Source organism: Triticum urartu, chromosome 5A (assembly GCF_056163025.1).
Source record: "Triticum urartu cultivar PI428250 chromosome 5A, HENAU_Tu73, whole genome shotgun sequence".
In the NCBI taxonomy this organism is placed as follows: Eukaryota; Viridiplantae; Streptophyta; class Magnoliopsida; order Poales; family Poaceae; genus Triticum; species Triticum urartu.
Genome location: NC_141877.1, coordinates 586196191 through 586267768, shown reverse-complemented (window position 1 = coordinate 586267768; position 71578 = coordinate 586196191). Strand labels below are relative to the sequence as shown.

General features: G+C 43.7%; 4 protein-coding genes and 1 pseudogene across 10 annotated transcripts; 3 read left to right on the top strand and 2 right to left on the bottom strand.

The window, feature by feature from the left end:
* Positions 1–30957: 30957 nt before the first annotated feature.
* Positions 30958–33241, bottom strand: LOC125530009 (MEIOTIC F-BOX protein MOF). The gene is made up of 3 exons (XM_048694422.2): positions 31955–33241; positions 31693–31854; positions 30958–31613 (listed from the first exon to the last, which is right to left on the bottom strand). The coding sequence occupies exons 1-3, from the start codon at positions 32792–32794 to the stop codon at positions 31407–31409; spliced, it is 1209 nt and encodes a 402-aa protein (XP_048550379.1). The 5' UTR covers positions 32795–33241; the 3' UTR covers positions 30958–31406.
* Positions 33242–35550: 2309 nt separating this feature from the next.
* LOC125530008 (GDSL esterase/lipase At5g03610-like) lies at positions 35551–37517 on the top strand (annotated as a pseudogene). The gene is made up of 4 exons (XR_015603540.1): positions 35551–36309; positions 36422–36702; positions 36793–37068; positions 37195–37517. The product of XR_015603540.1 is annotated as a GDSL esterase/lipase At5g03610-like (transcript).
* A 5300-nt stretch (positions 37518–42817) lies between these two features.
* On the bottom strand, positions 42818–53344 carry LOC147973089 (Tetratricopeptide repeat (TPR)-like superfamily protein). 5 transcript variants are annotated; one of them, XM_087521874.1, is made up of 7 exons: positions 50795–53344; positions 50016–50219; positions 49723–49862; positions 49110–49264; positions 48955–49011; positions 48365–48575; positions 42818–43137 (listed from the first exon to the last, which is right to left on the bottom strand). In XM_087521874.1, the coding sequence occupies exons 1-2, from the start codon at positions 53333–53335 to the stop codon at positions 50205–50207; spliced, it is 2556 nt and encodes an 851-aa protein (XP_087378000.1). In that variant the 5' UTR covers positions 53336–53344; the 3' UTR covers positions 42818–43137; positions 48365–48575; positions 48955–49011; positions 49110–49264; positions 49723–49862; positions 50016–50204. The 5 variants fall into 5 exon arrangements, with proteins under 5 accessions (XP_087378000.1, XP_087378001.1, XP_087377998.1 ...); XM_087521875.1 differs by lacking the exon at positions 42818–43137 and adding an exon at positions 44673–45963 and having other exon boundaries at positions 49110–49297; XM_087521872.1 differs by lacking the exon at positions 42818–43137 and adding an exon at positions 44673–45963.
* LOC125530005 (NagB/RpiA/CoA transferase-like superfamily protein) lies at positions 44935–48772 on the top strand. 2 transcript variants are annotated; one of them, XM_087521878.1, is made up of 9 exons: positions 44935–45209; positions 45304–45431; positions 45581–45650; positions 45738–45845; positions 46065–46238; positions 46526–46643; positions 46757–46823; positions 47857–48055; positions 48432–48772. In XM_087521878.1, the coding sequence occupies exons 1-9, from the start codon at positions 45036–45038 to the stop codon at positions 48600–48602; spliced, it is 1209 nt and encodes a 402-aa protein (XP_087378004.1). In that variant the 5' UTR covers positions 44935–45035; the 3' UTR covers positions 48603–48772. The 2 variants fall into 2 exon arrangements, with proteins under 2 accessions (XP_087378004.1, XP_048550376.2); XM_048694419.2 differs by lacking the exons at positions 47857–48055; positions 48432–48772 and adding exons at positions 46320–46376; positions 46983–47348 and having other exon boundaries at positions 46143–46238.
* A 78-nt stretch (positions 53345–53422) lies between the features above and the next one.
* Positions 53423–56733, top strand: LOC147973088 (GTP-binding protein-like protein). Its single transcript, XM_087521877.1, has 11 exons — positions 53423–53794; positions 54238–54426; positions 54530–54583; positions 54962–55072; positions 55159–55221; positions 55294–55548; positions 55646–55792; positions 55874–55901; positions 56025–56095; positions 56213–56272; positions 56371–56733. Exons 1-11 carry the CDS (start codon positions 53522–53524, stop codon positions 56437–56439), a joined length of 1320 nt encoding a protein of 439 aa, XP_087378003.1. The 5' UTR covers positions 53423–53521; the 3' UTR covers positions 56440–56733.
* The last annotated feature ends 14845 nt before the right edge of the window (positions 56734–71578 follow it).

The following is a 71578-nucleotide window of genomic DNA, read 5'->3' as shown; positions in this document are numbered from 1 at the left end:
CTATATATGATGATCGTCATTGATATCACCTTGTACTGCTTGAGGATGCATGTTCACTATATATGAAATTGTTATCTAGTACTCCTTCCGTTTCAAATTACTCGTCATGGTTTTAGTTCAAATTTGAACTAAAACCATGACGAGTAATTTGGAATGGAGGTAGTACTACCTAGTACCTATAATGTTTTATGAAATTGATATCTAGTAGTACCTAGTATCTGGAAGTTGCAGTTTATTGAAACTGAAACTGGGTAGGAAGTGGGGAAAAATGATGAAACACATAGCAGTAGCGCGGGGCTAGGAAAGCGCTACAACTAACTAATAGTAGCATGTTATAAAAAAGCGCTGCTAATATAGTCAATAGTAGCAGCACAGGTGCAAACCGCGCTACTACTAACAGTTAGCTGTAGCGCCTTATTGGTAGCGCGGCTGCCCGCGCTGCTGATAGCCTCAAAACCCACGCTACTACTAGGGTTTTCCCTAGTAGTGTCTACAGGTGTCTCAGATGGTAATTGTTGAGTTGGCATAGATCATGATTAGGATTTGTCACTCCGATTGTCGGAGAGGCATCTCTGTGCCCTCTCAGTAATGCACATCACTATAAGCCTTGCAAGCAATACAACTAATGAGTTAGTTGCGGGATGATGCATTACGAAATGAGTAAAGAGACTTGCCAGTAACGAGATTGAGCTAGGTATTGAGATACCGACAATCGAATCTCGGGCAAGTAACATACCGATGACAAAGGGAACAACCTATGTTGTTATGTGGTTTGACCGATAAAGATCTTCATAGCATATGTAGGAGCCAATATGGGCATCCAGGTTCCGCTATTGGTTATTGACCGAAGATGTGTCTCGGTCATGTCTACATTGTTCTTGAACCCGTAGGGTCCGCACGCTTAATGTTTGGTGACGATCGGTATTATTAGTTTATGTGATTTGATGTACCGAAGGTAGTTCAGAGTCCTGGATGTGATTGCGGACATGACGAGGAGTCTCGAAATGGTCGAGATATAAAGATTGATATATTGGACGACTATATTCGGATACCGGAAGTGTTCCGGGTGATTTCGGAGAAAACCGGAGTGCCAGAGGGTTACCGGAACCCCCCCCCCCCCCCGGAGAATTAATGGGACACATGGGCCTTAGTGGAGAGAGAGGGGGCCGGCGAGGGCAGGCCACGCGCCCCTCCCCCTGGTCCGAATTGGACTAGGGAAGGGGGGCGGCGCCCCCCTTTCCTTCTGCCTCTCCTCCTTCCTTCCCCCCCCCCCTAGTAGGAGTAGGAAAGGGGAGTCCTGATACGTCTCCAACGTATCTATAATTTTTGATTGCTCCATGCTATATTATCTACTGTTTTGGACTATATTGGGCTTTATTTTCCACTTTTATATTATTTTTGGGACTAACCTATTAACCGGAGGCCCAGCCCAGAATTGTTGTTTTTTGCCTATTTCAGTGTTTCGGATAAACAAAATATCAAACGGACTCCAAACGGAATAAAATCTTCAGGAACGTGATTTTCTCACCGAATGTGATCCAGGAGACTTGGACCCTGCTCCAAGGAACAAAAGAGGCGGTCACGAGGGTGGGGGCGCCCCCCCAGGGCGCACCCCCTGTCTCGCGGGCCCCTCGTTGCTCCTCCGGCGTACTTCTTCCTCCTATATATACACACGTAGCCCCAAACGATCAGAACAGGAGCCAAAAACCTAATTCCACCGCCGCAACTTTCTGTATCCACGAGATCCCATCTTGGGGCCTGTTCCGGAGCTACGCCGGAAGAGGGCCCTCATCACGGAGGGCTTCTACATCATCATAGCCTCTCCGATGAAGTGTGAGTAGTTTACCTCAGACCTTTGGGTCCATAGTTAGTAGCTAGATGGCTTCTTCTCTCTCTTTGAATCTCAATACAAAGTTCTCCCCCTCTCTTGTGGAGATCTATTCGATGTAATCTTCTTTTTGCGGTGTGTTTGTTGAGACCGATGAATTGTGGGTTTATGATCAAGTCTATCTATCAATAATATTTGAATCTTCTCTGAATTCTTTTATGTATAATTGGTTATCTTTGCAAGTCTCTTCGAATTATCCGTTTGGTTTGGCCAACTAGATTGGTAGTTCCTGCCATGGGAGAAGTGCTTAGCTTTGGATTCGATCTTGCGGTGTCCTTACCTAGTGACAGAAGGGGTAGCAAGGCACGTATTGTATCATTGCCATCGAGGATAACAAGATGGGGTTTATTTCATATTGCATGAATTTATCTCTCTACATCATGTCATCTTGCTTAAGGCGTTACTCTGTTTTTAACTTAATACTCTAGATGCATGCTCGATAGCGGTCGATGAGTGGAGTAATAGTAGTAGATGCAGAATTGTTTCGATCTACTTGTCATGGACGTGATGCCTATATACATGATCATGCCTAGATATTCTCATAACTATGCTCAATTCTATCAATTGCTCAACAGTAATTTGTTCACCCACCGTAGAATACTTATGCTCTTGAGAGAAGCCACTAGTGAAACCTATGGCCCCCGGGTCTATTCTCATCATATCAATCTCCATTACTTTAATCTTGCTTTGCTTTTTATTTTGCCTTTACTTTTTAATTTGCATCTTTATACCAAAAATACCAAAAATATTATATCTATCAGATCTCACTCTCGTAAGTGACCGTGAAGGGCTTGACAACCCCTAATCGCGTTGGTTGCGAGTAGCTATCGCTTTGTGCAGGTACGAGGGACTTGAGCGTGGGCTCCTACTGGATTGATACCTTGGTTCTCAAAAACTAAGGGAAATACTTACGCTACTCTGCTGCATCATCCCTTCCTCTTCGGGGAAAACCAACGCAAGCTCAAGACGTAGCAAGAAGGATTTCTGGCGCCGTTGCCGGGGAGTCTACGCAAAAAGTCAACATACCAAGTACCCATCACAATCCCTATCTCACGCATTACATTATTTGCCATTTTCCTCTCGTTTTCCTCTCCCCCCACTTCACCCTTGCCGTTTTATTCGCCCTCTCTCTCTCTCCATCCTCCCTCTCTATTTGCCTCTTTTTGCCCGTTTCTTGTTTGCTCGTATGGTTGGAATAGTTGTTTATTTATTACTAAACAGAGAACCTAAGATCTATGGATCCTCATCCACTTGCTAATCTTTTTAAGAGATCCAATTATGATGAACCAATTGCTAGTGAGTTTTGTGCACTAGATTATCTTTATGAAGTTTTGCTTGAAATTCGTGAATCTGCAAAGTGTGATGAATTACTTATGAAGCGATTCACGATAGATCTTTGAATAAAAAGCATGATTGCAATGATTTTACTATAAATTCTCTTGATGTCAATTGTGCTAATAATATGCAAAACCCTAAGCTTGGGGATGCTAGTTTTGCTATGTCTACTACTTGTTGTAATGATCATGATTGGGGTGATTCTTCTTATGATATTGAAAATTTATTTAAGCCCCATGATGAATATGAGATTGATAATAGTGTTTGAAATACTATTGAAAATGGGTTTGGAAGAGTGTCAACTTTAGATCCCACATATTTGGAGAATGTTCAATCTTATGAAATTTTTGATAAAAGTGGGTTTGGAAAGGTCATGACTTTAGTTAATGTTAATCCCACTATTTTGGAAGAGTGTAAACTTTGCATGCATATGGATCGTGTTGAATATTTTGTGTGATAGCTATTTTGTTGAATTTTCTTATGATCCCTCATGCAATTATTATGAGAGAGGAAAATATGGTGGTAGAAATTTTCATGTTACTAAATTACCTCTCGTTATGTTGAGATTGCTATTGTTTCTTTCTGCTTCCTTGCATATGCTAGTTTTTGCTTGCCTTGACAATTTTTTTGCCTATAAAATGCCTATGCATAGGAAGTATGTTAGACTTAGATGTGTTTGTCACCTGTTTTATGATGCTCTCTTTGTGCTTCAATTCTTGTCTTTCATGTGAGCATCATTAAAATTATCAATGCCTAGCTTTAAGGATTTAAAGAAAAGCGCTTGTTGAGAGACAACCCAATATTTATCCTTCCTGTTATTCAATAAATAAATTATTTAGCCTCTGTTTTGGTTGTGTTTTTTTGTGTTTAATTAGTGTTTGTGCCAAGTAGAACCATTGGGAAGACTTGGGGAAAGTCTTGTTGAACTTGCTGTAAAAAACAGAAACTTTAGCGCTCACAAGAACTGCTGTCATTTTTATTTGAAGAGTGTTATTTAGTTAATTCTTTTTGCAGATGATTAATAGATAAATTACTCACGTCCAGAAATTTATTTTAGAATTTTTGGGGTTCCAGATCTTGCGCTAGCTACAGATTACTACAGACTGTTCTGTTTTTTGTGTGTTGTTTGCTTATTTTGATGAATCTATGGCTAGTAAAATAGTTTATAATCCATAGAGAAGTTGGAATAAAGTAGTTTTAACACCAATATAAATAAAGAATGAGTTCATTACAGTACCTTGAAGTGGTCTTTTTTTTCTTTCGCTAACGGAGCTCACGAGTTTTCTATTTTGAGTTTTGTGTTGTGAAGTTTTCAAGTTTTGGGTGAATTCTTTTGATGGATCATGGAACAAGGAGTGGCGAGAGCCTAAGATTGGGGATGACCATGGAACCCCCAAGATAATCCAAGGACACCAAGAAGTCAAAGCTTGGGGATGCCCCGGAAGGCATCCCCTCTTTCGTCCACTTCCATCGGTAATTTACTTGGAACTATATTTTTATTCACCAACATGATATGTGTTTTGCTTGGAGCGTCTTGTATTATTTGTGTCTTTGTGTCTTAGTATGACACAATCATCCTTGCTGTACACACCTTTTGAGAGAGCCATACATTAATTAAAATTTGATAGAATACTCTATGTGCTTCACTTATATCTTTTGAGCATTATAATTTTGCTCTATGTGCTTCACTTAGATCTTTTAGAGCACGGTGATGGATTCGTTTTAAAGAAACTATTGATCTCTCATGCTTCACTTAAATTATTTTGAGAGTCTCTTAATAGCATGGTAATTTTCTTAATAATAATATGCTTGGTATTCAAGATTTGTGAAACTTTCTTTTGAGTGTGTTGAATACTAAGAAAAGATTGAAACATGATAATTGTTTTGAGATATGGAGGTGATAATATTAAAGTCATGCTAGTTGAGTAGTTGTGAATTTAAAGAATACTTGTGTTAAGGTTTGTGATTCCCGTAGCATGCACGTATGGTGAACCGTTATGTGATGAAGTCGGAGCATGATTTATTTATTGATTGTCTTCCTTATGAGTGGCGGTCGGGGACGAGCAATGGTCTTTTCCTACCAATCTATCCCCCTAGGAGCATGCGCGTAATACTTTGCTTTGATAACTTCTAGATTTTTGCAATAAGTATATGAGTTCTTTATGACTAATGTTGAGTCCATGGATTATACGCACTCTCACCCTTCCACCTTTGCTAGCCTCTCTAATACCGCGCACCTTTCGCCGGAATCATACACCTACCATATACCTTCCTCAAAACAGCCACCATACCTACCTATTATGGCATTTCCATAGCCATTCCGAGATATATTGCCATGCAACTTTCCACCATTCCGTTCATTACACACTCCATCATTGTCATATTGCATATCCCGGTATACCGCTGGATGCATTCACATAGAGTCATATTTTGTTCTAAGTATCGAGTTGTAATTGTTGAGTTATAAGAAAAATAAAAGTGTGATGATCATCATTATTAGAGCATTGTCCCAGTGAGGAAAGAATGATGGAGACTATGATTCCCCCATAAGTCGGGATGAGACTCCGGACGAAAAATAAAAAAGAGAGGCCAAAGAAGCCCAAAAAAAGAGGCCATAAAAAAAGAGAAAAGGCCCAAACAAAAAAATGAGAGAAAAAGAGAGAAGGGACAATGTTACTATCCTTTTACCACACTTGTGCTTCAAAGTAGCACCATGATCTTCATAGTAGAGAGTCTCTCATGTTATCACTTTCATATACTAGTGGGAATTTTTCATTATAGAACTTGGCTTGTATATTCCAATGATGGGCTTCCTACAAAATTTCCCTAGGTCTTCATGAGAAAGCAAGTTGGATGCACACCCACTTAGTTTCTTTTTGAGCTTTCATATACTTATAGCTCTAGTGCATCCGTTGCATGGCAATCCCTACTCACTCACATTGATATCTATTGATGGGCATCTCCATAGCCCCTTGATACACCTAGTTGATGTGAGACCATCCTCTTCTTTTTGTCTTCTCCACAACCATCATTCTATTCCACCTATAGTGCTATATCCATGGCTCACGCTCATGTATTGCGTGAAGATTGAAAAAGTTTTGAAAAAGTTAGAGTATGAAACAATTGCTTGGCTTGTCATCGGGGTTGTGCATCATTTAAATACTTTGTGTGGTGAAGATGGAGCATAGCCAGACTATATGATTTTGTAGGGATAACTTTCTTTGGCCATGTTATTTTGAGAAGACATAATTGCTTTATTAGTATGCTTGAAGTAATATTATTTTTTATGTAAATATAAACTTTTGTCTTGAATCTTTCTAATCTGAATATTCATACCACAATTAAGAAGATTTACATTGAAATTATGCCAAGTAGCACTCCGCATCAAAAATTCTCTTTTTATCATTTACCTACTCGAGGACTAGCAGGAATTAAGCTTGGGGATGCCTGATACGTCTCCAACGTATCTATAATTTTTGATTGCTCCATGCTATATTATCTACTGTTTTGGACTATATTGGGCTTTATTTTCCACTTTTATATTATTTTTGGGACTAACCTATTAACCGGAGGCCCAGCCCAGAATTGCTGTTTTTGCCTATTTCAGTGTTTCGGATAAACGGAATATCAAACGGAGTCCAAACGGAATAGAATCTTTGGGAACGTGATTTTCTCACCGAACGTGATCTAGGAGACTTGGACCCTGCTCCAAGGAACAAAAGGGGCGGTCACGAGGGTGGGGGGCGCCCCCCCTGCCTCGTGGGCCCCTCGTTGCTCCTCCAGCGTACTTCTTCCTCCTATATATACACACGTACCCCCAAACGATCAGAACAGGAGCCAAAAACCTAATTCCACTGCCGCAACTTTCTGTATCCATGAGATCCCATCTTGGGGCCTGTTCCGAAACTCCGCCGGAAGAGGGCCGTCATCGCGGAGGGCTTCTACATCATCATAGCCTCTCCGATGAAGTGTGAGTAGTTTACCTCAGACCTTTGGATCCATAGTTAGTAGCTAGATGGCTTCTTCTCTCTCTTTGAATCTCAATACAAAGTTCTCCCCCTCTCTTGTGGAGATCTATTCGATGTAATCTTCTTTTTGCGGTGTGTTTGTTGAGACCGATGAATTGTGGGTTTATGATCAAGTCTATCTATCAATAATATTTGAATCTTCTCTGAATTCTTTTATGTATGATTGGTTATCTTTGTAAGTCTCTTTGAATTATCCGTTTGGTTTGGCCAACTAGATTGGTAGTTCTTGCCATGGGAGAAGTGTTTAGCTTTGGGTTCGATCATGCGGTGTCCTTACCCAGTGACAGAAGGGGCAGCAAGGCACGTATTGTATCGTTGCCATCAAGGATAACAAGATGGGGTTTATTTCATATTGCATGAATTTATCTCTCTACATCATGTCATCTTGCTTAAGGCATTACTCTGTTTTTAACTTAATACTCTAGATGCATGCTGGATAGCGGTCGATGAGTGGATTAATAGTAGTAGATGCAGAATCGTTTCGATCTACTTGTCACGGGCGTGATGCCTATATACATGATCATGCCTAGATATTCTCATAACTATGCTCAATTCTATCAATTGCTCAACAGTAAGTTGTTCACCCACCGTAGAATACTTATGCTCTTGAGAGAAGCCACTAGTGAAACCTATGGCCCCCGGGTCTATTCTCATCATATCAATCTCCATTACTTTAATCTTGCTTTGCTTTTTTACTTTGCCTTTACTTTTTACTTTGCATCTTTATACCAAAAATATTATATCTATCAGATCTCACTCTCGTAAATGACTGTGAAGGGCTTGACAACCCCTAATCGCGTTGGTTGCGAGTAGTTATCGCTTTGTGCAGGTACAAGGGACTTGAGCGTGGGCTCCTACTGGATTGATACCTTGGTTCTCAAAAACTGAGGGAAATACTTATGCTACTCTGCTGCATCATCCCTTCCTCTTCGGGGAAAACCAACGCAAGCTCAAGACGTAGCAAGTCCTACTCCTACTAGGAGGAGGACTCCTACTAGGAGGAGGACTCCTCCTCCTGGCGCGTCCTGCAAGGGCCGGCCAGCCTCCCCCCTTGCTCCTTTATATACGGGGGCAGGGGCACCCTAGGACACACAAGTTGATTGTTCCAAGCCGTGCGCGGTGCCCCCCTCCACCATAATCCACCTCAATCATATATCGTAGTGGTGCTTAGGCAAAGCCCTGTGTCGGTAACAACGTCATCACGCCGTCGTGCTGACGGAACTCTCCCATGAGGCTCTGCTGGATCGGAGTTCGTGGGACGTCATCGAGCTGGACGTGTGCTGAACTCGGAGGTGCCGTACGTTCGGTACTTGGATCGGTCGGATCGTGAAGACGTACGACTACTTCAACCGCGTTCTCATAACGCTTCCGCTTACGTTCTACGAGGGTACATGGACGATACTCTCCTCTCTCGTTGCTATGCATCACCATGATCTTGCGTGCGCGTAGAATTTTTTTGAAATTATTACGTTCCCCAACAGTGGCATCCGAGCCAGGTTTATGCGTAGATGTTATATGCACGTGTAGAACACAAGTGAGTTGTGGGTGATACAAGTCATACTGCTTACCAGTATGTCATACTTTAGTTCGGCGGTATTGTTGGATGAAGCGGTCCGGACCGACATTACGTGTACACTTACACGAGACTGGTTCTACCGACGTGCTTTGCACACAGGTGGCTGGCTGGTGTCAGTTTCTCCAACTTTAGTTTAATCGAGTGTGACTATGCCCGGTCCTTGTTGAAGGTTAAAACAACACCAACTTGGCGAAATATCATTGTGGTTTTGATGCGTAGGTAAAAACGGTTCTTGCTCAGCCCGTAGCAGCCACGTAAAACTTGCAACAACAAAGTAGAGGACGTCTAACTTGTTTTTGCAGGGCATGTTGTGATGTGATATGGTCAAGGCATGATGCTATATTTTATTGTATGAGATAATCATGTTTTTTAACAGAGTTATCGGCAACTGGCAGGAGCCATATGGTTGTCAATTTATTGTACGCAATGCAATCGCCATGTAATTGCTTTACTTTATCACTAAACGGTAGCGATAGTCATAGAAGCAATATTTGGCAAGACGACAATGATGCTACGATGGAGATCAAGGTGTCGCGCCGGTGACGATGGTGATCATGACGGTGCTTTGGAGATGGAGATCAAAGGCACAAGATGATGATGGCCATATCATATCACTTATATTGATTGCATGTGATGTTTATCCTTTATGCATCTTATTCTGCTTGATTGACGGTAGCATTATAAGTGTTGGGGAACGTAGCAGAAATTCAAAATTTTCCTACGTGTCACCAAGATCTATCTATGGAGAAACTAGCAACGAGGGGAAGGAGAGTGCATCTACATACCCTTGTAGATCGCTAAGCGGAAGCGTTCAAGTGAACGGGGTTGATGGAGTCGTACTCGTCGTGATTCAAATCACCGATGACCAAGTGCCGAACGCACGGCACCTCCGCGTTCAACACACGTACAGCCCAGTGATGTCTCCCACGCCTTGATCCAGCAAGGAGAGAGGGAGAGGTTGAGGAAGACTCCATCCAGCAGCAGCACAACGGCGTGGTGGTGATGGAGGAGCGTGGCAATCCTGCAGGGCTTCGCCAAGCACCACAGAAGAGGAGGGAGAGAGATATGCAGGGCTACACCAACAAGGGATCAAATCACGTGTCTTTTGGGGCAGCCCTAGGCCTCTATTTATATGGGGAAGGGGAGGGGCTGCGCCCCCTCTAGGGTTCCCACCCCTAAGGGGGGCGGCAGCCCTAGATGGGGACAAGGGTGGAGGCCAAGAGGGGAGAGGGGAGGGAGGCGCCACTAGATGGGCCCTAAGGCCCATCCCCTTTAGGGTTTGCCCCCTTCCCACCTCTTAGGCGCCATGGGCCCTTGTGGGAGGCGCACCAGCCCACTAAGGGGCTGGTCCCTCACCACTCTTAGCCCACGCAAGCCTCCGGGGTTGGTGGCCCCACTTGGTGGACCCCTGGGACCCTCCCGGTGGTCCCGGTACGTTACCGATAAACCCCGAAACTCTTCCGGTGACCAAAACAGGACTTCCCATATATAAATCTTTACCTCCGGACCATTCCGGAACTCGTCGTGACGTCCGGGATCTCATCCGGGACTCCGAACAACATTCGGTTACCACATACAAATTTCCTTTATAACCCTAGCGTCATCGAACCTTAAGTGTGTAGACCCTACGGGTTTGGGAGACATGCAGACATGACCGAGACGTTCTCCGGTCAATAACCAACAGCGGGATCTGGATACCCATGTTGGCTCCCACATGTTCCACGATGATCTCATCGGATGAACCACGATGTCAAGGACTTAATCAATCCCGTATACAATTCCCTTTGTCTAGCGGTATTGTACTTGCCCGAGATTCGATCGTCGGTATCCCGATACCTTGTTCAATCTCGTTACCGGCAAGTCTCTTTACTCGTTCCGCAACACATCATCCCGTGATCAACTCCTTGATCATATTGTGCACATTATGATGATGTCCTACCGAGTGGGCCCAGAGATACCTCTCCGTTTACACGGAGTGACAAATCCCAGTCTCGATTCGTGCCAACCCAACAGACACTTTCGGAGATACCCGTAGTGTACCTTTATAGCCACCCAGTTACGTTGTGACGTTTGGCACACCCAAAGCACTCCTACGGTATCCGGGAGTTGCACAATCTCATGGTCTAAGGAAATGATACTTGACATTAGAAAAGCTTTAGCATACGAACTACATGATCTTGTGCTAGGCTTAGGATTGGGTCTTGTCCATCACATCATTCTCCTAATGATGTGATCCCGTTATCAACGACATCCAATGTCCATGGTCAGGAAACCGTAACCATCTATTGATCAACGAGCTAGTCAACTAGAGGCTTACTAGGGACATGGTGTTGTCTATGTATCCACACATGTATCTGAGTTTCCTATCAATACAATTCTAGCATGGATAATAAACGATTATCATGAACAAGGAAATATAATAATAATCAATTTATTATTGCCTCTAGGGCATATTTCCAACAGTCTCCCACTTGCACTAGAGTCAATAATCTAGTTCACATCGCCATGTGATTAACACTCACAGGTCACATCGCCATGTGACTAACACCCAAAGAGTTCTGGGTTTGATCATGTTGCTTGTGAGAGAGGTTTTAGTCAACGGGTCTGAACCTTTCAGATCCGTGTGTGCTTCACAAATCTCTATGTCATCTCCTAGATGCAGCAACCACGTTCTATTTGGAGCTATTCCAAATAACTGTTCTACTATACGAATCCAGTTTACTACTCAGAATAATCTGGATTAGTGTCAAAGTTTGCATCGGCGTAACCCTTTACGACGAACTCTTTTACCACCTCCATAATCGAGAAAATTCTTTAGTCCACTAGTTACTAAGGATAACTTTGACCGCTGTCCTGTGATCCATTCTTGGATCACTCTTGTACCCCTTGACTGACTCATGGCAAGGCACACTTCAGGTGCGGTACACAGCATAGCATACTGTAGAGCCTACGTCTTAAGCATAGGGGACGACCTTCGTCCTTTCTCTCTATTCTGCCGTGGTCGAGCTTTAAGTCTTAACTTCATACCTTACAACTCAGGCAAGAACTCCTTCTTTGACTGGTCCATCTTGAACACCTTCAAGATTATGTCAAGGTATGTGCTCATTTGAAAGTACTATTAAGCGTTTTGATCTATCCATATAGATCTTGATGCTCAATGCTCAAGTAGCTAAATCCAGGTTTTCCATTGAAAAACACTTTCCAAATAACCCTACATGCTTTCTAGAAATTCTACATCATTTCTGATCAACAATATGTCAACATATACTTATCAGAAATTCTATAGTGCTCCCACTCACTTCTTTGGAAATACAAGTTTCTCATAAACTTTGTATAAACCCAAAATCTTTGATCATCATCAAAGCATACATTCCAACTCCGAGATGCTTACTCCAGTCCCTAGAAGGATTGCTGGAGCTTTGCATCCTTATTAGCATCTTTTCAGGATTAACAAAACCTTCCGGTTGTATCACATACAACCTTTCCTCAAAAATCGTCGAGGAAACAATGTTTTGACATCCTATCTGCAAGATTTCATAAATAATGCAGTGACTGCTAATATAATTCCAACAAACTCTTAGCATCGCTACGAGTGAGAAAATCTCACCGCAGTCAACTCCTTGAACTTGTCAGAAAACATCTTAATGACAAGTCGAGCTTTCTTAATGGTGACATTTACCATCATTGTCCGTCTTCCTTTTAAAATCCATCTATACTCAACAGCCTCACGACCATCGAGCTGTTCTGTCAAAGTCTACACTTTGTTTCCATACATGGATCCTTTCTCGGATTTTATGGCTTCGAGCCATTTATCGGAATCTAGGCCCACCATCGCTCTCCATAGCTCGTAGGTTCATTGTTGTCTAGCAACATGACTTCCAAGACAGGGTTACGTACCACTCTGAAGTAGTACGCATCCTTGTCATCCTACGATGTTTGGTAGTGACTTGATCTGAAGTCTCATGATCAATATCATAAGCTTCCACTTCAATTGGTGTAGGTGCCACAGGAACAACTCTTTGTGCCCTGCTATACACTAGTTGAAGTAACGGTTCAATAACCTCATCAAGTCTCCACCATCCTCCCACTCAATTCTTTCGAGAGAAACTTTTCCTCGAGAAAGGACCCGATTCAAGAAACAATCCTTTATTGCTTTCGGATCTGAGACAGGAGGTATACCCAACTGTTTTGGGTGTCCTATGAAGATGCATTTATCCGCTTTGGGTTCGAGCTTATCAGCCTGAAACTTTTTCACATAAGCGTCACAGCCCCAAACTTTTAAGAAATGACAGCTTAGGTTTCTCTAAACCATAGTTCATACGGTGTCGTCTCAACGGAATTACGTGGTGCCCTAATTAAAGTGAATGTGGTTGTCTCTAATGCCTAACCCATAAACTATTGTGGTAATTTGATAAGAGACATCATGGTATGCATCATATCCAATAGGGTGCTGTTATGATGTTCGGACACACCATCACACTATGGTGTTCCAGGCTGTATCAGTTGTGAAACAATTTCCACAATGTCTTAATTCTGTGCCAAACTCGTAATTCAGATATTCATCTCTATGATCATATCATAGATATTTTATCCTCTTGTCACGACGATCTTTCAACTTCACCCTGAAATTACTTGAACCTATCAATAATTCAGACTCGTGATTTATCAAGTAAATGTACTCAACATCTACTCAAATCATCTGTGAAGAAAGAACATAACGATATCCACTACATGCCTCAGCACTCATTGGACTGCACACATCAAAATGTATTACTTCCAATAATTTGCTTTCTAGTTCCATTTTACTGAAACCGAGGCTTTCAGTCATCTTGCCCATGTGGTATGATTTGCATGTCTCAAGTGATTCAAAATCAAGTGAGTCCAAATGGTCCATTTGCATGGAGTTTCTTCATGCATATACACCAATAGACATGGTTCGCATGTCTCAAACTTTTCAAAACGAGTGAGCCCAAAGATCCATCAACATGGAGCTTCTTCATGCATTTTATACCGATATGACTTACGTGGTAGTGCCACAAGTAGGTGGTACTATCATTACTATCTTTTGGCATGAACATGTGTATCACTACGATCGAGATTCAATAAACCATTCATTTTAGGTGTAAGACCATTGAAGGTATTATTCAAATAAACAGAGTAACCATTATTCTCCTTAAATGAATAACCGTATTGCGATAGACATAATCCAATCATGTCTATGCTCAACGCAAACACCAATCTTGATGGTAGAGGGAGCGTGCGATGCTTGATCATATCAACATTGAGAACACTTCCAACACATATCGTCAGCTCACCTTTAGCTAGTCTCCGTTTATTCCGTAGCTTTTATTTCGCGTTACTAACACTTAGCAACCGAACCGGTATCTAATACCCTGGTGCTACTAGGAGTACTAGTAAAGTACACATTAACATAATGTATATCCAATATACTTCTATCGACCTTGCCAGCCTTCTAATCTACCAAGTATCTAGGGTAATTCTGCTCCAGTGGCTGTTCCCTTTATTACAAAAGCACTTAGTCTCGGGTTTGGGTTCAACCTTGGGTTTCTTCACTAGAGCAGCAGCTGAATTGCCGTTTTATGAAGTATCCCTTCATGCCCTTGCCCTTCTTGAAACTAGTGGTTTCACCAACCATCAACAATTGATGCTCCTTCTTGATTTCTACTTTTGTGGTGTCAAACATCACGAACATCTCAAGGATCATCATACATGTCCCCGATATATTATAGTTCATCACGAAGCTCTAGCAGCTTGGTGGTAATGACTTCGGAGAAACATCACTATCTTATCTGGAAGATTAACTCCCACTCGATTCAAATGATTGTTGTACTCAGACAATCTGAGCACAAGCTCAACAATTGAGTTTTTCTCCCTTAGTTTTCAGGCTAAGAAAATCGTCGGAGGTCTTATACCTCTTGACGTGGGCACGAGCCTGAAATTCCAATTTCAGCCCTCAAAACATCTCATATGTTTCGTGACGTTTCAAAAATGTCTTTGGTGCCTCAACTCTAAACCGTTTAACTGAACTATCATGTAGTTATCAAAACGTGTATGTCAGATGTTCGCAACATCCACACACAACGTTCGAGATTTAGCACACTGAGCGGTGCATTAAGGACATAAGCCTTCTAAGAAGCAATGAGGACAATCCTCAGTTTACGGACCTAGTCCGCATAATTGCTACTATCAACTTTCAACTAATTTTTCTCTAGGAACATAACTAAACAGTAGAACAAAAGCGCGAGCTACGACATAATTTGCAAAATTCTTTTGACTATGTTCAGGATAATTAAGTTCATCTTATGAACTCCCACTCAGATAGACATCCCTCTAGTCATCTAAGTGATTACATGATCCGAGTCAACTAGGCCGTGTCCGATCATCACGTGAGACGGACTAGTCAAGATCGGTGAACATCTTCATGTTGATCGTATCTTCTATACGACTCATGCTCGACCTTTTGGTCTACTGTGTTCCGAGGCCATGTCTGTACATGCTAGGCTCGTCAAGTTAACCCTAAGTGTTTTGCATGTGTTCCGAGGCCATGTCTGTACATGCTAGGCTCGTCAACACCCGTTGTATTTGAACGTTAGAATCTAACACCCGATCATCACGTGGTGCTTCAAAACACGAACTGTCGCAACGGTGCACAGTTAGGGGAGAACACTTCTTGAAATTGTTGTAAGGGATCATCTTATTTACTACCGTCGTTCTAAGCAAATAAGATGTATAAACATGATAAACATCACATGCAATCAAATAGTGACATGATATGGCCATCATCACTTTGCTCCTTTTGATCTCCATCTTCGGGGCTCCATGATCATCATCGTCACCGGCATGACACCATGATCTCCATCATCATGATCTCCATCATCGTGTCTCCATGAAGTTGTCACGTCATCTATTACTTCTACTACTATAGCTAACGGTTAGCAATAAAGTAAAGTAATTACATGACGTTTATGTTGACACGCAGGTCATAAATAAATAAAGACAACTCCTATGGCTCCTGCCGGTTGTCATACTCATCGACATGCAAGTCATGATTCCTATTACAAGAACATGATCAATCTCATACATCACATATATCATTCATCACATCCTTTGGCCATATCACATCACATAGCATACCCTGCAAAAACAAGTTAGACGTCCTCTAATTGTTGTTTGCATGTTTTACGTGGCTGCTATGGGTTTCTTGCAAGAACATTTCTTACCTACGCAAAGACCACAACGTGATATGCCAATTTCTATTTACCCTTCATAAGGACCCTGTTCATCGAATCCGATCCGACTAAAGTGGGAGAGACAGACACCCGCCAGCCACCTTATGCAACTAGTGCATGTTTGTCGGTGGAACCGGTCTCACGTAAGAGTACGTGTAAGGTTGGTCCGGGCCGCTTCATCCCACGATGCCGCCGAATCAAGATAAGACTAGTAACGGCAAGCATATTGAACAAAATCAACGCCCACAACTACTTTGTGTTCTACTCGTGCATAGAATCTACGCAATAGACCTAGCTCTGATACCACTGTTGGGGAACGTAGCAGAAATTCAAAATTTTCCTACGTGTCACCAAGATCTATCTATGGAGAAACTAGCAACGAGGGGAAGGAGAGTGCATCTACATACCCTTGTAGATCGCTAAGCGGAAGCGTTCAAGTGAACGGGGTTGATGGAGTCGTACTCGTCGTGATTCAAATCACCGATGACCAAGTGCCGAACGCACGGCACCTCCGCGTTCAACACACGTACAGCCCAGTGACGTCTCCCACGCCTTGATCCAGCAAGGAGAGAGGGAGAGGTTGAGGAAGACTCCATCCAGCAGCAGCACAACGACGTGGTGGTGATGGAGGAGCGTGGCAATCCTGCAGGGCTTCGCCAAGCACCACAGAAGAGGAGGGAGAGAGATATGCAGGGCTACACCAACAAGGGATCAAATCACGTGTCTTTTGGGGCAGCCCTAGGCCTCTATTTATATGGGGAAGGGGAGGGGCTGCGCCCCCTCTAGGGTTCCCACCCCTAAGGGGGGCAGCAGCCCTAGATGGGGACAAGGGTGGCGGCCAAGAGGGGAGAGGGGAGGGAGGCGCCACTAGATGGGCCCTAAGGCCCATCCCCTTTAGGGTTTGCCCCCTTCCCACCTCTTAGGCGCCATGGGCCCTTGTGGGAGGCGCACCAGCCCACTAAGGGGCTGGTCCCTCACCACTCTTAGCCCACGCAAGCCTCCGGGGTTGGTGGCCCCACTTGGTGGACCCCCGGGACCCTCCCGGTGGTCCCGGTACGTTACCGATAAACCCCGAAACTCTTCCGATGACCAAAACAGGACTTCTCATATATAAATCTTTACCTCCGGACCATTCCGGAACTCCTCGTGACGTCCGGGATCTCATCCGGGACTCCGAACAACATTCGGTTACCACATACAAACTTCCTTTATAACCCTAGCGTCATCGAACCTTAAGTGTGTAGACCCTACGGGTTCGGGAGACATGCAGACATGACCGAGACGTTCTCCGGTCAATAACCAACAGCGGGATCTGGATACCCATGTTGGCTCCCACATGTTCCACGATGATCTCATCGGATGAACCACGATGTCAAGGACTTAATCAATCCCGTATACAATTCCCTTTGTCTAGCGGTATTGTACTTGCCCGAGATTCGATCGTCGGTATCCCGATACCTTGTTCAATCTCGTTACCGGCAAGTCTCTTTACTCGTTCCGCAACACATCATCCCGTGATCAACTCCTTGATCATATTGTGCACATTATGATGATGTCCTACCGAGTGGGCCTAGAGATACCTCTCCGTTTACACGGAGTGACAAATCCCAGTCTCGATTCGTGCCAACCCAACAGACACTTTCGGAGATACCCGTAGTGTACCTTTATAGCCACCCAGTTACGTTGTGACGTTTGGCACACCCAAAGCACTCCTACGGTATCCGGGAGTTGCACAATCTCATGGTCTAAGGAAATGATACTTGACATTAGAAAAGCTTTAGCATACGAACTACATGATCTTGTGCTAGGCTTAGGATTGGGTCTTGTCCATCACATCATTCTCCTAATGATGTGATCCTGTTATCAACGACATCCAATGTCCATGGTCAGGAAACCGTAACCATCTATTGATCAACGAGCTAGTCAACTAGAGGCTTACTAGGGACATGGTGTTGTCTATGTATCCACACATGTATCTGAGTTTCCTATCAATACAATTCTAGCATGGATAATAAATGATTATCATGAACAAGGAAATATAATAATAATCAATTTATTATTGCCTCTAGGGCATATTTCCAACAATAAGGTGATCTCTCACTAAATTTCAAGGTACAAGTGTTCTCCCTGAGTATGCACCGTTGCCAAAGTTTGTCGTGCCGAGACACCACGTGATGATTGGGTGTGATAAGCTCTACGTTCACATACAACGGGTGCGAGCCAGTTTTGCACACGCAGAAATACTCGGGTTAAACTTGAGAGCCTAGCATATGCAAATATGGCCTCGGAACACTGAGACCAAAAGGTCGAGCGTGAATCATATAGTAGATATGATCAACATAGTGATGTTCACCATTGAAAACTACTCCATTTCACGTGATGATCGGTCATGGTTTAGTTGATTTGGATCACCTGATCACTTAGATGATTAGAGGGATGTCTATCTAAGTGGAAGTTCTTAAATATGATTAATTGAACTTTAATTTATCATGAACTTAGTACCTGATAGTATTTTGCTTGTCTGTGTTGTTGTAGATAGACGGCGTGTGTTGTTGTTCCGTTGAATTTTAATGCGTTCCTTGAGAAAGCAAAGTTGAAAGATGATGGTAGCAATTACACGGACTGGGTCCATAACTTGAGGATTATCCTCATTGCTGCACAGAAGAATTATGTCCTGGAAGCACCGCTAGGTGCCAAACCTGCTGCAGGAGCTGAACCAGATGTTATGAACGTCTGGCAAAGCAAAGCTGATGACTACTCGATAATTCAGTGTGCCATGCTTTACGGCTTAGAACCGGGACTTCAACGACGTTTTGATCGTCATAGAGCATATGAGATGTTCCAGGAGTTGAAGTTAATATTTCAAGCAAATGCCCGGATTTAGAGATATGAGATCTCCACTAAGTTCTATAGCTGCAAGATGGAGGAGAATAGTTCTGTCAGTGAACATATACTCAAAATGTCTGGGTATAACAATCACTTGATTCAACTGGGAGTTAATCTTCTGGATGATAGTGTCATTGAAAGAATTCTTCAATCACCGCCACCAAGCTACAAGAGCTTCATGATGAACTATAACATGCAAGGGATGGATAAGACAATTCCCGAGCTCTTCGCAATGCTAAAGGGTGCGGAGGTAGAAATCAAGAAGGAGCATCAAGTGTTGATGGTCAACAAGACCACCAGTTTCAAGAAAAAGGGTAAAGGGAAGAAGAAAGGGAACTTCAAGAAGAACGGCAAACAAGTTACTACTCAAGAGAAGAAACCCAAGTCTGGACCTAAGCCTGAGACTCAGTGCTTCTACTACAAAGGGACTGGTCACTGGAAGCGGAACTGCCCCAAGTATTTGGCGAATAAGAAGGATGACAAGGTGAACAAAGGTATATGTGATATACATGTTATTGATGTGTACCTTACTAAAGCTCACAGTAGCACCTGGGTATTTGATACTGGTTCTGTTGCTAATATTTGCAACCCGAAATAGTGACTACGGTTTAAGCGAAGATTGGCTAAGGACGAGGTGACGATGCGCGTGGGAAATGGTTCCAAAGTTGATGTAATCGTCGTCGGCACGCTACCTCTACATCTACCTTCAGGATTAGTTTTAGACCTGAATAATTGTCATTTGGTTCCAGCGTTGAGCATGAACATTATATCTGGATCTTGTTTGATGCGAGACGGTTATTCATTTAAATTAGAGAATAATGGTTGTTCCATTTATATGAGTAATATCTTTTATGGTCATGCACCCTTGAAGAATGGTCTATTTTTAATGAATCTCGATAGTAGTGATACACATATTCATAATGTTGAAGCCAAAAGATGTAGAGTTGATAATGATAGTGCAACTTATTTGTGACACTGCCGTTTAGGTCATATTGGTGTAAATCGCATGAAGAAACTCCATTCTGATGGACTTTTGGAAGCACTTGATTATGAATCACTTGGTACTTGCGAACCATGCCTCATGGGCAAGATGACTAAAACGCCGTTCTCCGGAACTATGGAGCGAGCAACAGATTTGTTGGAAATCATACATACTGATGTATGTGGTCCGGTGAATGTTGAGGCTCACAGCGGGTATCGTTATTTTCTCACCTTCACGGATGATTTGAGCAGATATGGGTACATCTACTTCATGAAACATAAGTCTGAAACATTTGAAAAGTTCAAAGAATTTCAGAGTGAAGTGGAAAATCATCGTAAACAAGAAAATAAAGTTTCTACGATCTGATCGTGGAGGAGAATATTTGAGTTACGAGTTTGGTCTTCATTTGAAACAATGCGGAATAGTTTCGCAACTCACGCCACCCGGAACACCACAGCGTAATGGTGTGTCCGAACGTCGTAATCGTACTTTACTAGATATGGTGCGATCTATGATGTCTCTTACTGATTTACCGCTATCGTTTTGGGGATATGCTTTAGAGACAGCTACATTCACGTTAAATAGGGCATCATCTAAATCCGTTGATACGACGCCTTATGAACTATGGTTTGGCAAGAAACCAAAGTTGTCGTTTCTTAAAGTTTGGTGATGCGATGCTTATGTGAAAAAGCTTCAACCTGATAAGCTCGAACCTAAATCGAAGAAATGTGTCTTCATAGGATACCCAAAGGAGACTGTTGGGTACACCTTCTATCACAGATCCGAAGGCAAGACATTTGTTGCTAAGAATGGATCCTTTCTAGAGAGGGAGTTTCTCTCGAAAGAAGTGAGTGGGAGGAAAGTAGAACTTGATGAGGTAATTGTACCTACTCCCTTATTAGAAAGTAGTCCATCACAGAAACCGGTTCCTGTGACACCTACACCAATTAGTGAGGAAGCCAATGATGATGATCATAAAACTTCAGATCAAGTTACTACCGAACCTCGTAGGTCAACCAGAGTAAGATCCGCACCAGAGTGGTATGGTAATCCTGTTCTGGAGGTCATGTTACTTGACCATGACGAACCTACGAACTATGAGGAAGCGATGATGAGCCTAGATTCTGCAAAATGGATTGAGGCCATGAAATCTGAGATGAGATCCATGTATAAGAACAAAGTGTGGACTTTGGTTGACTTGCCCAATGATCGGCAAGCCATCGAGAATAAATGAATCTTCAAGAATAAGACTGAGGCTGATGGTAACGTTACTGTCTACAAAGCTCGACATGTTGCGAAAGGTTTTCGACAAGTTCAAGGAGTTGAATACGATGAGGCCTTCTCACCCATAGCGATGCTTAAGTCCGTCTGAATCATGTTAGCAATTGTCGCATTTTATGATTATGAAATTTGGCAAATGGATGTGAAGACTGCATTCCTGAATGGATTTCAGGAAGAAGAGTTGTATATGATGTAACCTGAAGGTTTTATCGATCCAAAGGGTGCTAACAAAGTGTGCAAGCTCCAGCGATCCATTTATGGACTGGTGCAAGCCTCTCCGAGTTGGAATAAACGTTTTGATAGTGTGATCAAAGCATATGGTTTTATATAGACTTTTGGAGAAGCCTGTATTTACAAGAAAGTGAGTGGGAGCTCTGTAGCATTTCTAATATTATATGTGGATGACATATTGTTGATTGGAAATGATATAGAATTTCTAGATAGCATAAAAAGATACTTGAATAAGAGTTTTTCAATGAAAGACCTCGGTGAAGCTGCTTATATATTGGGCATTAAGATCTATAGAGATAGATCAAAACGCTTAATTGGACTTTCACAAAGCACGTACCTTGATAAAGTTTTGAAGAAGTTCAAAATGGATCAAGCTAAGAAAGGGTTCTTGCCTGTGTTACAAGGTGTGAAGTTGAGTAAGACTCAATGCCCGACCACTGCAGAAGATAGAGAGAAAATGAAAAGTGTTCCTTATGTTTCAGCCAAAGGCTCTATCATGTATGCAATGCTGTGTGCCAGACCTGATGTGTGCCTTGCTATTAGTTTAGCAGGGAGGTACCAAAGTAATCCAGGGGTGGATCATTGGACAGCGGTCAAGAACATCCTGAAATACCTGAAAAGGACTAAGGATATGTTTCTCATTTATGGAGGTGACAAAGAGCTCATCATAAACGGTTACGTTGATGCAAGCTTTGACACTGATCTGGACGATTCTAAATCACAAACCGGATACGTGTTTATATTGAACGGTGGAGCTGTTAGTTGGAGTAGTTCTAAACAAAACGTCGTGGCGGGATCTACGTGTGAAGCGGAGTACATAGCTGCTTCGGAAGCAGCAAATGAAGGAGTCTAGATGAAGGAGTTCATATCCGATTCAGGTGCCATACCTAGTGCATTGGGTCCAATGAAAATCTTTTGTGACAATACTGGTGCAATTGCCTTCGCAAAGGAATCCAGATTTCACAAGAGAACCAAACACATCAAGAGACGCTTCATCTGCGATAAAGTCTAGGTGGGAGATATAGAGATTTGCAAGATACATATGGATCTGAATGTTGCAGACCCGTTGACTAAGCCTCTTTCACGAGCTAAACGTGATCAGCACCAAGGCTCCATGGGTGTTAGAATCATTACTGTGTAATCTAGATTATTGACTCTAGTGCAAGTGGGAGACTGAAGGAAATATGCCCTAGAGGCAATAATAAAGTTATTATTTATTTCCTTATTTCATGATAAATGTTTATTATTCATGCTAGAATTGTATTAACCGGAAACATAATACATGTGTGAATACATAGACAAACAGAGTGTCACTAGTATGCCTCTACTTGACTAGCTCGTTGATCAAAGATGGTTATGTTTCCTAACCATAGGCATGAGTTGTCATTTGATAAACAGGATCACATCATTAGGAGAATGATGTGATTGACCTGACCCATTGCGTTAGCTTAGACCTTGATCGTTTTAGTTTACTGCTATTGCTTTCTTCATGACTTATACGTGTTCCTATGACTATGAGATTATGCAACTCCCAATTACTGGAGGAACATTCTATGTGCTACCAAACGTCACAACATAACTGGGTTATTATAAAGGTGCTCTACAGGTGTCTCCGATGGTACTTGTTGAGTTGGCATAGATCGAGATTAGGATTTGTCACTCCGATTGTCGGAGAGGTATCTCTAGGCCCTCTCGGTAATGCACATCACTATAAGCCTTGCAAGAAATACAACTAATGAGTTAGTTGCGGGATGATGCATTACAGAACGATTAAAGAAACTTGCCGGTAATGAGATTGAGCTAGGTATTGAGATACCGATGATCGAATCTCGGGCAAGTAACATACCGATGACAAAGGGAACAACGTATGTTGTTATGCGGTTTGACCGATAAAGATCTTTGTAGAATATGTAGGAGCCAATATGGGCATCCAGGTTCCACTATTGGTTATTGACCGGAGACGTGTCTCGGTCATGTCTACACAGTTCTCGGACCCGTAGGGTCCGCACGCTTAACGTTCGGTGACGATCGGTATTATGAGTTTATGTGATTTGATGTACCGAAGATAGTTCAGAGTCCCGGATATGATCACGGACATGACGAGGAGTCTCAAAATGGTCGAGACATAAAGATTGATATACTAGACGACTATATTCGGATACCGGAAGTGTTCCGGGTGATTTCGGAGAAAACCGGAGTGCTTAACGGACCCCCCCCCCCCCCCGCGGAGAAGTAATGGGCCGCATGGGCCTTAGTGGAGAGAGAGAGGGCTGTCCAAGGCAGGCCACGCGCCCCTCCCCCTCTGGTCCGAATTGGACTAGGGAAGGAGGGCGGCGCCCCCCTTTCCTTCTCCCTCTCCTCCTTCCTTTCCCCCTCCTAGTAGGAGTAGGAAAAAGGAGTCCTACTCCTACTAGGAGGAGGACTCCTCCTCCTGGCGCCCTGTAAGGGCCGGCCGGCCTTTCCCCTTGCTCCTTTATATACGGGGGCAGGGGGCACCCTAGGACACACAAGTTGATTGTTCCAAGCCGTGTGCGGTGCCCCCCTCCACCATAATCCATATCGATCATATCGTAGTGGTGCTTAGGCAAAGCCCTGCATCAGTAACAACATCGTCGTCGTCATCACGCTGTCGTGCTAACGGAACTCTTCTGTGAAGCTCTGCTGGATCGGAGTTCGTGGGACATCATCGAGTTGAACGTATGCTGAACTCGGAGGTGTCGTACGTTCGGTACTTGGATCGGTCAGATCATGAAGACGTACGACTACATCAACCACGTTCTCATAACGCTTCCGCTTACGTTCTACGAGGGTAAGTGGACGATACCCTCCTCTCTCGTTGCTATGCATCACCATGATCTTGTGTGTGCGTAGGAAAATTTTGAAATTACTACGTTCCCAACAATAGGCACGGGCCCCTGGCCGCCGGGCCCGCACCCCTGGCGTGTCGTCGTGGTGTCAGACGCGATGACCGGCGTAGTCGTCCAGACGCCCGTCATCGGTTAGGCCGCATGCACCCCTTGTGCCTGCACGCGGATACATACAGTAGTATCGTATTTTCCTTGCCGCAATTGCACATCACATGAATAAAATCCAACATTTGAAAGCAGGTTTCAGTTCGAGGCAGTGGGATGCACGAATAAAATCCAACATTTGAAAGCAGGTTTCATTACGTGGATGATAGAGAACTATGATTTTCATATTTGTCTTCTATAGTAATCCTCACTGCATCGATCAAACATGTAGCATAGGTTCAGTTGTTGCGTCTCTAACATCAGGTTGAGGCCCACTTATTGAAGAGAATGTAAATTGATTTCGTTTTCTAGACTAATTTTAGAATGATCGAGCATGAAGTCTCAACTAATCCCCCTGAGGTTGATGGCAAGCGCAATTATGAACCGTGATATTTTACTATTTTTTCAAGTCTCCTTGAGGTTGATGGCAAGTGACAAGTAGAAGAAATCAATTATGGACGTGGCTAGTGGGCGCCCGAGCGCTCGTTGGTGGGATTGAGGGCTCTTCCAATTATGGAAATAACAGCTCACTAAAAAAGGAATTTTGTCTCACATGCATTTATTTGTGGGTCCAAAAAATTTAAAAACCTGTAACTTTTGTTTTATGTGTCGAAATTCAATTTCGTTTTCACAGCTGGGTTTCTTGTGGCGAGATCTTCAAAACTAGATTTCATATAGATAGGTTTCGTCAAACTTTTTTCAAGGCAACTTTGGGTACGATTGTGGCAACTTTAGTGATATAGAAAAGCAACTTTATTTTTTTGTCTAGTAGGACCGCCTATTAGGTTGGTTTGTGTAAAAGTAAGACAATTACACAAAACATGATGCACCTTTAGTGCTACAGATAAGTAACTTTATTGCACTATGTGTATCAATGAAATTTACTAACATTATCACAACTTGCCTACCATGGTTGCCCAGTTGCCTACCATGGATATTCAGTTGCTTATCATTGGTGCCAAGTTGCCTATAATACTGCGAGATTGGCCTACCATTGATGTCCAGTTACCTGCTATTGATAATTAGTTACCTACCATTGTTGTTTAGTTGTCTAACTTTGCAAATTAGTGGCCTACAATATTATGAAGTTGCTTATCATTGCTTTTTTTCCTAAGTTGCCTAAAACACTATGAAGTTGCCTATCAGTGATGCTCGGTTAACTGGCATTACTATTCTAGTTGCCTACAATACATTAAAAAGTTGTCTGTCAATGTTGCTAAGTTGCCTATATAAGAAACTAAGTTCCTTACCACACTGAAAAAGTATTGTATGCAACTTAGGATAATGTCATCCTACTAACTAGCCATAGCAGTCAACTTAGGATGATGTTAGGCTACCTCGGAAAGTAAGTTTCCTATAGTACTATCAACTTGGAGATTAAGCTAGTTATGGTAGAATACTTATGTTATGCACTCGAGTGCCTCACAAAAAAGGTTAGGAACTTTTGGGTGTCTTATAAAACTCTAGTGCACTCACCAGACACCTCATGTGTACTGTAAATTGGTATCTAGAAAAAAAAATAAACCACATTTGGAAAATTGTAAGTTCATCATTGATGGGACTATTGGAGGCAAAACAGGGAGAATAACTTTAAGGTCGTTATGCACTCAAGTATCACATAAAAAAGTTAGCAACTTTTGGGGTGTTTTTGTGCAACTCCAGTGCATTCAACAAGCAACTCATGTGTGCTTTTCATCATTATATTTGGAGATTTCAATGATTTTCGTGGGCAACTCATGCCAAAATTATGAACAACTTGTGTAGGTTTGCGGGCAACTGTCTAATCCACCCCCTATAAAACCTCTAATCATCCCCTATGCAAATTCTCATATGTCCCTACTTATGCAACCGGTCAACACCCGTGTGCTCAGTGGGCAGACTCCCTAGAAAAGGAAAAAAATAAGGTTGTCATACCATCCATCCCCACATAGTTTCAAAATTTGGAATCATGATAGGCAACTTATATCCGACAAAAACTTTTCAACATTGTAGGAAAATTAGGTCCTTTGATGGACAACTTCCATAGTATTTTAGGCAATAGGGGATGTAGGAAACTTCGTAGCAATATAGGCAACTTGGTTTCTGAGGCAGCCAACTTAGAAACCATGCTAGACAACTTTCCACTCTACGGTAAGCAACTTTCATAGTATCGTAGGCAACTAAACTATCTACAACTTAGTTTTCGATGTATGCAACTTAGCAACCAAGGTAACCATCAATTATACTACTGCACACAACTATTAGTAGGCTAGTAGGTGAATTTACTAATACACTATGCAATTCATCTAGCATCGAAGTTGCTCCTGTTTAGCACTAAAGTTGCCTCATTTAGTATCAAAGTTGCTTTACAAAAAACATCAAAACATATTCATATGGGGTCTAGTTTTGAAGAGTTCGTCATGAGGAATCCAATGGTGAAAACGGATCATAATTCTGACACGTGGTTTGAACATTATAGCTTTTTGAATTTTTTCGTACTAAAATTAATGCATGTTACGTCATCGTTGGGTTCATATGGTTGGTCAAACGAGTTGGAGAAAAATCGACATACTGTAGTAGAGGAATCTTTCCATATATGGGCAACTTAGAATGATGTTAAGCTACTCGCTAGTCATGGAAGGCAACTTATGATATTGTTAGCCTACCTCAAAAACTAAGTTGCTTATAATTCTATGAACTTGGAGGCCAAACTAGTTATGGAAGAATGCTTGCTAGTTATGGTGAAAACTTAGAGGTGAAGCTAGTTAACCTAGTAGTATGGTAACCAACTTTGAGGGGTTTTTTTATAATAGACAGTCATACTACACATACTAACAAGAAGTTGCTTCTGTAGTATCCAAAGTTGCTCAGAAAAAAAGTTAGTCAAAACATACTCATATGAGATCTAGTTTTGAAGAGCTTGTCACGGGGAACCTAGCGGTGAAAACAGATCTTAATTTCGATACTCAGTTCAAAAGTTATAACTTTTTAAAAATTTAAAACACGCATTAAATGCATGCACGTGTGATCTTGCTGAGAAAATCGCGGGACGGGAGAGTGCAAGGATACGATGGGGGACCAGATGCTTTTCATGTGAGTTAATCCTCTATGTAGGCCCTGTGATTGGATGGATTTAATTGCACTATGCATTAGTGACCATATGGGCAAGGAGATTGGGGAGACCGAGCGTGCGCTCGAGACAACAAAAAAGCGCAGTTGCGTTTCTGAGCAATTAGGATCAATTATTTTCCTATTTTTTAGTGGAACCCCTCAATTTTGTTACTAAGGTCAGGTCCGAGTTATAAAAAATTAAGTCGGCCCCAAAGGATATCGAATTCATTATGCAAGAAGAGAGTTATTTCAATCTTAAGGCCAGAGTTATTTCAGTCTTAAGAGAAATACGCTTCTACTTCGCTGACTAGTTACAAGCCCGAGTGAGCAATTAACAGCTTGCATACACTTTTTACACAACAGGAAGGATCACTATCCTATCCTTTGAATCATCCGATGCACACAATTCATTTTACACATACGAAGCTCAAGACTTCGAGGCTGAAAACAACACACAGATAGAAACTAGCTAACATCGCCAAGTCTGGTTGAACGACAACATGCAAATCTTGCAACTTATTACTTGGTTTGAACCACCAAAAAGAAGCAACAAACATAGTATATGGATCAAGGGACCAGAGTCCAAGATAACACATTCGGAGGTAGCAACAGCACTACAACAACATTCCTTTCAACCAGTCAGAGAAGGCAGAACACATGATTTACCGAAAAGTTCACCTGACTATCATCTGCCTGATCCACCAAGTGAAGGATATATTTCACTGGAGGCATACTAATATTCCAAGACAAGCCTTTAGTAGGCGATGCCATATGACTTGTTGTTGTTACATCCAACCAATAAATGCCCAAACGAGGCTTTCGCCTCAGAGCTAAAACATGTGCCATCGCTCGACCCAACCAATGAAGGAAAACTGATGTGTTGTTGTCTGGCAAAGCCACGGTGGTTGAAGAACCTCCCAATCGCTTGTATCTGATTGGAAGAGTAGTCGTTCAGTGTACGCACTGCACTGCGCCACTGCCACACAACGTCGAAGTCGTAACCTGATCATCGACACCCTTTGTTAACGAAACGCTGGACTTTTGGCAACATATGGATGTAGGCATGGAAATTAGTTCATGACTATGTACAGTAAGGATAGATACATTGGCAAGATTAGTTATTAACAAACCAAGCCTTTGTTTTGCTGTAAATGTTATGTATATTGTATAGCTTTTCTCTCAGTCAATCAGACCTTGTATCAGTGTGACTGAAACATTGACTCTGTGACATGCTTCATTTTCCAATTAATGGGTGGTGCTATCAACAGCCAACTGAAGCTTTTAGTGTACATACCCAATCCAGTAATGCAATACTCCACTGATGAATAACATCATTCTATTTACAGTGGATAGTAGCCTTGCCTTGGGTACTGATCTTGCGCCGTCGCAAACATTTTTTATCACAGTAATGGGTAGTGCCTTCACGCCATTTGGATCACAGTAAGCAAGAACTGCTGCAAAACAGAGCTTAAAAGTCGGTAACATATCCCACAATGCACAAGCCTAAAATCACCGAGATGAGGCGATACAACATACTTCCACTTCAACCAAAAAACCATCTCAAGCATCCAATATATTGTTTTGTACCCCCGTCCAAAAAAGTTAATCCGAACCTACCTACACAGGCAGTGTCTCAGTTTCACGTATAACCGCAAGATATGTTGTAGGGCCTTTTGCTTCATTACTGATGCCCCTTGTGCACGTACAAGGGAGGATGAAACAACTTGTGCACCGTAAGCAAAAACATCTGCAGAAGAGAGCTTAAATGTGAATGTCAATACCACATCCCAAAGGTAACAACCTTAAATCACCTTGACTAGCTGATACAAGATACTTCCACTTCAACCAAGAATTATACATATACTAAATCTGACCAGGTTTCTTTTACCCTGTTTTTTCTGACTTTTTCGTATCAGTGAAAATTTAGCCAATCGAGACATGACACGTGCTTTACTGGGGGACCTGACGGGGTATGCACCTGTCTGCAGCTAGCGATTGACGCAGGGAGTTCTACTTCAGTTTGGTATTGGCTGTATGTGCGCGCACGATCAGCCGTTGCTATTGGATTGCATGCATGGTACGTACCAGAGATTGATTTTCTTACGTCTTCCTTTTCTGCTTTCCTTGCGGCACGTCGCATTTGTTAAGTCGGCCGCCGTTTTCGCCGTGCTTTCCAGGCTTTGCACGTCGGTTGCCGCTTTTCTCCACTTTTCTGGTCGTTTCTTCCTTAAGTACGGTGGCTGTCTTCAAGTTGTTTTCCGTTTCGTGGCTGCATGCTATAAATACGGGCCCTTCCATTCTGGCTCCAGCAATTACGCTATCTCTTTTGCGTTTAGTGCTCTCGTCGCCTCCATCTCCGTCGTCTGCTGCCGTCGGCCACCGCTGTTGTCTATAAGCCATACGGGAAGCGAGCAAGAAGAGCACGAGGAGGAGGCGGCGGCTGCTTCTCGCCAGAGTGACAGCGCAACACGGCCCAACCGACCCAGCCGGTGACGAAGGCGCCGGACGTGACTCCGAGGACAGCTGCATGCCGGCCATGGTGAAGGTTGGTGGCAGCTGCACCTAACCTTTTGAAAAATGAGATCAACCATTGACCTCCACCTCTATGTGTGCAAATTAACCCGCTCACATTTGTCATCGTCGTTTACTGAGGAAAGAATTAAGTGTTCTCATGAAAAAAACCATCTAAATCACATTTACTTTCAAAATTTAGCCCTCTTAAAAACTACGTGTATGCATGGGATTAATAAACGATGTGACTACGTGCATGAAACTTTCATGTGGCAGCACGGAGATTTTACAAGCTTTGTTTTTTGGTTGATTAGTTTGCACATTTTTTTATGCACATGATGCTAAAGATTTTTCCCTTCATCCATTTTACACAAACATAAGTAGTAATATCGACATGTCGTGAGTTAGTGTCGCAGTCCAATGACACTTATTTAATTTGATTACGGCTCCAATCTTAACTTCTGATGAACTAACTAATCATATTTTCTGTAAAAAAACAACTTCTCCGCTGGCACTAATCTGGCAAGTGGCCATACAAATCAATCTGAATCAGCAAAGATCACCGAATCAACAATTTTGGCGCTTGGTATTGAAATTTAGTTACTTCCTTGGAATATACCTATTGTTTTTATGTAATAAAATCTTGCTTTTCAGGATGCCTTATCGTCTATTCTAGCTTAACTCCACTATAAGATATCCATCCAAGTTTTCCATCATTTACATACGCAACCACCCGTGTGTAATAAAAATAATAAAGAAAAGAATTACTAACACAGCGGACTTAAAGGAAAAAAAAAAACAAAGCTATGGTCTCATAGAATAGATCATTCCAGTTATACACCAATGATTCTTGAACGCCCGAGCAAAGAAATGATAGCCAATCTAGCATTCAATCAAACAATCAAAACATTAACAACACATGAGTATCCACTTTACCACTTCTGAAATCTCAACACAAAGTATCGATGAGGTGTGGCGTGCCGCCGCACGGGCATAGCTAGTACAGTTCTATATTAGTTTCAAAAGTAATGAGTTAGTGAAATCAAACTATCTCAGCCATCAAATAATTTTGAAGTGGAGTATCCTTGCGTCAAATAAGAGAGTCAACCAATCCCATGTTCAAGTTTTTTCTCTCCATAAATCGCCCAACTAACAGAGATGACACGCTTCAATGCATGCTTACATGGTTCTTGCAATATATATTTATATAACATGGATTGCACACTTGACGAACTACTAGTAAAAGGAAAAGCTAATGATTCAAATTGGTCACAAATGCAACCTGGGTAAAAATCAGCAAACCTTAGACAACATGCTGTATTTGACAAACAGTTCTGCTAATCAACTTTAGTGAATTCGATCATGTTGTTTGGTAGATTCCTCCGCATGCCGACCAAAAACTTGACCAGTAGGTGGATAGAAGTGTCACCATCTCTGTATATGATTTCAGTAAGCCTAAGATTCTCACAGTTGAAATCCACCAGGACCTCAGAAGATTTGTGCAGGCGTTTTCTCATCTCCTTGTTATGCCTATAATCCAAGACCTGTTGAACAGCATAAAAGAATTAACATACGGACTAAATTGAGTTATGGAATAGATCATGAAAGAAGGCGTAGGAGCACCTTGCAACAGCGCAAAGTGAGTTTCTTCAGGTTACGCGAGTTGTGCAGGTATTGCTGCAGCCCGAGGAAGTCGTCGCTGATATGACACTCATCTAGCAACAAGCTTCTTAGGTTCTCAAACTTGAATACAGGAAGATCCTCACGAGTCGCATAGAACAACAACTGAAACCCAGGCAATCGTTTTCTTATCCTTAAATTGTTGCAGATATAGGAGATGCAGACTGACTAAAAGGGTATGTCAAGAAGAAAAAGAAGAATATACCATGACCGCAAAATGCGACAAGCGCAAGGTTGTCACGTTAGACAGCGCACCAAGAATACCCAATTCGTGATTCACGCGCTTCTCGACCCTGGGAAGCTGAATCGACGCGTCGACAAGAGACAGCACGGTATGCGGTTCAGTCATATCGACAATGTGTTCAAGCTCCCCGTCGAGGCATAGAGAAACAAGAGCAGGAGCCTCTATAATCAACGCAAAAATCTCATCGTCATGCACCATGTAGTAGCCATCAACGACAGCCAATTTCTTGAGTGAGGAGGAGACAATCTTAGCATTGCTGGTGAGCAAAAAGCTGCAGTTTCTCAGTTGCAGGTCCTCCAGAGCATGGCAGCGGAAGCTGATGAGGCTCCCAAGATCTGTCAGCTTCAGATTAAGCAGGCTGAAGAGATGCAACCTTTTGAGCCGGCAAGGCCATGCCTCGCCTTGGCCTACGGCGCGGCGGACCCATCGGTCAGAAGTCCTGTGGGCGTGCAGCCGGAAGTCCTCCAGGAGCGCGATGTCATGGCTGCGCAGAAGGTTGTCGGTGAAGTTGTCGAAATTGTTGTAGGCGCCGGTCTCCGCCTCGTCGACGTCGAGGCACGGCACGGCGCGCCAGAGGTGCCTCCACCTCGTGGACAGCACGCACGTCCGCGCCATCTGCAGGGCCTTGAGGCGCGACATGATGGCGTGGAGGAGGTCGTCCGGCAGCGCGCTCAGACGGTCGCCGGCATGCCCGATGCCGCCGCCACCACACGCATCAAGGCTGCTGCTTCCGTCGTCGCCACCTGCAGGGCGCGGATGCTTCGGCTTGGCGGAGGCGTCCGTGCAGCGCCCTCCAACCATTTTCGTTGGTTTGGGATTACTGCAGTACGAGTACGAGGGAGGGTGGGCGCTTGTGCTTATATGCAGCGATGGTGGTAAGGAGAAGAAGGCTGCTAATCCGGAGGAAGCACAAAAATGTCTACTGGCTGTCCCTACGCCGCCGCCATGGCGAAATTGGGGATCTTGGAGTCGGGAGTGAGGGGAGAACGATGGAGACGAGGCGGATGAGCCTAGTGGGCTGTACTGTACACGACGGGCCCTTTCTTTACGTCCGGGCCGAAAGGAACTTTTTTTTTCTCAAAAATAAAATCTGTCAGTCCACATTCGGTGCGAGATTGCTCACTAGTCAGATGCCGACAACATTGAGACTATGATGTTAGAATAGCGATCATATTGAATTGACCCAAGTTATTTGTTATATTTAGAGATGTTATCGTTGCAAGTCTAAAGTAATAAGATCGAGAGTTAATGTATGCCTAGTTCCCTAGACCATGGGAGTATTGAGTCAAATATGCCAAGGCGCTTTTCCTGCTCTACCGCTCATCATTGCCAATGAGCAAACAAATCGGAGGATTAATTCATTAACTGTTTTAATTTATGTGGATGGACATAAATACCCTTTTTAAACCTATGATGAAAAGAGGGGTGCATGATGAAAGTGTACTTTTGAAGTACTGGAGCATCGGAGCACTTTGTTTCAAATAGTTTAAAAATTATATTTGAAGCTTAAAAAAGCCCAAAAAAAACCTCTACATGTTTATATGGATGTATATTACACAATATTAATCTAAATAATGAATCCTAAACCCCAGAAATGTGTAAAAGGATAGTAAAAAAAAAGCATCCGAAGCAGGAAGTAGAGAAATCATTAGGTGGCCTCGCCTAATTAACCACTTCCTCTGTCTCGGCGTAGTATAAGTTATATACAACAAAAAGTGTACCATTAAGAGAGCTACTTTGAAGTACTTTATGGGTCTCTAGTCTTTTTTTGTTGACACAACTGTGTTTGGATGCTATTCCGCCACATCCATAAGGACAAACGCTTGCTAGCTAACCCAAATGGAAGCACATGTGAGTACTTCCATGCTCGATAAGAAATGGTATATATGGTTGGGTGTCGTATGCAATGTGTTCCTCTGTCGCGCCATGTGTCTTCAGACATGGCTGTGCTGACAGAGCTGATGTGATTGGATTCAGCTTATTGCCCAGTCAATGGATTTTGAGCGCTTGATTGAGCAAGTCTAGTATCTTGCCACGACCGATCCATCCAGGAGAGCCATCCATGCCTTTTTGACCATCAACGTAAAAGAAGTCGTGCTTGCATGCACCATATTTGCATTAACCACGTGATTTTGTTTCCAAACGCTCACCAAACAAAATAACCTGAGGTGTGGCATTAGACGCGCAAAAAGTGTGTGCGTGCTGGTGTGTGAACCGGCCTCTAGGCTGGGAACTGCAAAGATCATACGTACATATATATACTACTAATGGTCAGGCACTGAGGTAATAAGCTCGCACATGCCCAAGTTACTTTGAAGCATCTCCCCGCCATGTGGATGGCTCTAAGTACAGTGCACTTATGAACCACATGATAGGTTACAAGTAGAAAAAAATAGTCTATTATTTTACTGATTTTCTTGAGTAGAATCTATCATGTTTGTTTAAGGCCGGGGCTATCTCGAGTGAAATATGCGTCTATCATCACTGACTAGCTACAAGACAATGTGGCCAAATATTAGTAACGACATGTATACACTTTGTACACAACGGAAGGATCATTATCCTAGCCTTAGAATCATTTGATAAACATAACCCGTTTTATTCATGTGAAGCTCAAGACTATATTCAAATATAAATCAAGTAACATCGCTAAATCCCACCACTAATTAAACAACCGCATGCAAATCTTAAAATTTATAACTAAATTTAAACCACCGAAAAGAAGCAACTAATTTAGTACGTGGATGGGGCCATCAAGACAACACATTCAACAAGGTAGCAACACTAGTAGACCAACATTTAGTGAACCAGTCATTGAAGGGGAAACACATGATTTTACCACCGATTTCACCTCACTAGTCACTACCATCTGCCTAATGCAACAAGTGAAGGCTAGATTTATCTTGTTAGAAAACTCCCAAAATAAATGGTGGCAAAACACTCACCATAATAATTGTAGCAATGTACTCAAATGATGTAAAATCCCCGCTCTATGTTGCATGATTTCTTCAAAGCATCTCAACACGACGACGTGCTACAAATTCTGGCTACAAATATTCACTGGACTTTTCCTGAGTTGCATCGACATATGCTTTTAAAAACCTAAAGAATAGCTCACCAAGAAAGGTGCCCAATCAGAACAGCCACATTTGTAAGTACTGGGCAAGATACAACACGTTGAATCATGCAAACAAATTACGCAATAACAAGATTCCAGAAAGAAAGAAAAAAGAACAACCGTAGTCATAACAAATAAAGGAACCATAAAAAAGACACCTGGAACAGTTTTTCCTACTACAACAATGGTGGATGTTTGTGAATATGGTTGATCAGTTATTAGTTTACAATAGCGGACACCGATATACCAAAAAAACGGAACAACTAACAGAGTAACCTTTTTATAACTTAATCAAATTCAGAAAAGTTGAGTACAAGACACGCAGCAACCGACAGAACACCGAGGCTAGCTACCTGACGGACCAAGATTGCCCAAGGAGAAGAAGCTCCAACGCGCCCTCAGCCGGCCGGTTAAGCGTCCGCGCTGTTAGATTGCCCGCTGGGAATGGCTCGTCAGCCGAGCCAAACAGCGTAGTGCCGATGTCGCTAACTCTTGGTGACAAGTGACATCAACGAGGGAGATGACAAGCTACGCTGATTCCTCAAGAACTTTGCCAACGCCGTCAAAGACGGCACCCACCGGCAAATCATTGACATCCACTGCAGCGTCGTAAGCGAGACGCTCCATCGATCCTGTCCGTGACGCATATCCGTGTCCGTGTCCGACCTCCGACGATGCTGGGGCTCCGACTCCGATCGATCGAGGTCGCAGGCCCGATTTCGATTTGTTTTCCTGCTGGTCCATACCAGTAGTTCTATAAATTGAAGCGAGAGGGCCAGGCCATGGCGTACGTGCATCGCAGACAAGCCCTTTGTGTCCCTGATTTTCATCGGCGAAAGAGTAGCGGTTAGAAGCCGCAGAAACCAGCAGTTCTCGTAGGATCCTCCCTCGATGAAGCTTCTTCCGGCCGCCCTCGGCCTCGTCCTCCTCCTCCTCCTCGTTCTAAATCCCAATGGCGTGGAGGCCCGGCCAGCCCCTGCCGGCGGCCATCAGAAGAAGTCGTCGAGCAACACTTTCTTCGTCTTCGGGGACGACTTCGCCGACAACGGGAACCTCCCTCTCACCGACCCCGTCACGAAGATGTCGCGGCAATGGGCCTACCCCTACGGCTCCGTGTATACCGATGCCCATGGGTTTCCACGACCAAATACTCCGTCTGGCCGCTTCTCCAACTACAAAATCCAGTCAGATTTCATCGGTAAGGCACTACCTTATGTTACCACAAAAAAAGTACTGTTATATTTTACAGTAATCCCTGCCCCTGGTGAATCACAATTATCCCTACTAACTGCTTTATTAATAAATTGCAGCGACAATGTTGGGGTTGGAGGAGGCCCCTCCTGCGCATGCCCTCACAGCAGACAAAACCTGCGACCCGTCCGGCATGACCTTCGCCTATGGTGGTGCAGGTGTGCTGGAAAGTACATCACACGGGGTTCACACCCTCCGCAAGCAGGTCGACGCTTTCAAGAAGATGGTCAAGGATGGGACCATCTCTGAGAAGCAGTTGAGTCACTCGGTAGCGCTCGTGGCCATCTCCGGCAACGATTATGCAAGCACAGGCGTGATTGGCCTAAGTAACCCCAGTGATGTGAGTATCATATCAACGCAGAATGTATATATATCCATACACTAATTTGTTTGTGCATCTTACTAACTTAATTTCATGTATGTGATGCAGATTACTGCTTATATTGGAAAGGTGACAGAAGAGATCGCGCTAATGTGGAGCAATTGTTGAAGCTCGGGGTGAAAAAAGTTCTTGTCAACAACTTGCACCCTATCGGTTGCACGCCGTCACAAACCCGAACCAATAACTACACCGCGTGCGATATTTTGGAAATTTGGGTGCATCAATTCACAACGATAACCTGAAACAAGTCATGACAGTAAAGAAGAATGTCCACATTCATCGACCTATACACCGCATTTACTAGTATTGTGGATCATGCGCCAGGTACGTATGTATTTTCATGCAAAGTTTCTCATTATTTTAAAAGTTCCTAACATTATTAGATGGAGTTTGATTGTATGCTTGTACTACTTCTTATGAACTTTTTTATTTTTATCGGCATTAATGTAGGTAAAGGCTCAGATCTATCTAAGCAATTCAAGCGCAAACTATCGCCATGTTGCGAGAGTTTGGATTCGAATGGCTATTGCGGACAACAAGGCGAGTCGTCCTCGGAGCTTCTATACACCGTGTGCGACAAGTCCGACAAATTTTTCTATTGGGACGACATGCACCCCACACATGCAGGATGGGAGGCTATCATGAAACAGTTGGAAAAGCCCTTGAAGGAGTTTGTAGATCAAGACTAGGTAGCTAGGTTCTAAATAAATTATCTACGTATGCATCCACGATGACAATCTTCTGATTGTATTTGTTTGATAGTTTCAAGTATTTCAAAGACTGGATTTTCTAGGATGAATATTAAATTGTATTTGCATCTAGTTTTGCGAAAACTATATTCATAGGATGTAACTATTGTATATCATATGCCACATTTACAATAAAGATGTGTTCTAGCTATACAAGTCGAGTACTTGCCTATATATGGCTCAATAAGCTCAATGCAATTCCACATCGATTGATTTTTGCTGTCAGCATGGTCTACCGGGACAACGTGTTCTAAGGGTGATGACGGGTGCTTTGTCGACGATAGTGGTTGTTCGGTCAGCCAGAGCCCTCAATGTATTTATTTTATTTGGGCTGCTTTGTACTTATGGTGAACCTTATAATAGATAAAGTCTTTTTTCACCCAAAAAAATATGATAGAAAAACTAAAGCCAATCATTCGAGCTTGATCACCCATTCTCACAAGATTAGAGGATGTTCAGATAAGAATAAGGTTTATTTTTGAGGATCTTCGGAATTTAATTAGTTCATCAGAAATACACCATCCAAACACACCTTTATGATCTTCGAGATTAACTTGCTGGCTTACAAAAAACTAGCACCGAGATGCTTGTTTATTTTTAAGACGGAACTCCTGAAGGGCTGCTGCTTTTCCATTAAGAATGAAGATAGTTACAGTAGACTTCCGAATTAAATAACTGCAACTTGGGCATGTGTTGCAACTTGACAATAGAGACTCCATCAAAATTGTCGACTTGGGCATGCATTGTGACACTGTAGATGGATGTCTCTTGTGCAGTCAACGCTTTTCTTGATTCAGGCAAGGATATATAGATTTGAAATTATTTTAAAAATGGTGTTGTATTCAATTTTTAGGGGGTGCACAAGTACTTCCATGACCGTCCAGCCGACAATCGAGTGTAACAAAATATGATATTAATATGGAAAAAAGAAACATCACTAGAAAGGGTATTCATTTTTAGACATAGTGGAAGGTCAAGAATTTGTTCTCTCGTGTGGAACTCGTGGTTATTCCATTAGCACTCCGGCTGAACAAAATATCTGGCCACCAATACTCCCACATAATCGGCACACCTTTTGGCCGTAGCAACCTAGGTCCATATGCCTCCTCGCTCCCATTGCCCGCAAGGAATGTGCGATTTTATTACAAGCCCCAGGGTTTAAAGAAAGAATGACTGAACCAGAGTTTAGATGGTCTATGAATCTGGATGCAATTTTCATTATTTCTGGTGTTCATTGTACTGCCATGATTGAAGATGAATAGATCGACAATTTCTCACAAAAAAAATACATAGGGTCAAAGTCTGTAATCTGCAGTGCACCGGTCAATGGGGAGTCAAGAATTGGCAGAGAGAAAATAGATGAAGTCACGTATGATAGAAGTGGTAACAGAAAAGGATAACCAAAATTAACAGCACTACCTAAACTACCTGACAAAGGATGGAAACCGGGGGTAGGCCTGTAGGGGGTAAAGGTCAAAGGGGCCCTGTAATGGCAGAAACATTTGAAGAGAATAACTTAGATTTGGCGTAGATGAACCAAACAGAGTGAAGTACCAAAAAATTGATGTTCCCAAATATCAAATAGTGATAGATGTTTTCCTGAGGTCACTCATTCCGAGTAGTAAACTTATAAAGTGGCTAAGGTGTTGGTATGTTACAGCGCACGCCATGTGCCTCATGCCAATATACGGCGATTCGTTATATATGGCCCGACTAAGTCCACTGCTAACCTCAAGTAATGTAAATTCATCATCGAGCATGGTTTTGTTATGGCGGTCTATTCCAACAAACTAACATATACTAGGATCATAGAGTCTAAATGATCACATAGCTTGAACCATTCACAAGGCGCTTCTAATATATGAAATGAAAAGTAGCTTGATGGTTATATATAGAAGCATATGTAGAGCAAGGTGCGGTTGGCAATGTCATAAATTAGACTTATTAGAAGCACTTCCTTGTGGAAACTGGAACATGTAAATGTTGTACATATAGGCTACCGCATGAGCTAGATGGCATAGTAGGTCTCTCTCATTCCTCACCTCTCATGATAGCAGTTCTAGGGTTCCTTCGTGTTGTCAATGATGTGGCAACGAGAGTAATGGGGAATGTTTTCCATCAACGACATCCATGACTCTAGCACTGCAATATGTACAAGGGACGGTCAATGGCGGGTGCCTTGCTTCGAGGCAGTGACGTCAGTGCCTTGGGGATGACTTCGCCGACAACGGGAACCTCCCTCTCACTGAGCCCGTCACTGAGATGTTGCAGCAATGGGCCTACCCCTACGGCTCTGCATATGCCGACACTTATGGGTTTCCGCGACCAAATACTCCGTCCGGCCGCTTCTCCAACTATAAAATCCAGTCTAATTTCATCGGTCAACACTCAGCACTCAACACTATGTTATAAGTACTCCCTCTGTCCCAAAATGCATAGTGTCAGAAATGATCTTACATTTTGGGACGGAGGGAGTATTATGTTAAAGAAAAATTGTAATCTTTGCTGCATAATAGTTATCCTACTCACTATTTTATTAATATCCTACTCATTGTTTTGCAGAAGCATGCTTCTACATCACGCACTAGATACAAGACGGTGTGACCAAATATTAATAACGACTTGTATAGACATTTACACAGCGCAAGGATCATTATCCCAGCCTTCGAATCATTTGATAAACATACCTCATTTTATTCATGCGAAGCTCAGGATATTGAGGCCAAAAACAACATGCCAACAAAACCGGCTAATATGGCTAAATCACGCCATGATTACACAACAACATGCTAATCTTGCAATTCATTACTAAATTTAAACCATTGAAAAGAGGCAACACATTTAGTATATGGATCGGGGCCTCAAGACAACACATTTAACAAGGTATCAACACCAGCACACCAGCATCTATTGAACCAGTCAGTGAAGGCGGAACACATGATTTTATTATTTGAGTTCATCTCACTACCATCTTCCTGATCCAACAACTGAAGAGGCATACTAATATACAAGACAGCCTACACGTAGTCGATGACACATGACTTGTAGTTGTTAGATCCAACCAATGAAAACCAGAACGAGGCTTTTGCCTCAGATCTAAAATGTCAAAAACTGCTCGGCCCAGCTAACGTAGGAAAACTGATGTGTGGTTGTATGGCAAATCCAAGGTGATCAAAGAAGCTCCCTGCCACTTGTACCAGATTCAAAAAGATTAGTCGTGCAGTGCACGCTAGCATTGAACCGCTACATAGTGTCAAAAATCCTATTGGGCCGCCCCGCCACCTACATATGTGCACTAATCCTAAAAAGGACCCTCCAAAATCATTTGATGGATCCATAGAGTGAGGATGGATGAAGACAATACCAGCTACACCGTGAAAGGACACCTGCACAACCACCATGCATGACGACCGACACAATGTCTAGATTTCTCTTGACTAGTATACAAGTACTTCCATGGCCCTCCAGCCAGCAAATCCAGCGCAACAAAAAACGATATCGATATGAAAAAAAATCATCAATAGAAATGATTTAAATGAGCCCTGTAACCAACATTGTAAACACGTCTGTTCAGATACTATATAAGGCATGAACAGTACATCAACTCATTCACTTCAGTCTTTCTTTTCTTCTCAGTTGCAATGCCGAATGCAATGAGTTCCTCGGGCGTCGCGTGCAACTTGGAGAGCTGTGACAGTGCCAGCGGAGCTGATGTGATGGACACATCTTTTAGGGCAGCAACCGATGCACACCCATGCAAATTGATTTTGAGCGCTTCAGCGACAAAATTTTGTGATGATGGATCCAGCCAGATAAGCCATACATGCATTGTCGACATAATACATAAAAGATATGTTCACGATGCCCATGCATCAACAAAATAACTTTATCTTTAGACGCTCACCAAACAAAGAACCTACTGGGAGGTATGTGGTTAATTAGACTCGCGACATGGTGTCCATGGGTGTTTGTATGTGTGATTTTGTGAACCGACCTTTGAGGTAGGGAAATGCAAAGATCATACAGCAGTGCTACATGCACGACACTGGCCGGACGACATGCAGACGATATGACATATCCCACCATCAGAGTCTAAGGCAAAACATCTCCAGCGGTTGGATTAGCTATCGTCCTCGTGTCGTTCATTGGAATTGTTGTGTGTAGTAGTTTCGAAGATCATACTGCTTTATACTACTTGGTCAGAACCCAAGGTAATAAGCTTTGCACGTGGCAAAGTTACTTTCAAGTCTCTCCCTGCCATGTTGATGGCTCTAGGTACAGTGCAATTATGAACCATGATAGGTGACAAGTAGAGGAACTCAGCCTCTTATTTTTAATATATTATTTTGTGGAACCTACCATCATAGTGTTCAGGGTAGCTATGTCTATCTTGAGCGAAATATGCTTACAAACCGGTGTGATCAAATATTAATAACGACTTGTATACACATTTACACAGCGCAAGGATCATTATCTCAGCCTTTGAATCATTCGATAAACATACCTCATTTTATTCATACAAAGCTCAAGACTTTGAGGCCAAAAACAACATGAAAAGAAAAAATGGCTAACGTCACTAAATCACAGCACAGATTACACGACAACTTGCTAATCTTGCAATTCATTACTAAATTTAAACCACTAAAAAGAAGCAACACATTTAGTATATGGATCGGGGTACCAAAACAACACATTCAACAAGGTATCAACACCAGCACACCAGCATCTCTTAAACCAGTCAGTGAAGGCGGAACACATGATTTTACTATCGAGTTCACCTCACTGTCGTCTTCCTGATCCAACAATTGAAGGCTAGATTTCACCAGAGGCACACTAATATCCAAGACAACCTTCACATAGTCGATGGCACACGACTTTAGTTGTTAGATCCAACTAATGAATGACAGAACGACGCTTTTGCCAGAACGGGGCTTTTGCCCAACCAACATAGGACAATTGATGTGTGATTGTATGGCAAAGCCACGATGATCGAAGAAGCTCCCTAACGCTTGTACCAGATTCGAAAGCATTAGTCGTGCAGTGCACGCTAGCATTACACCGCTACAGAGCGTCAAAACTCCTATGGGGCAACCCGCCACCTGCATCTGTGAACTAATCCTAAATGGGACCCTCCAAAAATCATTTGATGGGTCCATAGGGTGTGGATGGATGAAGACAACATGAAGATACACCATGAAAGGACACCTGCACAACCACCATGTATGGCGACCGACACAATGTTTAGATTTCTCTTGTCTAGCGTACAAGTACTTCCATGGTTGTCTAGCCGGCAAAATACAGCGCAACAAATAACGATATCGATATGAAAAATAATCAATAGATATGGTTCAAATGAAATGTTTAGAAGTAGTGTAAGTTCAAGAATTTGTTTTCTTAGATGAACTCTTGATTCCATTAGCACTCAACCTGGACAAAATAGCTGGCCACCAAAACTATAACATCATCGGGCTCACCTTCTGATCATAGCAGCCTAGGTCCATGCCTCCTCACTCTCATTCCCGCCAAGGAATTAATGAGCAATTTTATTACAAACCTCATGGTTCAAAGAAACAATGACTGGACCAAAATTTATGGACGCCCTTAATGTCATGATACGCAGGAACATGATGTCAAAGTCTGTAATCTGCAGTGCACCAGCTGATGAGAAGTCAAGAATTGGCAGAAGGAAAATAGATCAGAAGTCATGTACTAGAGAAGATGTAAGGAAAAATAACCAAAACTAGCAGCAATATCTATACTACTTGCCAATGGATAGGGGGCTTACCAAAGGTCAAAACGGCCCTGGAAAATTGGAGAGGAAAACTGACATTTGTTGCAAAGAAACAAAAAAAAAGAGTGAAGCGCGACAAACTTGATGTCTCCAATGATCAAACTGCGATAGTGTGATACTCCCTCCGTCCCACATTATGGGATGGATGGAGTAGATATTTTCCTAAGGCCACTCATTCCGAGTAACTTATAAGCCGCTTAAGTTGTTTGTATGTTACAATGCGCACCTTGCGCGTCATGCCAATATATGGTGCTTCCTTATATATGGCACAGCTAAGTCCACTGCCAACCTCAAGTGATGTGAATTCCATGATCGAGCATGGTTTTGTTTTGGTGGTCTATTCAAACAAACTAACATGTACTAGAATCATAGAGCTTAAATGATCACATAGTTTGAACCATTCACAAGGGTCGCTTCTGATGTATGAAATGAGTAGTTGGTAGATGGCATATAGAAGCATATGTAGAGCAAGATGCAACTGGTAGATGGCATATATTAGACCTATTAAAAGCACTTTCCCATATAAACCGAACATGTAAAAGTTGTACATATAGGCTACTGCATGAGGTAGATGACATAGGTCTCTTTCCTTGCTCACCTCTCATGACAGCGGTTTCTAGGGTCCCATGATGTTGTTGACCATGTGGCAGTGGCAGTAATGGCTAAGATATAAGGCACGCTTGACTTTAAGAGTACAACACAAAGACATACAAGTATCAATTGCTAAAGATTTGCGAGCACACACTTTATTTTAGCACACACCTCTACAGATGTATTTTAGTGAAGAAATTTTGCAAGATGATGGGAAACTTGTTGATGTTCATCCAAAAAAAATCAGATGTCTTTCAATTTAGTTATGCTTGCAATTTTTTGGAATTATGTTCATGCAGGTGCATTTGTGCTCGAGATTAGAATAATACTTTCGCTCAATAGCACCTAATTAACACGTGACGTATTTTTACTGTCATCTCTTGAAACTGAGGCGGGCTATAATGGTGATATCTTAATCGATACCATGCACTCAGGAATAGCAAACACGCTGATGTGACAAAGAATTAAACAAGAGAGATGGTTAGAGTAATATAAGTAGATATCATATCATAGTAAATGATATGCTACTTTATGTCATGCATGGTCATAAATAAAATTATCTATTATACTATTCTATGTGTATCATACATGATACTAGTATATGATACTCCTCATAATGAGTAGTCTGAGTAGCCTCAAGTAACAAAAGTACCTCCTCTGTCTCATAATGTAAGACGTTTTTTGACACTAACGTAATATTAAAAAATGTCACATTATGAGACGGAGGGGTATCATTTATACCATGATGGAAATCTTAATAAAAAGATATCATAATGAGTAGTCTGAGTAGCCTCAAGTAACAAAAGTACCTCCTCTGTCTCATAATGGAAGACGTTTTTTGACACTAACGTAATATTAAGAAATGTCACATTATGAGACGGAGGGGTATCATTTATACCATGATGGAAATCTTAATAAAAAGATATAGTAATTTCACAATTTCTTGGAGTGGGCAGAGCAGAGAAAAACATGGGTTCCCAAGTCCCAACACATCTTATTTCACTTGGAATTGTCGCGCCGCTCGTGCGCTGTCACACTCCTTATCCTCTGAAGCGGTGGTGCTTACCCAAACTGTGTGGCAGGTCTCGAAACCGCTACGCTACACCGGCAAAGCTGACGCTAGAGCAGAGAGGCAGCCCCCGTGTTCGCCGCTCGTCTCCATGGAGGCAGTCGCCAGAGCAAGCATCGCGGCAGGCTCGCACGCGCGGGTCCCCCTGTGCCGGCGACCGCGGCCGCGCCACGCCGTGCGCTGTCTCCGGGGACGACCCTCGGTGGCCTGCGCGGCCGCCGCCGACGCCGATGTCGTCCGTCTCTTCGACGCCGCCAAGCTCACGGTAATAAGGGAGACGCTCTGCCGTCCTCCAGCATTCACGGCGGCTTCCTTCGAATGCTGAGGCACTTATCTCGTATTATGCGGCATTGTTTCAGGTGGACGAGTTTGTGAAGAGCGGGATGGTGGTCGGGCTCGGCTCCGGCGCCGCGTCCGGGCTCGCCGTCCAGTACCTCGGCACGCGCCTCCGGCGAGGCTCGCTGACCGGCATTGTCGGCATACCCTCGTAAGCATTCCAATTGCTTCACTGCCACTCCGTGGTTCATCTGTGCCACATGAGCTTTACTTGCATCCTGCACAACCGCAATCCCGCATGCATTCGCTCGCTCCTGATCATCGGTTGCGTCTAATCGGTTGTTGGGGTTGATCAGCCAGGTCTGTGATCTGTGCAAGTGAGGCGGAGAAAGCCGGGATCAAGGTCGGCAGCCACGAGGAAGGCGCCCAAGTACGCTCTATTCTCTTGTCACCATTGTAAATCTTGCAGGCAAGAAAGAAGAGGATTTTGGCTGAAACCATGCTCACTGACGTATAGATTGACTTTGCTTTCGCTGATGCTGATGTAATTGAAGAGGGCACACTCGCTGCTGTCATCGGGCGCGGGAAAACCGAAAGCGGACAGCCTTCTTTCATACAAGAGAAGGTTAGCGCAACTCTTCAGAAATTTGTAAACCAGCTCTTCAAAAACTGCTTAAACCCATTCAGGCTCCCTGCCTCCCTGACTTGTGTCTGTCTAAATCATCACTTGTCCTTTTTGTTTCCTGAAAAGTCGAACAAGCATGCATCTTAGTAAGTTCATGAAGATGGAAATATTGCTGTTTTCTGAAAAAAAAATACAATGTAACTATTTGCTTGTGTTCACTGCAGATATTTCTGTTATGTCAATTATATTATTATCTCATCTTCCTATATGCAACTCTTGATTGGTCTGGAACCACAGGGTATTGTTGAATCGGCTGACAAGGTTGCCTTTATCATTGACAACGACAAATATGTGAATGGCATCGAGGGATCCATTCCAGTTTTGGTCAAAAGTGTAAGCAATCTCTACCTTCTGCCACCAGACATCAGATCAGTTCTCTGTAATGTTCGTTAAGAGAGGGGCAGATCATTTCAGGGGAACTGGATCGACACCGCTGAAGAGATTGATGATTTGTTCCTAGGCGACGCAGAGGTGCACAGCTAATCAATCTCTTAATAATTTCTGAAATTTCATACTCTGAGCAGCTAATGGGTTTCTGAACCTGAAACCTGTCCGTGCCCTGCCGACCCGGCAAAAAGAGAACCCTTTTTGACTGATAACCATTGTGTGATTGCCTGAAGGTTTGGAGGAGGCCATCAATTGGAACTGCCGGTCCATCGGGAGGCGACTTCCCGCTGGTAACCAAGGAGGGCCATCACATACTTGATGTTATCTTCACAACCCCAATCCAGGATCTTGGTATGTGCGTAAATGGAAGCCTGTTACCTCTCGGAGGATCTAAATTCGACATAATAAATCAGCAACTATTTTTCCAGTGGAGTTTTTAGCTGGTTCCTTTGGTCACCGTGCAGGAAAGGTAGCAGAAGACTTGGAGAAAATCGTTGGCGTTGTGGACCATGGGATAATTTGCAACACTATGTAAGTTTCTCAACCTAAGCAATTTCTATAACAAAAATCCAGTTTTTAACCAGCATGCTTCAAAAACAAACGAATAAAAAGGTATTAGACCACAAAGCAAACAACGCGTATGCAGCTACACGCTGCAGTGTCTAAGATATTACAATCTGTTACATGCAGGCCGTATGCCGTAATTGCGTCGAAAGGGGAAGTTCAGGTCTTGGATCGGAAGTCATCGGTGATACCAAACACATAAATCTACAATTGAGTTGCAGAGCAACCATTTCCCCCGCATTTCGACGGGAGAATCTATTGCGAGTTGGCTGGTGAAAAAAAAATGCAATGAGTCAAACGTGCGATAGCTATTTTTTGTACCGTCCGACGTGTAAAATTCTGTGTGGCATGTCCAAAGTTTTCCCCTACGGATGTATGAATATGATCTTCAGATATGTGCAGCTACTGACTCTGCTAGCACTCTGAAGAATCTGAATCACATGTTTATATAAGTTGGTCATGTGATGGCATCTGCCAGTTCGGCCTGAGGCATCTTTTGCAGCTAAACCTCTACGCTTTCACTGTTCACTAGTACTGTGAGTTGCGTATTGCAATGGACCATCTCTGACCCAGCCGTGCACACAAAGGAATGCATGGCTGCGATCAACCATGGCTAACTAAGCCAGGGGACTTAAACTTGGAACCCACGCTTAGTCCTATTAGGTTATTATTATACTTATATCACAGCTCAGAGGCTAACTAAGCCTGGGGACTGAAAACAATTAAACAAAAATGACCAGCGAAGAGACCAAACGCGTTCCACTTCCACCTAAGTTTCAACTCTTCTAGAAAAAAATCTACTCAGGTTTCAACTAACGTTGTGCTACCGGTCAACGGTCCGTAGGACCCGGTCGGTTCAGACGAGGTCACCACCGGCGCACCGACGCCTTCCGCGACCAGCCAAGATGCGATACCTTGCGTACTGCTGCTGCTGCTACTAATACACCCTGGACGGCTCTATTCTGTTCCCACCCAAGTACTTGGAGCAGGGGAAAGCTAGAGGAGAGGAGAAGGGAGCAGGCATGGCGTCGGAGATGCTGCTCAGGAGGATCCATTCCATCTGCCGTCTCGCCCCCGGCGACCGCCGGTCGCAGCTGTTCGGACGCGGGGAGGGGCTCCGCCGTCTGGTTCCTACGGCGAGCCATCCATCGTTCTGCAGCAGCGCGTGTGAGCAAGCCGGCGCGGGCAGCGCAAGCAAGGTTCGCCCTTCTTTACTTTACCCACAGATTTCTCCCAGGAATGGATGAATGCAGGGTCTCTTCCTGCAACTTGCTGATGGGCAAAGCAATGAGTGCCCCTGGACCCATTTCTCCACCAAATCAACATGTTTTTTATTTATTTTATGCATAACGGCTGAAGGTTTTCTTGGTCTGAACGAATAAATGCAAGATTGCCCAGCGTTTTATTTACAGTTTCGAATCGAGCGATGAGGTAGTCATGAAATAAAACCTAACCTGTGCATACTTCTGAAAAAATAAACAGTGGTATTTTTGGAGGATGGTTAGTACCATGTGTATGTTGCTTCTCTTGAAGAGTTCGTCCATTTATCAATGCCTTTTGCTTGTAATGGTGCAGGATCAAGATAACCTTGCTAGGTTTTCAGACCCACAGGTTGCTCACGAGGATCGCCGGTTCGTTCAGTTCTTGGATAGGATGCTGGACGCGACGAGAAATCCCCAGAGTCTTGCGCAGATACGGCGCGAGAAGCTTCCAAATGATCTGAAAATATTGGATGATGAGATATGAGTCAAGTTCTCTTACAGGAATATAATAAGAGTTAACAAGCGTGATTTATGACATGTAAAGTGACCTTGAGATTAACCTGCCAAACTTGAGCATGTGAGATTGTTATTATTCAAGTTCTAATTGTGGACCAAAACACCGGCTGATGAAAATATATTATGCATTTTGAGTTATTTCTCTGCGACTGATTTCGTATCATGTATGAAGTATGAACTATAGAGGAAACAAATATATGGCTGGCCAATTAACTACTATTCCATATTCTGTTCCGAAACATCTGAAGAGCAAATGTGAATTTTCAGCAAGTTATCATTTTCATCAAACGATAATATTTCTTGTCAAGATTTGAACAGACCTATAGAATAACTCCAAGCCATACCACCCAGGGGTCCTCTGTTCTAGATCCAAAGACCTGTGACACGAATTCAAGCATATATGGCGATCAATTCACTGATACAAGACTTGTTTGAAAGGTGTGCACATAGCAGTAGGGAGAAACAATAAAATTACCTAGTGATCAGTTCAAATGATCGACTGACTCAACAGGTCGCTCACATTTCATCGTTAACCTTGTTGTGCTACACAACCTTGTTTCATAAGCATGTCGAGCTGTTGTGAAAATGTTGAATCTCACGTGTTCTTATGGTTTTCACAGGCCTGTCAACCTGCATAACTAGGCTTACGAAATGACCAAAAAACTGTGTAGAGGGCAGAAACACGAAACTCAGAACCAACAGAATTAGATATTCTTTTCACTGGACAAAAATGATTAACTTTAGCACAATCTATACACCAATAGCTTAGATTTATCCATCCGGACAGCACTTTTAGATTTTCTTTTCACGGGACATAACTTTCCAAGAAATTACACCAATAGCTTCTACTCCCTCCGTTCCTAAATATAAGTCTTTTTAGAGATTCTAATATGGACTACATACGGAGCAAAATGAGTGAATTTACACTCTAAAATACGTCTATATTCATCCGTATGTAGTTCATATTCAAATCTCTAAAAAGACTTATATTTAGGAACAGAGGGAGTAGAACATTATGGCACACAAATAGAATAATGCTGTCCAAGTTCAAGACGAAAAGGCCATACAAGTTAGCTTGCAGAACTTACACAGTCCCAAGGAATAAACTGTCAGCATTGAGAGTTTGAGCCGTCAAAGAATTATATGAACTTTGTTGATAAGACCGCGCCTATGTACAGGTGATACATGACCAAGATGGACCTGACACATTCCATGGCCATTTGAATTTCTGTGGAAAAGTAGTGTTAGGAATTAGAACTCGTAGTTAAACAAAAAGGAGAAAATGAGAATAGGCTTTTTCTTACAACTATCATATCTTTGCAAAGGATGATAAAGAAGTTAACCAGAAAACAAACAAAACAAAAGGGGCATGTGTTCTTACTGCATTACGAATTGAGCGTTTAGGGTTCAGCTGATGCACAAGCAAGTCAACTCGCCACTTCTTCACATGGAAACATGGAATCGTACTGCAGTAGAATCTTTGCTTTGCTCTATGCAACATTTGTACAATAACGAGTTCTCCTTTATCACCATCAGAATATCAGATAACTTCCACTGGGATAAATCACAATCAAATTGTCATTACCTACAGTAAGAAAAGAACATTAGTATACTCTCAATTGCAATTGAGAAGACAAAAGAACTAACTGCATGGGACAGTCTTCCAAATCGCCCAAACTTGCCTTCTACAGCAACATAGAAACAGAACAAAACAGGCAAGCAAATCACTAAACGACTATACCATATTAAAATGGCTTTTTCTGCAACTAACTGTACAGTTTTGGGTTTTAGTCGGCTTTGGTTCTTAGTTCTTCGACTCCTAATACAAAATGACACGCATTTCGGTGCATGTTCTAGAAGAAGAAAATATATATACAAGAACGATTTTTTTTACTAACCTGCAAACTATGTTAAAGGAAAAAATGTAATATGTTGTCACCTCATTAGGAATGACAGTATACTGATCCTGATTCCTGCTGTCTCATTTAGTTTGACATGGATGGATCAGCAATACAGCGGGACCTTGTCCAAATAGTTCATTTTTGTATCATTTTAGTTACAGAAGGTGATAAGAACAAAGAAACGCAATGGTTGAACAAGGGTTTGAACTATGAAAATGCATGGTGAATAAAATAATCTGCAGAGAAATCATTGCTGAACCTGGGTGGTGTTGTCTGGTTGCGTGGTATAACATATGTCTGGCCTGGGAACGTAGCCTTCATGTTTTAGTTCTAGAAGAAGGCTCTTCAAAGACATGTAAATATCTTCAGAATCAGGGTGGCTTTTGTCTGCTGCAACAAATAAATGGCTGGTATTATTAACATCTACCCAGCTGTAACCAGGTATCTTCTGAACTTTCTTGTCCTTCATCAATCTTCTCATTTTTGACACACCATCCCACCGTCCAGCAACAGCATTGATATTGGACATGAGCACATAATAACCTGAATTATGAGGATCCAACTTGAATAGTTCTTGAGAAGCAATCTCTGCAAGTTCAACGTTGCGATGCACACGGCAAGCATGGAGAAGAGCACCCCAAATGCCAGCATCCGGCTTGAAAGGCATGTCAGCAATAAATTGCATGGCTTTATCCAACTTCCCAGCCCGGCTATATAAGTCAACCATGCAAGCTAAGTGTTCCACTCGAGGTGCAATCTGATATTCCTCAGTCATGCATTTAAAAAGTCGGAGTCCTTCTTGAACCTGCCCAGCGTGAGCACAAGCAGATATCAAAGCAAGGAATGTTACATGGTCTGCGTTGAATCCTTCCTCTTGCATGCGGCATAATAAACTCACCGACTCTTTAACAAGGCCATGAGCCCCATAGGCAGAGATTATACTATTCCATGACACTTCATTCTTCTCAGGCATGAATTCAAAAACACGAAAAGCCAATTCTAAGTTCCCACATTTGCCATACATATCTATGAGAGCACTCTCAGCAAACACATCTGCTCTTATGGGACCCTTTATAATGATACCATGGATCTCCTTTCCATAATATATAGCTGGTAAGCCTGCACATGCTGATAGGATGGAAGATATGGTCACATTACTGTACTTCACTCCTTCCATACTCATTTGACGAAACAACTCAAGAGCTTCTTCAGGTTCCCCATTCTGTGCAAAGCTTGAAATCATCGAGTTCCATGTCACCTCATCCTTAGCAGACATCTTAGAGAAGATATAATGGCTAAGGTCAAGTCTACCGCATTTCGCATACATGTCCATTAATGCACTCTCCACATAACACCTTCCTTCATATGCATTTTTCAGAACATACCCATGGAGCTCCTGACCAAGCTTCATAGCAGCCATGCAAGCACATGCTGGCAACGTGCTAGCTACCATGACGGCATTTGGTTTGATGCCCACTTCCAAGAGGTACCGAAACATTTTCACTGCCGCTTCGCTCATCCCATTAAGAACATAACCCGAGATCATTGTACTACCAATAACCACATCGATGGTCTTTGTAGCATTAAAGACATTTTGTGCCATCCTCACATCCCTGCACTTGAAATATATGTCCACCAAAGCACTCACCAAGAAGACATCCAAATGCACACAGTTCCTGACAATGTAGCCATGTATCTCCTTCCCCTGCTTGAAACCATTCAAATCGGTCAAAGCTGGTAACAAGCTTGCCAGTGTAACTGAATCAGGCTGAAGACCACTCTTCTGCATGTCACAGAACAATCTCAATGCATCGTCGACAAGCCCGTTCTGAACGCACCCGGATATCATCCCGTTCCAGGTTACCAAATCGTCCCGCGGCATCAGGTCAAACAACCTCCACGCATCATCCAAGCACTGGCATTTGGCGTACATTGACACCAACGTGTTCGCCACGGCGACCTCTGGCTCTAACCCATACTTCACCGCCAGGGTGTGGAGCTGCACCCCTGAGAGCAAGTCAGCCTCCGTGGCGCACACAGACAGAAAGCACGCCAGGGTCGCGAAGTTGGGGTCACAGCGGGACGCCCTCATGGCTCCGAACAGCCCCACCGCGCTGGCCACGTCGCCACCCTTGACGTACCCGTCCATCATCACGTTCCACAGGACGCAGTCCCGTTCGGCCATTCCGTCGAACACCTCGCGCGCGCCCCCCAGGAGGCCGGCGTCCGCGTACATCTTGATGAGCGCGCTCCCGACGTACATGTCGCGGTCGAGCCCGAGCGCCCGCGCGGTGCGGTGCACGAGGCGGCCGAGGGCGAGCGCGCCGAGCGCGGCGCACGACTTGACGACGTAGGGGAGGGTGTGGCCGTCCGGCCGCGGCGCGGACGGGTGCGCCCACATCTTGACGTAGAAGAGCACGGCGAAGCGGTGGTGCCCGGCCATGGTGAGCCCGCGGATGAGCCAGTTCCAGGGGAGCGCCGACGCGGCGGCCGCGCGCGGGAGCGAGGAGAAGACCGCGACCGCGTCCCGGAAGCGCCGCGTCAGGACGTACATGCCGATGAGCCGCGTCTGGAGCGCGCCCGCCGGCCCGTCGGCGGCCGTGAGGAGGCCCGAGGTGACGGCGCGCGCGTGGATTCGGAGGCCCAGCGGGAGGTGCGGCGGGGCGACGCAGCCGCGGAGGAGCGCGAGCAGGCGGTAGGCGCTGGGCGCGGCCGCCGCCGTCGAGGCCGCGGTCGAGAGCGGCGCGCAGAAGCATCGCCGCGCCGGTGGCCTGAGGCGGATGAGGACGCGGCGGCGCATGGCAGCGCCGGCGAGGGCGACGCGAGGAGGGAAACGAAACGAGACGGAAAAGTGCGCTATGGGCTTCAACTCTCACGTGCCGCTCACGTGGTCCTATCGCTCTATTCTATCTCGCGCTAGTCTCTCGTGTGTCTCTCGCCGTACGCCTCCGCCTCTTCCCGCCTGCTTCGCCGGCGGCGAGTGCCCATGGCGACGATGTCCCGCGCCCTCGGCTCGGCGTTCGTGGGGTTCACGCGGACGCCGGCCGTGCCGGCGACGACGCCCTTGCCGTTGCCCTCCTCTCGCGCCTCCTCGGCGCTGCTCCTGCGCTGGCAGCGGAGCCGGGGCGTCGGCGGCGTCGTCGGCAGCGGCGGCGCGCGGCGGTACTCCTCGGGCCGCAACGCGAAGATTAGCATGAGCCTCCGCGCCGGCATCGTCGGCCTGCCCAACGTCGGCAAGTCCACCCTCTTCAACGCCATTGTAAGTCACCAATTGAACACATACAGAACCCGCTGCTTGAAAATTAAAAATGCTCCTGTCCGTGAGAAGGATGTCGTCTTGTCCAGAGCTCGAAGTAGCCGGGGGCAATGAAATTTTCTCCTTCTATTCGTGCACTGGTTTTTCTAGTATATAAAGCGTGCCTGTAGGACTGTAGGGCCAATGTCACTGCATTTGAAGTGTTCGATGTTTTGCCGCTTAGAGATGCTGTCGTCCAAAGGTTGAAATGGTTAATATGTTTGGAACATGAAGAGAGTTTTGATGAATTATTCTTGTTTCTTGTGTTATTCACGCTCACTGCATAATTTATGCTCTTGCAACAATGACTGCTTCATGGAATGGTTTCTATGTTTCGCAATGTGAAATGCAATTGGCATGTATTTATCGCAATAACAAAATGTGAGTTCGTTTCTCAATGCTGTTAGGTTGAAAATGGGAAGGCCCAAGCTGCAAACTTTCCCTTCTGCACCATAAACCCAAACACTGGCGTCGTGGCTATTCCCGATCCTCGCTTGGACGTGCTCTCAAAGTTAAGCAAGTCCAAGCAGACGGTCCCGACATCCATTGAGCTTGTCGACATTGCAGGCCTCGTCAAAGGAGCAAGCAAAGGAGAGGTACCAGCTGTCTTCGTTTTACTCCAAGTGCAGAACACAACATGTCGATGATTGTTTTTCAATAGTTTATATATGAAAATGTTTACCTGGTTGTTGACTTCAGGGACTGGGAAATCAATTTCTTTCAAACATCCGTGAAGTTGATTCTATACTCCAGGTCAGTTTGCTGACTTTTATATGTTTGTGCTCTCAGGCATTTGTCAAGTTTCTGGAAACTCAAACTTTGCATCTTTTTTACTAGCTGCATTCCCATGTTTTCTCAACTGCTGCATGCCATTCTGTTGGTGTCCTCTTATTTTGCAGATTTTGAATCACTATAATTCTCCAATAGATGTTCCTTTATCAGTTCAGTGGTTGTAGTTGTACAATGTTGGAACATCCGATGATTACCCTTTTTTCTGGCACTGTTATTCATTAATGGGACTTGGTCCTTGTTGTGCTGCCTTGCATTTAGTTTGAAAAACACAATAGGCTATTGGTTGTTGAGGTTCTAAGGATGAACTTAGCACCAATCTTTTCTTCATTGGATTTTCAGGTTGTGCGATGTTTTGAAGATGATGATATTGTTCACGTGAATGGAAAAGTTGATCCCAAGTCAGATATTGATGTGATTAACTTAGAACTCATATTTTGTGATCTTGAACAGGTAATATAATGGGCGAGGGATTTAAGTGTGGATTTATTTTTTTGTTTATGTTCATACTTAACCAAGAATTTTGTAAAATACTGCAGATAGAGAAGAGATTGGATAAGCTTAAAAAGAGCAAAACTAAGGATCCACAAGTAAAAGTGAAGGTAAGTAAGATATTCACAAGCTCTACCATTATTTGATAGGTTTTGTTCTTGATTCCAGTTTTCATTACTCAGGAAGGAGCGGAAAGGTCAGGATTAGAAAAAATTCTGGATGCACTTATGGATGGAAAGCCTGCAAGATCTGTTGATTTGCCTGACCATGAGAAAGAAGCTATACAACATCTTTATCTGCTCACTATGAAGCCAGTCATTTATGTTGCTAATGTAACAGAGTCTGATCTTGCCGACCCTGATAAAAATCCCCATGTCCAGGAGGTGGCCAAACTAGCATCAGAGCTGAAATCTGGCATGGTTACAATATCAGCTCAGGTTTGTGATAAGTGATACCATATGCATCGACCTAGGCATTAGACAATTTCACCTGATCTATTATCTATGTAAGCTAATGAAATTGTGAGTGCACCAGGTTGAGGCTGAACTGTCTGAACTACCACTGGAAGAGAGAGTTGAATACCTAAATTCTCTTGATGTTGCCGAAAGTGGGCTAGGCAACTTGGTAAAAGCAACATATAACCTTTTGGGACTAAGAACTTATTTCACTACCGGAGAGCAGGTGAATCTCTTCTGCTGTTAAGACACTTTGTTCTTCAGCTGTTGATCCTAACTTTCAAATCCTTTTTTTTCCTTTTGTCAGGAAACAAAAGCTTGGACCATTATTGCAGGTTTTATTCGCATTCTCACAATTCTGTTACTGTATTTTCAATTACTGTAGGAACTGCCTTCATCTTTTTGCACCATGGGCACAAAATTTTGACTATGTTTTGTCTTGGATGTTATTGTTACAGGCATGACTGCACCTCAAGCAGCCGGAGTTATTCATAGCGACTTCCAGAAAGGCTTCATTAGAGCTGAAACTGTAAGTATCAGGGTACTGTGCTAGTAATGAGATAGTTTCAGGTTCTTTTCATGTACTGTACCATTATTTTCTGGTGTTATTTTAATAATTTCACAACGGTCACATACCATGACTCAGGTATCTTACGATGATTTTGTTGCGGCGGGTACTCTTGGAGCAGCAAGGGAGAAGGGAGTGGTAACAATATGTGCACTTATATGAATAAATACTAGCTAGTTTTAGAGATGAAGCACATAAGGAAATTTCTTTATTTATTTCCCTCTCTATGACTGCAGATGAGGTTGGAAGGGAAGGAGTATATTGTGCAGGAAGGAGATGTCATGCTCTTCCGATTCAATGTGTGACAACGATACCATGCAAGAAGTTCCAGGCTTTATTCAACTCGAATTTCATACGGACTTACAAGGCAAGACAAAATTTGGGTCGACCATCAGATTTTGTCTTTGAGGCATCAATTGTTCATGTACTCGGCAACATTGCATTTTCAGAGGAAAATACAATCATTTTTGTTTTATGTAACATCTGCGGATACTTAATGGGTCTGCATCATAACTTGGGATCCTTAGTGAGTTTTGTAAATCACTTCAATAAACTCTGCCTGTTATATTATGAGCAATAATATGTAATCCCTTTTTGAAGTAACAAACAGTAGGAGAGTGTCCTACTGCAATATATTAAGACAAAAGTTATCTACAAATTAGTTATAGTATTATGTAATCCCAGGAGTCTATAACTCCAATATACTCCAACATCTGAAGTTCTTAATTACCCCCTAAATGACTTCGGTAATTACTCCAACATCTAAAGTTATTTCTAAGATTGCCTCATTTTATGTTACATGAAAATTGTCATCTGGGCCATTTACATTTTATAACCTTTTCTCATTTATAAAAGGACAACATATGCTAATTATGCAAGCAGAATAGATATTTTGGTAAAGAGAATATGCAATCCATTTTGGAGTACCTCATACTATCCAAGTACTCCCTCTGTATCAAAATGCAAGACGTTTTCTTACACTATGATAAAGAGGAAGTGGAGTATATTCAAAAAGAGATAAATTGGTACAACACACATATGTATATAAGTGATACATGAGAAGTGGGAACACACACACCATAGCAGGAAATATCTTTTGTGCCACGGGCGCGTGGGGCGGGCCTAGGTGAGAAATCACCATGTTTTTCTCTCTGACGCTTAGTTGCTGGCATTGTGAACAGTGGCGGAGACAGGGGGTGCCAGCACGGACCCTGGCCCCCCCTAACAACATGAATTTACTACTAAATTACTGGTGAATAGTGTTGAATTAGAATTTTTTTTTACTACTAAACATCTATTTTTCTATGAATTGGCCCTCCCCAACCTATTTCAGTGGCACTTGCCCCCCCCCCCCCCCCCTAATCCAATTTTTCTGCCTCCGCCACTGATTGTGAATGCCTCTTCTCAAGAGTGTGATAATACCACATTGATTTGATATCACAATATAAATATACATCATCACAATCGATAATCCAATCTGCTCCTCATGAACAGTAAATTTCGCGAATAAATAGAAAAATATTCTGTTTTTTTAGCACCAAGGATGCTTGAGTGTGCTAGGAGCATGCAAATTTCCGTGGTCATTTCTCCATGAAATTTTTCATAGCACACTCCGAGCATATTCGGTGCAAAAAGACAAACATACTTTTTTTGAAGAAAAAAAATCAAATTTACTGTTCATGTCGGAGCAATTTAAAACCGTCTCTACTTTTTTAACATAGTACAACACATAGATGTCATATACACACACATACACTCACCCCTAAGAACGCATGCCCTACCCTTATGAGATTTGTCGGGATACTGAACCGGCATAATATCTTATGACGAAGCCACCACAGGCGCCTTCATAGTCGACAGGAATGTCTTCTCCCATTGAACGAACATCACCAAAAGTCTGAAATAAATCTGGTAAAATGCAAGAGTTTAGGACTTGAACCATGGTGGGTTGGCTCCATCACAAGGAACCTAACCATCTTAGTTGGGCTCGGTTCACAAACCATCAGGGGTTTTGTCTTGCAATCATGATGCAAAAACCACCAATAATAGCTTGATCATCCATCATCAACATCAGGTATTTCTAATATACCCTAACCCAAAGCCCACCACAACATGCACATGACCCTCCTCATAAGTAGGGAAAAATAGGGTGATAATGACGAGTGATCTCCCTCTCCGTGTAGTGGATGGAATCATAGATCCCAACCTTCATGTTTGACTCATGATTGAGCTTCAAGATCAGGATGGCATTGTTCTTCGAGCCATGGATCTATAAATTGCGTCCATCGGGCATGAAAGATGAGCTCCCTAGCTAGCAACGATCCTAGGTTGTTGATACCATGAGTAGCGAGCATACTCTTGAGCCTCGAGCTCCTCGGCAAGAAGACCTTTGATCAACGGCTTGAATGACCTTGATGTGACAAGCATGTCAAGTCAACTTCATTGAGTTATAAATAGACCTGTGTTGGCTAATCCTCAATAGCGAAGTGGCCTGGCCGGCACCATCATCTTTTTATGGCCTTTGTCAAAATGGTGCTCTCTAAACCTAGTGGGCCAAAAGGATGTTGGGTATCAATAGCGCGATCGAGATCAGTATCATCTTCTCCAACCTTCACGGCCAAATGCTCCTACTTCAAATGTTATGCAACTATTGGAGACACCATCAATATAGAAGGGTGTCCTAGTGGAAGAGCTATTGTCGCAGAAGAAAAGATAGAAGGGTGTCCTACTGAGTGGGGGGTAATGAGACAACGATGTTCCGTAATGCATTATCACCTACCAGCTTAAAGGGGACAAATTTCATAGATGGACAGGAGGAGCCCTATTGTGGCCACGCTGAAAATGAAAGAGCATCGAATGTGGCAATTGCTTGAGGCACTAGTAGAAAAGGGGGCAACGGTCCAGGCCGGGTCAGCCCATTAGTCCCGGTTCAGTCCAGAACTGGGACCAATGGGGGCATTGGACCCGGTTCGTGAGCCCAGGGGGCCGGCCGGGCCACGTTGGCCATTGGTCCCGGTTCATCTGGACCTTTTGGTCCCGGTTGGTGGGACGAACCGGGACCAATGGGCCTCGCGCCTGGCCCACCACCATTGGTCCCGGTTGGTGGCTTGAACCGGGACCAAAGGCTCCCCTTTAGTCCCGGTTCATGCCACCAACCGGGACCAATGAGGTGCCTATATATACCCCCTCACGTAAGAGCAGAGCACACTGCTCTGTTTTTTTCTGGCCGAGGGGGAGAGGGCTTGGTGGTGCTCTAGCTCACCTCCTATGCACACAAGGTGTTCGATGGAATGCCCGAGCCACACTACTTAAGCTTTCTCCTCTCCAAGCTCGACCTCCAAGCTCCATGTTCCTCAATATTTGTCTAGGTTTAGCGGTCCGTCACGCCCCGTCCCCGTCTTCACCGCCGTCGATCACCCGCGCCGAGCTCATCGCCGGCACCACCGTGGTGAGCCTCTTGTTCTTATCTTCTTTCTGAAAGGAAAAATATTCTTACTTGTATGTTTACATAGATACTTGTATTATTTTCTTACTTTTATTATTGCATCTTATATAGTTCGATGGTTTTTGTATCCGCCCCCGTCGGCCCTCGTCTTGTCTATGATTCGGATGTGGTATATACATTATCTTTATAACTATTGGTTCATTTATTGTTTATGAAAATTATGCCGACCAACGTGACATAGATTTTATTTATGTAGGATGTATGTGAATCGAAAATTCCAACCGACCCTATTGTCGAGAGGTTAAATTTAGTTGAAGAAGAAAACAATTTGTTGAAGGAAAAAATAAAAAAATTGAGGAGGAGAAGATGATATTGGAGTTGCATGTTGCAGATGTCGTCGATGATCACAAGATCAAGATGGATGCAATGCGCTTGAAGATTAGAAAGATTAGAAAATATGCCATTCATACCGAGGCTTGGTATCATTATGCCGTTGGATCAATTGTTACCTTGGTTGCGATTACGATCGCATTTGTTTTCGCATTGAAATGTTTTACATAGTTTCGATATATGGTTTAATTAATTAGATGCTCTGGAGAGCTATATGTTGTTAGATGAGAACTATGTATGTACTTTGGTTTTAATGTGATGATGAACTTCTATTAATTTGGACACTTAATTATATATAATGCACGCAGATGAACCGGCAATGGATGTACGGTGACAGACACACCTCCGAGTACATTAAGGGCGTGCATGAGTTTCTCGATGCGGCTGAGGCAAACAAGCAGAATGGTTTTATGTGTTGTCCATGCACTGAATGTGGGAATACGAGGTCTTACTCTAACCGGAAAATCCTTCACTCCCACTTGCTTTACAAGGGTTTCATGCCACACTATAATGTTTGGACGAGGCACGGAGAAATAGGGGTTATGATGGAAGACGGCGAAGAAGAAGAGTATGATGACAACTATGTGCCCCCTGAATACGGTGATGCTGCAACGGGGGGAGCTGGTGAAGATCAAGAGAAACCAGATGATGTGCCCAATGATGCTGCAACGGGTGAAGCTGCTGAAAATTAAGAGGAACCAGACGATGTGCCTGATGATGATGATCTCCGCCGGGTTATTGTCGATGCAAGGACGCAATGCGGAAGTCAAAAGGAGAAGTTGAAGTTCGATTGCATGTTAGAGGATCACAAAAAAGGGTTGTAGCCCAATTGCGAAGATGGCAACACAAAGCTCGGTACCGTACTGGAATTGCTGCAGTGGAAGGCAGAGAATGCTGTGGCTGACAAAGGATTTGAGAAGCTACTGAAAATATTGAAGAAGAAGCTTCCAAAGGATAACGAATTGCCCGACAGTACATACGCAGCAAAGAAGGTCGTATGCCCTCTAGGATTGGAGGTGGAGAAGATACATGCATGCCCTAATGACTGCATCCTCTACCGCGGTGCATACAAGGATCTGAACGCATGCCCGGTATGCGGTGCATTGCGGTATAAGATCAGACGAGATGACCCTGCTAATGTTGACGGTGAGCCCCCCAGGAAGAGGGTTCCTGCGAAGGTGATGTGGTATGCTCCTATAATACCACGGTTGAAACGTCTGTTCAGAAACGAAGAGCATGCCAAGTTAATGCGATGGCATAGTGAGGACCGGAAGAAAGACGGGAAGTTGAGAGCACCCGCTGACGGGTCTCAGTGGAGAAAAATCGAGAGAAAGTACTGAGATGAGTTTGCAAAGGACCCAAGGAATGTATGGTTTGCTTTAAGCGCGGATGGCATTAATCCTTTCAGGGAGCAGAGCAGCAATCACAGCACCTGGCCCGTGACTCTATGTATGTATAACCTTCCTCCTTGGATGTGCATGAAGCGGAAGTTCATTATGATGCCAGTTCTCATCTAAGGCCCTAAGCAACCCGGCAACGACATTGATGTGTACCTAAGGCCATTAGTTGAAGAACTTTTACAGCTGTGGAATGGAAACGGTGTACGCACGTGGGATGAGCACAGACAGGGTGAATTTAACCTAAAGGCGTTGCTGTTCGTGACCATCAATGATTGGCCCGCTCTCAGTAACCTTTCAGGACAGACAAACAAAGGATACCACGCATGCACGCACTGTTTAGATGACACTGAAAGTATATACTTGGACAAATGCAGGAAGAATGTGTACCTGGGCCATCGTTGATTTCTTCCGACCAACCATTCAATGTCGAAAGAAAGGCAAGCATTTCAAAGGCAAGGCAGATCACCGGAAGAAGCCCGCCATGCGTACCGGTGATCACGTACTTGCTATGGTCAATGATTTACACGTAATCTTTGGAAAGGGTCCCGACGGACTAGCTGTTCCGAATGACGCTGAGGGACACGCACCCATGTGGAAGAAGAAATCTATATTTTGGGACCTACCCTACTGGAAAGACCTAGAGGTCCGCTCTTCAATCGACGTGATGCACGTGACGAAGAACCTTTGCGTGAACCTGCTAGGCTTCTTGGGCGTGTATGGGAAGACAAAAGATACACCTGAGGCACGGGAGGACCTGCAACGTTTGCACGAAAAAGACGGCATGCCTCCGAAGCAGTATAAAGGTCCTGCCAGCTACGCTCTTACGAAAGAAGAGAAAGAAATCTTCTTTGAATGCCTGCTCAGTATGAAGGTCATGACTGGCTTCTCGTCGAATATAAAGGGAATAATAAATATGCCAGAGAAAAAGTTTCAGAACCTAAAGTCTCATGACTGCCACGTGATTATGACGCAACTGCTTCCGGTTGCATTGAGGGGGCTTATACCGGAAAATGTCCGATTAGCCATTGTGAAGCTATGTGCATTCCTCAATGCAATCTCTCAGAAGGTGATCGATCCAGAAATCGTACCAAGGCTAAGGAGTGATGTGGCGCAATGTCTTGTCAGTTTCGAGCTGGTGTTCCCACCATCCTTCTTCAATATCATGACGCATGTCCTAGTTCATCTAGTCGACGAGATTGTCATCCTGGGGCCCGTATTTCTACACAATATGTTCCCCTTTGAGAGGTTTATGGGAGTCCTAAAGAAATATGTCTGTAACCGCGCTAGGCCAGAAGGAAGCATCTCCATGGGCCATCAAACAGAGGATGTTATGGGGTTTTGTGTTGACTTCATTCCTGGCCTTAAGAAGATAGGTCTCCCTAAATCGCGGTATGAGGGGAGACTGACTGGAAAAAGCACTCTTGGAAGTGACTCAATAATATGCAGGGACGGATATTCTTGGTCTCAAGCACACTACACAGTTCTACAGAACTCTACCTTGGTGACCCCGTATGTCGATGAACACAAGAACAGTCTGCGCTCCAAACACCCGGAGCAGTGCGACGACTGGATTACATGTGAACACATCAGGACTTTCAGTAGTTGGTTGGAAACACGTCTCAGAGGTGACAACACTGTTTGTGATGAGCTGTACTTATTGTCCAGGGGACCATCTTTGACTGTATTGACTTACAAAGGATATGAGATAAATGGGAATACATTTTACACAATCGCCCAAGATCAAAAGAGCACCAACCAAAACAGCGGTGTCCGCTTTGATGCAGCAACCGAGAGCGGAAATGACACATATTATGGTTATATAGTGGACATATGGGAACTTGACTACGGACATGATTTTAAGGTCCCTTTGTTTAAGTGCAAATGGGTCAATCTGTCAGGCGGCGGGGTACAGCCGTACAGGTAGACCCACAGTACGGAATGACAACAGTGGATCTGAAAAATCTTGGGTACACTGATGAACCGTCCGTCCTAGCCAATGATGTGGCACAGGTTATCTATGTGAAGGACATGTCTACCAAACCGAGAAAAAGAAAAGATAAGGAAGCGAATACATCATACGATGAGCCAAAGCGCCACATAGTTCTTTCAGGAAAAAGGGATATCCTGGGAGTGGAGGGCAAGACAGACATGTCTGAAGATTATGAAAAGTTTCATGAAATTCCTCCCTTCAATGTCAAGGCTGACCCAAGCATCCTGATAAACGATGAAGATTATCCATGGTTACGGCGCAATAAGCAAATGACACAAGCGAAGAAAAAGTGAAGACTTTCTCCCGCAACTATTATGATGATACCATGCCAACTTTGTAACATACGAGTATGCTATGCCAACCTTTTCAGAGTTCATTTGAAAACTATGAATTTAGGTCGAATTTTCTATATAGGTGCATCTATGTTCATTTTTTAGTAAAGTTAATCACAAACTTGTGATTCACACAAATTTCAAAGAATTCAAATTTTAACTATTCAAATTTGAAAACTAATGGCATTAACAGAAAGTTTATAATTTTTTAAAACTAATGGCACTAACAGAAAGTTTATAATTTTGCTGACCTAAAAGCAAAAAGAATTAAAAAATAAAGCAAAAACAAAAGAAAATAAATAATATAGAAAACAAAACAAAAAAACTGGAAAAAAAAATAAAATAGCAACAATAAGTATTTTGTTGTAAGTAGAAACAAAATAAAATAAATAAAGCAACAAAGAAAGCAAAAAAACTAAAAAAGTGTTTTCAAATTTGAAAACTAATGGCACTAACAGAAAGTTTATAATTTTTCTAAAACTAAAAGAAAAAATAATTAAAAAATACAGCAAAAAACAAAAGAAAATAAATAATGCAGAAAACAAAACAAAAAAACTGGAAAAAAATAGGCACTAAAAGAAAAAAAAGAAAAAAAGTGTTTTCAAATTTGAAAACTAATGGCACTAACAGAAAGTTTATAATTTTTGTGACCTAAAAGAAAAAAGAAATCACTAAAAAACTATAAGTATTTTGTTCTAAGTAGAAATGAAAAAAGTAAATAGCAAAAAAGAAAAAAATGCCTATAATATTTGTTATGACTAATTAAAATTACCAAATTGAGTATAATGATAAAACACAGTAATATTAAATAGCAGGAAAAAGAATGAGTCAAAAATCAATTTTTATAGTAAAGTTATTCATAAACTAGTGATTCCAACAAATTTTAAAAAAATCAAATTTAAACTATTCAAATTTTAAAACTAATGGCACTAACAGAAAGTTTATAATTTTTGTGACCTAAAAGAAAAAAATCACTAAAAAGTATAAGTATTTAGTTCTAAGTAGAAATGAAAAAAAATAGTAAAAAAATGCCACCTACTGGGCCACCACGGCCTGAATACGACTAGAAGCCCATCCATGGGCCAGGATTCAGGCCCGCAGAAGGCCCAACAGGCTCATAGGCATAGCGGTTTAAGATTAGGCCCAAAGGCCTGCAGTTCTGAGGAGTTCGATGGAGAGGGCGGGGCAGCGCTTATAAACAGGTGCGGCCGCTCCTCAGCTAGCGAGGTGGGACTAAACATCCCACCGCATCGCGGCTTTGGCAGGCGCAGGCCTTTGGTCCCGGTTGGTGGCACCAACCGGGACTAAAGGGGGCATTGGTCACGGTTCGTGGCACAAACCGTGACCAATGCCCCCCTTTAGTCCCGGTTGGTGCCACCAACCGGGACCAAAGGCCGCCGCTTCCCGCCCTTTGGGCTGCTGAAAAGAGGCATTTGGTCTCGGTTGGTGGTACCAACCAGGACTAAAGGTGGCATTGGTCCCTGTTGGTGCCACGAACCGGGACCAATGCTCTTGGTGTATAACCAGGACTTGTGAAAATTTCAGTTTCTCATCGACCATTTGCCCCGACGACGCCGAGCTCATCGACGCCGCCAGGCTGCCCCGACGCCGTCCGCCGCCCCTGCAGTCGCCCCCGACCGCGCCGTCGCCGTCGCACGTGCCTTCGCCCGCCGCCCCTGCAGTCGCCCCCGACCGCGCCGTCGCCGTCGCACGTGCCCTCGCCCGCCGCCCCTGCAGTCGCCCCCGGCCCGCCCATCGTCGTCGCCCTGCCCCGCCCGTCGCCGTCGCCCCTGCCCCGCCCCGCCCGTCGTCGTCGCCCCTGCCCCGCCCGTCGCCGTCGCCCCGCCCCTCCGTTGGTCCCCCCCCGTTTTATTTAGTTCTATATGTTTGTATTTTGTATTTTGCTTTTTTATAAAAATGTATATATGTTTGTATGTTCTCTGTGTATATATGTTCATATATGCAAAAGTTAGATTTAAATATTTAGAAAAGGATTATCTATATATTTTCTCTGATTTAGTACATTTTAGGTTAGTTTCATTTCTAGAAAAGTTTTATATATTTAGGAGAGGAAAAAGGAAAATAAGAAGAGGAAAAAGGAGAAGAAGAGGAGAGGAAGAAAAGGAAGAGGAGAAGAAGAGGAGAGGAAGAAAAGGAAGAGGAGAAGAAGAGGAGAGGAAGAAAAGGAAGTGGAGAAGAAGAAAGGAATAGAGGAGAAGAAGAAAAAAATAGAAATTTTCTATTTTTTCTTCTTTCTCCTCTATTCCTTTCTTCTTCTCCTCTTTTTTTTCTTCGATCTTCTCCTCTATTCTTTTCTTCTTCTCCTCTTTTCATTTCTTCTTCGTATTCTTATGTTTTATCGGGTCTGTCGTCGTTGATATACCCCTCCCGATAACTTCAACACGAGGGGGGGTTGATATACCCCATCCCGATAACTTCAACACGAGGGGGGGTCGATATACCCCCTCCCGATAACTTCAACACGAGGGGGGGTCGATATATATACCACCTCCCGATAACTTCAACACGAGGGGGGGTCGATATACCCTAAATAGCAAGTATCGTCGGTGTGAGATACATGTGGCCGTCGGTGTCGGACAGTACATCCACGTCCCACAAGTGATGCGGGCGTCGACCCGCGTCACTTGTGGGACGTGGATGTAGTGTCCGACACCGACGGCCACATGTATCTCACACCCACGATACTTGCTATTTAGGGTTTCCTCTACCGCTCGGTGACCCTGACCCTCGACGGCCCTTGTTCCCGATAAAAAAAAGAGGAAGAAGAAGAAAAAAAGAGGAGAAGAAAGAACCGCTCGGCGGCCCTCGTTCCCGATAAAAAAAAGAGGAAGAAGAAGAAAAAAATCGTCTTCCTCTTTTTCTTATCGGGAACGAGGGTCGTCGAGGGTCAGGGTCGCCGAGCGGTAGAGGAAACCCTAAATAGAAAGTATCGTCGATGTGAGATACATGTGGCCGTCGGTGTCGGACACTACATCCACGTCCCACAAGTCTTTCTTCTCCTCTTTTTTTTCTTCTTCTTCCTCTTTTTTTATCGGGAACAAGGGTCGTCGAGGCCACTCCAAACCCTAGAGAAGCAGCGTCGAGGCCACTAATTAATATTAGTTCTACGTTTGCCACTAATATATCCATCTGTCATGTTTGAATAATAATTGCCATGTTGTAAATATTTGTAGAAACTATAGACACCGCCCGAGACGAAGTACAAGAAGAGTTGTTGGGGGACATAATCGCACGAGGAAGTGATGTCGTCTGCTCATTGTTTCTCAACGACACCGATGGTCTGGAAGCAGCTGGCTATGATTATGATGGCTTCGGTGACCTAATGCCGGTGCAAGAAGGAGACCGTGAGGACGGCTCCGGTGACACAATGCCGGTGCAAGAAGGAGACCGTGATAACGTCTCCGGTGACCGAACCGAGTCTGGCCAGGTATATATATTAGTTAAGCTTCTGCTGACTAGCTAATTGATGCATTCATTGTTTTGGTATGTACACATATTAATTAAGTCTTTGTTCTTTTTTCTAGCCCTCCAGATCGAGCACAACTTCGGTAAAGAGACGAGGCCCGAAGAGAAAGTTGAGCTCGGATGAAAAGTTTGAGATCATAGCAATCGCGCCCGACGGCCAACCGATTGAACCCCTCCGGACAAAGAGCACATTTATTGCTCAGTGCGGGGTTTTGGTTAGGGACAAGATCCCGATCAGCATCCAGCAATGGTTAAAGCCGGCTACAAAAGACCCTGAGGTGTCTTATGTGAATGATATGCAGAAAAATGATCTTTGGACTGAGCTGAAGTCAAATTTCACCCTACCGCCAGAGGATGATCCGGAGAAGCCAGTTAAAGAGCAATTAATCAAGTCTTTTGCTCTTAAGAGGATGGCAGAACTATTCAGGAGGTGGAAGAAAGAGCTGAATAAGTTTGTCGAAAATAAAGAGACACCAGAATTCAAGGGCAGATATGAGAAGATCAGAGATCACTGGCCCGCATTTGTGGCCCACAAGACATCGGAAAAGAGTAAGAAGATGTCGGCGACAAACAAGCAAAATGCTGCGAAGAAGAAGCATCACCATCGCACGGGGTCAGGTGGCTACCTCGCAGCCCGGCCTAAGTGGGCCAAGATTGAGAATGATCTGGTTGATAAAGGGATCGAACCAGAGACAATTAACTGGCCAGACCCGTTGCCAGACTTGGTTCTTCGGGGCTGGCGGAACCTTGGACCCTGTATCAGGGAAGTGCATTTGGACGGACGAGCAAATGGAAATACCAGTCAAGAGGCTTAAGCACTATATCGAAGCAGCGCAACAAGGGACGTTCGTTCCAGACAGAGAGAACGACGAGCTCACAATGGCCCTCGGGAATCCTGAGCACCCTGGACGGACACGAGGCATGCCAAGCTCCATTCCGTGGAAGGCTGGGTTTTCGGACACAGGCGGTTACAAATGCCACGAGAGGAGGAAGAAAGTGGAGCAGACCCAACTGCAGGCGCTGCACGCTAGGGTACAAGCGATAGAGGAACGAGAGGCAAATCGCAGCAAACGAACTGCCGAAGCTACCCCACCATCTCAGCGGAGAAGCAGCGTGGCTTCCACCGAGCTGCTTCAGCCAGAGCATGTCTTGACGGCTCCTGCCAGCTATCCCGTGGATGCTATCACGGAGTCTCAAAATTGCCACCTTATGACGCAATGGATTAATATGAAGGTCAATGCGGCTGTTGGCTCTGTTTTTCCTACTGAACCCGGCGCAACTTTTCACTGCCGGCCGATTCCAGAAGGATATGCTAGGGTGATGGTGGATGAAATAACGGAGGGATTTGAGGACCTCCAGCTTGACCACCCTACCGGTGAAGGGGAGACTCGGCTGGGTTCTGCTCTGAAGACTCCATGCCTATGGCGGAAGGAGCTCATCAACCTTCCGAACTGGACGCCTTCGCCTCCTCCTCCTCCTCCGGCGAGTCAGGGCAATCCGCCTCCTCCACCGCCTCCTCCTCCGGCGAGTGACGATCAAGGCACTCGGTCGGCTCCTTCTCCGGCGCGTGGTGGCACCCCGCCTCCTTCTTCGCCTGCGTCGGCGCGCCCGAGCAGCCAGCCTCCTTCTCCGCCTCGTCAGCAAGGGCGGAAGAGACCTGCCGCCGCTCCGGCTGCTCCGGCACATCGTAGTCCTTCTCCTCCGCCTCGTAAGCAAGTAAAGAAGACAACCGCTCCGTCTGCTCTGCCGTCGTCTAGCAGTACAGCCAGAGGCGGGAGGACATACAGATTCGGTCCTTCTCTGAAGACTCCAGAGAAGTTACCATACGAGAGGACCCCGGAGGAGAACGCCGAGATCGCGCGAGAAGAAGTGAGGAACTTCTTTGAAGGGGTGAAAGTAAAGAAGCATCCACCTCCGGAGGAGAAGGTAGATCCGGTGAAAGCGAAGCGCACTCTGGCTGCCTTGACAAAACCACCCAAGTCTCCGCCGAAAGGAAACTATGAGCGCATTATTGGAAAGGAATTTTGTAACGCCCTCGATGCGGCTATAGCTCCCACGTGTCGAGGCACGACTTAGAGACATAACCGCATTGAAAGCAATGTCGCAAGTTAGGCAATCTTCACAACATCCCATGTAAAATATATAATAAAAGGGGAGATACATAGTTGGCTTACACTCGCCACGTCAATCAAAGTACATAAATAGCATTACAACATTCAAACACTCATGGCCCGACTACGGTGCCAAAATAAAAGATAAACCCAACATGCGACACGGTCCCGATCACCCCAACTGGGCACCACTACTGATCATCAGGGAAAGACACGTAGTATCGATGTGAGTCCTCGTCGAACTCCCACTTGAGCTCAAGCACGTCATCTGGAGAGGAAACATCAGGCCTTGCATCTGGTTTGGAAGTAATCTGTGAGCCACAGGGACTCAGCAATCTCGCACCCTCGCGATCAAGACTATTTAAGCTTAATAGGTAAGGCAAGGAAAATATGTGGAGTTGCAGCAAGCGACTAGCATATATGGTGGCTATCCTGTTCGCAAAAGAGAGCGAGAAGAGGAGGCAAAGCGCGAGCGAGAAACTAGAGAACAACCTGCGCAAGCATTACTCCAACACCGTGTTCACTTCCCGGACTCCGCCGAGAAGAGACCATCACGGTAACTCACACTGTTGATTCATTTTAATTAATTTAAGGTTCAAGTTATCTACAACCGGACATTAACAAATTCCCATCTGCCCATAACCGCGGGCACGGCTTTCGAAAGTTCAAATCCCTGCAAGGGAGTCCCAACTTAGCCCATGACAAGCTCTCACGGTCAGCGAAGGAATAGACCTCCTCCCGAGACATTCCGATCAGACTCGGTATCCCGGTTCTACAAGACACTTCGACAAGTCAAAACCAATCCAGCAACACCGCCCGAATGTGCCGACAAATCCCAATAGGAGCTGCACATATCTCATTCCCAGGGCACACTCAGATAAGACAGCCTACAAGTAAAACCAACCCTCAAGTTGCCCCGAGGTGGCCCCGCAGTCTACTCGGTCGGACCAACACTCAGAGGAGCACTAGCCCGGGGGGGGTTCAATAAGATGACCCTCGGGCTCCGGAAACCCAAGGGAAAAAGAGGCTAGGTGGCAAATGGTAAAACCAAGGTTGGGCATTGCTGGAAAAGCTTTAATCAAGACGAACTATCAAGGGGTTCCCATTATAACCCAACCGCGTAAGGAACGCAAAATCCGGGAACATAACACCGATATGACGGAAACTAGGGCGGCAAGAGTGGAACAAAACACTAGGCGAGAGGCCGAGCCTTCCACCCTTTACCAAGTATATAGATGCATTAAGATAACATGGCAATATAATGATATCCCAACAAGTAAATAATGTTCCAACAAGGAACGGTCTCCAATCTTCACCTGCAACTAGCAACGCTATAAGAGGGGCTGAGCAAAGCGGTAACATAGCCAATCAACGATTTGCTAGGACATGGTGGGTTAGAGTTTTGACATGGCAATTTGGGAGGCATGATAAGTAAGTGGTAGGCATCGTAGCATAGGCATAGCAAAAGAGCGAGCATCTAGCAAAGAAAAGATAGTAGTGATTTCGAGGGTATGATCATCTTGCCTGCAAAGTTGTCAGAGTTGACTGGATCCTCGAAAGCAAACTCAACGGGCTCCTCGTTAGTGAACTCGTCTCCCGGCTCTACCCAAACAAGACAAACAAGTAACAAGGACACAATCAACCACGTGCAAACTCAAACAACATGATGCAAAGATGGTATGCTATGCGGGATGCAATATGCGATGCATATGCAAGATTTGACAAGGAATGAATGAACCTGGCATCAACTTGGAAATCCAAGTGTGCCACTGTAAAGATGAGATGAAATTGCTTGAAAACGATATAAAGAACGCCGAAATCGGAGTTACGGTTTGGAAATGGCAAGCGATTCAAATATGGCCACGTTCTGCGATTTACAGTAAGTAGCCATCTAAATGCAACAAGATGAACATGCTACAACACTCAAACATGGCATCAAAATACATGGCAGGGATCCATTCATGATGCTTAACAAAAGACTAGCACTGAGCCACGGCCAAAACATCCATTCACAGGTTCAAACAAGCATGGCAAAAATGCATTTGGTAAACAGATCTCAGACTTAGTGAAATTAACACTTGTTTGGAATTTCAGATCAGATAGCACTCTTTGGAGCATGAAAACAACATGCTACAGGACCTGAACATGGCAAAGTAAAGCATGGCATGGAGCTACTCAAAGAGCTTAACAAAAGTCCCTTAGTGACCTTGAGACAAAAGGGATCAGAAAATACATTTGCAAGCATGTGAACATGGCAAAAACATAATCAGTTCTCAGACTTAGTGAAAAC

Excerpts from the sequence above, each read along its gene's own strand:
- LOC125530005 (XM_087521878.1), top strand. The coding sequence starts at position 45,036 with ATGGAGGCAGTCGCCAGAGCAAGCATCGCGGCAGGCTCGCACGCGCGG. Across the intron at positions 45,210-45,303 it reads TCGACGCCGCCAAGCTCACG|GTGGACGAGTTTGTGAAGAG; the intron begins GTAATAAGGGAG and ends GCATTGTTTCAG. Across the intron at positions 46,239-46,525 it reads TTCCAGTTTTGGTCAAAAGT|GTTTGGAGGAGGCCATCAAT; the intron begins GTAAGCAATCTC and ends GATTGCCTGAAG.
- LOC147973088 (XM_087521877.1), top strand. The coding sequence starts at position 53,522 with ATGGCGACGATGTCCCGCGCCCTCGGCTCGGCGTTCGTGGGGTTCACG. Across the intron at positions 53,795-54,237 it reads CCACCCTCTTCAACGCCATT|GTTGAAAATGGGAAGGCCCA; the intron begins GTAAGTCACCAA and ends CAATGCTGTTAG. Across the intron at positions 56,096-56,212 it reads GCTTCATTAGAGCTGAAACT|GTATCTTACGATGATTTTGT; the intron begins GTAAGTATCAGG and ends ACCATGACTCAG.
- LOC125530009 (XM_048694422.2), bottom strand. The coding sequence starts at position 32,794 with ATGGTTGGAGGGCGCTGCACGGACGCCTCCGCCAAGCCGAAGCATCCG. Across the intron at positions 31,855-31,954 it reads TGTCGCATTTTGCGGTCATG|TTGTTGTTCTATGCGACTCG; the intron begins GTATATTCTTCT and ends CCTGGGTTTCAG. Across the intron at positions 31,614-31,692 it reads TCACTTTGCGCTGTTGCAAG|GTCTTGGATTATAGGCATAA; the intron begins GTGCTCCTACGC and ends GCTGTTCAACAG.
- LOC147973089 (XM_087521876.1), bottom strand. The coding sequence starts at position 53,335 with ATGCGCCGCCGCGTCCTCATCCGCCTCAGGCCACCGGCGCGGCGATGC. Across the intron at positions 50,125-50,794 it reads AACCAGACAACACCACCCAG|AGCAAAGCAAAGATTCTACT; the intron begins GTTCAGCAATGA and ends AATGTTGCATAG.